At 36.2% G+C, this 65781-nt stretch overlaps 7 protein-coding genes and 3 long non-coding RNA genes across 12 annotated transcripts in view; 4 read left to right on the forward strand and 6 right to left on the reverse strand.

Moving 5' to 3' along the window:
* Positions 1–2363, forward strand: part of LOC114536420 (potassium voltage-gated channel subfamily D member 3-like) — a 4005-nt gene extending 1642 nt beyond the window's left edge. Inside the window, exons 2-4 of the mRNA XM_028557776.1 lie at positions 810–1643; positions 1737–1845; positions 2124–2363. Of these exons, the coding sequence (XP_028413577.1) occupies positions 810–1643; positions 1737–1845; positions 2124–2300 (1120 nt within the window). The 3' untranslated portion in view covers positions 2301–2363. The remainder of the gene's footprint in view (positions 1–809; positions 1644–1736; positions 1846–2123) is intronic.
* A 2035-nt stretch (positions 2364–4398) lies between these two features.
* LOC114536421 (alpha-galactosidase-like) lies at positions 4399–9269 on the forward strand. Its single transcript, XM_028557777.1, is given in 4 exon segments — positions 4399–4920; positions 7551–7751; positions 8199–8508; positions 8511–9269. Coding segments are annotated over 4 exon segments (1158 nt in total). The 5' UTR covers positions 4399–4419; the 3' UTR covers positions 8657–9269.
* Positions 9270–10366: 1097 nt separating this feature from the next.
* On the reverse strand, positions 10367–12119 carry LOC114536390. The gene is made up of 2 exons (XR_003688434.1): positions 11886–12119; positions 10367–11702 (listed from the first exon to the last, which is right to left on the reverse strand). It is a non-coding gene; the product is annotated as an uncharacterized LOC114536390 (long non-coding RNA).
* Positions 12120–14823: 2704 nt separating this feature from the next.
* Positions 14824–21570, reverse strand: LOC114536386 (lipase maturation factor 2-like). The gene is made up of 11 exons (XM_028557743.1): positions 21457–21570; positions 20152–20343; positions 19724–19829; positions 19116–19212; positions 18512–18627; positions 18207–18276; positions 17899–17953; positions 16797–17043; positions 16411–16519; positions 15925–16091; positions 14824–15477 (listed from the first exon to the last, which is right to left on the reverse strand). The coding sequence occupies exons 2-11, from the start codon at positions 20228–20230 to the stop codon at positions 15453–15455; spliced, it is 1071 nt and encodes a 356-aa protein (XP_028413544.1). The 5' UTR covers positions 20231–20343; positions 21457–21570; the 3' UTR covers positions 14824–15452.
* A 5034-nt stretch (positions 21571–26604) lies between these two features.
* Positions 26605–29334, reverse strand: LOC114536417. Its single transcript, XM_028557773.1, has 4 exons — positions 29204–29334; positions 28021–28094; positions 27396–27473; positions 26605–26670 (listed from the first exon to the last, which is right to left on the reverse strand). The coding sequence occupies exons 1-4, from the start codon at positions 29307–29309 to the stop codon at positions 26605–26607; spliced, it is 324 nt and encodes a 107-aa protein (XP_028413574.1). The 5' UTR covers positions 29310–29334.
* A 5-nt stretch (positions 29335–29339) lies between these two features.
* On the reverse strand, positions 29340–32126 carry LOC114536387. The gene is made up of 4 exons (XR_003688432.1): positions 32088–32126; positions 31199–31227; positions 29999–30061; positions 29340–29356 (listed from the first exon to the last, which is right to left on the reverse strand). It is a non-coding gene; the product is annotated as an uncharacterized LOC114536387 (long non-coding RNA).
* A 134-nt stretch (positions 32127–32260) lies between these two features.
* LOC114536388 lies at positions 32261–33351 on the reverse strand. The gene is made up of 3 exons (XR_003688433.1): positions 33093–33351; positions 32631–32681; positions 32261–32290 (listed from the first exon to the last, which is right to left on the reverse strand). It is a non-coding gene; the product is annotated as an uncharacterized LOC114536388 (long non-coding RNA).
* A 91-nt stretch (positions 33352–33442) lies between these two features.
* Positions 33443–39950, forward strand: LOC114536385 (methyltransferase-like protein 22). 2 transcript variants are annotated; one of them, XM_028557741.1, is made up of 11 exons: positions 33443–33588; positions 33987–34172; positions 34565–34605; positions 35078–35130; positions 35903–35994; positions 36576–36650; positions 37846–37902; positions 38056–38136; positions 38218–38371; positions 38952–39114; positions 39338–39950. In XM_028557741.1, the coding sequence occupies exons 1-11, from the start codon at positions 33453–33455 to the stop codon at positions 39359–39361; spliced, it is 1062 nt and encodes a 353-aa protein (XP_028413542.1). In that variant the 5' UTR covers positions 33443–33452; the 3' UTR covers positions 39362–39950. The 2 variants fall into 2 exon arrangements, with proteins under 2 accessions (XP_028413542.1, XP_028413543.1); XM_028557742.1 differs by having other exon boundaries at positions 38272–38371.
* Positions 39951–40016: 66 nt separating this feature from the next.
* Positions 40017–43179, reverse strand: LOC114536384 (protein Wnt-2b-like). Its single transcript, XM_028557740.1, has 4 exons — positions 42958–43179; positions 41415–41692; positions 40792–41054; positions 40017–40519 (listed from the first exon to the last, which is right to left on the reverse strand). The coding sequence occupies exons 1-4, from the start codon at positions 43008–43010 to the stop codon at positions 40031–40033; spliced, it is 1083 nt and encodes a 360-aa protein (XP_028413541.1). The 5' UTR covers positions 43011–43179; the 3' UTR covers positions 40017–40030.
* A 5120-nt stretch (positions 43180–48299) lies between these two features.
* On the forward strand, positions 48300–60540 carry LOC114536418. Of its 2 annotated transcripts, XM_028557775.1 has the most exons (10): positions 48300–48462; positions 53460–53529; positions 54235–54330; positions 54873–55178; positions 55447–55755; positions 55950–56006; positions 56112–56204; positions 57251–57535; positions 58775–59062; positions 59946–60540. In XM_028557775.1, the coding sequence occupies exons 2-10, from the start codon at positions 53505–53507 to the stop codon at positions 60050–60052; spliced, it is 1566 nt and encodes a 521-aa protein (XP_028413576.1). In that variant the 5' UTR covers positions 48300–48462; positions 53460–53504; the 3' UTR covers positions 60053–60540. The 2 variants fall into 2 exon arrangements, with proteins under 2 accessions (XP_028413576.1, XP_028413575.1); XM_028557774.1 differs by having other exon boundaries at positions 55950–56204; positions 59946–60538.
* The last annotated feature ends 5241 nt before the right edge of the window (positions 60541–65781 follow it).

Below are 65781 nucleotides of genomic sequence, written 5' to 3' on the forward strand. Positions count from 1 at the left end.
TAAGCAAATTAAGTAAATTTCCGTGTTTGGATGGGCTGATCCAAACACGTCTTCGCCCAATCAGAACACATGTTATATACATTTTATACAAAATGCTATGTGGAAAACGATGAAGGTATAGATAGCTAAACTATCTTTAGATTTTAGAAGTTTCAGCGCATTCTTGCCTGTTTGTTGATCTCGCAAATCTCACCCTTTCCGGTGCCGGGGTTACCACATGATGATATGGGCTCAAACGGTCAGCTGTAGTCATAACTGACTGTGAATTGCATACAGACTCGGTTGCTTTCAGGGAATGCTTTTAGAGATTCAGTAAAAACGCAGAAAACCACTTGTTGATAACATCACAGCAAAAGTCGTCATGCATTAATAATTTGATAATTAATTAATAATAACGACTAGACGATTTCGAACATCTGGTCTACTAGGACACGCTAATGTTGTGTGATGCTGAAATCATCTTGACCGAGAGACGGATAAAAAATACTTATTATCTCGATTCAGCCTAAAATTACAATTTACCCGTTAACGAAGCTAGCCCGACTTTTGGTCATGCAAATGAAAATACTTCATTGCTTTTGGACTGTGAAGACAATCAACTTGTCAAGAAATGAATAATGATAACGCCAAATTTTGCATTTTGCATGACTCAAAGTCGAGCTGGCTTCGCCACCAAAATGTACCCTTTTGGCAATCACTTGTTGAAGGTTTTCTTCTTATACCGTCTCTTTTGTCATACCGTAAATCTCACACATAATGACCAAATTAACTTGCATGCCGATTGAATCGTTATGTTTTTTTCTTAATAGGTATGTTTTTAAGTTTTACACGCACGATAAGATCCACTTTCCAATGGATGAATGCATCCAAGCATTGATCGACGAATTCAAATTCTTTCGGATTCCGCTGGACATCATGAAAGACTGTTGCTATGCTGAATTCCATCTGGAATACGAAAATAACACTAATTCCACGAAGTTTGCAAAGCAAAACCGACCTGCGCGACAATCAACAACGTCACGCAACAGTCACAACGTTTCTTCGAAATCACTAAGTGATACCAATTGGTTTCGCTATTTGCTGTCAAGAAGTGAATCAAGAGCTGTGACCAACATCTTATTATTCTGTATCGTATTCAACATACTTGGCATGATTCTTGAAACCTTACCTTGCAGCAGCAATTCCGAGAAATGCGGGGACCTCTATGCCAAGACGTTCTTCATATTTGATACCATATGCGTTCTGATTTTGACACTAGAATTTGCAGTGTCCTTTTCGAAAGCCCAGAACAAGAAGGCCTATTTCTGTCGCGTACCCATTGCGACGTACTTTGCTTCGCTCGTACCAGCTTACATAATGTGGCTCTTGTATAGTATTCTCGGGTTTAGAAACACTCCCATCGTTTTAGAGGACATCTGTAATGCTCTTAGGGTAATTCGCATAGTAAAGATTGCTAATTCGTCCTCTCATCTGCGAGACACTGTTGGTCAAATTATGTCAGCCGCGCGAGGACTAGGGCTAATTCTTCTGACGTGTATTATCGCTATAATAGTCCTGTCTGTGTTGTTGTATCATCTCGATGACACATGTCCGCACGTGCCTTTGGGAATGTGGTATTTCGTAGTCACTATGACATCACTGGGGTAAGTGAAAAGAAATAAAATAATATAAGGAACAATAATTATTTGTCGCAAGCATTCTTAGCTTCTACTCCTTTAATACTTTTGTTGCTTTAGATATGGGGACTACGTACCATCAGCGACCTCGGGAAAACTGCTTGGAGCTGTTGCTGTCATTCTTGGAATACTCGTTGTCTCTTTACCCGTCCCAATTATTCAGAATAAGGTAACCATTATTGTGATAAAGTTTCATTGTTAAACATTATTGGCATGCACCCATTAGTTCTAACCGTAATCATGTCCTCATTATTAATCAAATCCTCATTATGATTATTATTAATCGCAATATCCTAACCCACAAACAAAAAAATACTTATTTCAAACTTTGACTTTGCGATCCATCCTAAAATCACAATGAACCCTGTAACGAAGCCAATCTCATTTTCTTCGAAGCAAGTTTTCCCCCAGCATAATATTGTGATGATTTTATACAAATTTTTGTAGATTGGTGCAAGTTTAGACGTTGATCCAGAACCAGAAACAGACGAGATAGTTTTAGACAGTTTGTATCCGCCTGATTTTAAATACAGACAGCGCAGGATGTCCAGAATGTTCAGTCTGGAGCATAGAGTAAATACACTGAAGAAATCAGTGGAAAACGTTAATCATGTCATGCCTTGAGGTGACATTTAACTTCGATAAGTAAATGTAGAAACTACTGCACCTAACGTTGAGTAAAGGATGTATATAACCATTTAGGATGTATATAACCATTTAGGATGTATATAAATAGTTTTGGCTCATTCTATTGTTTCTTTATTCTATTGTATTGTGAAAATGCAATTATGCAAAACGTCTTTTGTCGCCTTTCTTAGCAACCAAAATTCTCATTTCCCCTACCTCACGATGACTCAAAAAGTAATAAAGCTAACTTTTCAAATTTTCATGGTTAACTTAAAAGACATTTAGCTCGTCCAGTTTCTATCATTGGGTGTGTCTGGTGTTCGTAATTATGGTGTTCATTCTTACAACACCTTTTCTGCTTTGCTTATAGTATAGTGATAATATAGTAAGCCTAAAGTCTAATATCCAAAGTAAAAAAAAATTAGACTGTCAGACCCCTTAAAGTTGAGTGGCTTTGGTTTTCACCGACATTTTCTCATACAGAAAGAGTAACCACAATAATTTTTTATCTTGCAATGGCTAAACTGTCGAAATCGTTGGAATTCTAACATTGGCGGTATCTCCCATAGGTAGCTAATCAATAGTGAAACATTTGTCACATTCCCATACTCATTGTTAGTATTACGTACCGTATTACGTCCACATAATGTTGTTGGCTGATAGCTGCATATTTACAGGCCAAACAAAATCGCACTACAGTAGTGCTCTGTTTTCTTTGTTTTCTTGATAGCACTACTGACAATTTGGCCTCAAATATATTAGCGTATCTACCAACTCTGTCACTGTCCACATCTCGCACGTGTGTTCCATGCGTGGCTTTTTCATCTTCAAAGTGTTGAAAAATGCTCGTGGTTCCGATGATTTCCAGCATATAAACAAAATGTCTGTGCTTTTATAACAATTTTATTTAGAAAAAAGAAGAGCAAATTCTATTATTCAACAACTATTAAAACAGAAAAAGTTCAACACTATAAGATTCAGTATGAAATATTGGCCAAGTTTTCTTTATGACCTTAATCCAAATGCTTTGGTTTCAACCGTTGAACAATTGTTATCTTTGAATGTTAAATGGTTACCACATGTTTCCTTCCAACCCAACTTTGTGAAGAGGTATTCTGTGGACAACCAAAATCCGTTCCAAGGTCCTGAATGTTATTCGGGAGTTCTTGGAATAGACATTTTTCGTGCTGATGCCTTTTACCACGCTAACGTTGAGGCGGACCTGTTTTGTACCGATTGTACAAGGTTTGTACGATGAAATTAAGATTGGTAGGTTGATGGTGGTATTCGACGGTGCTCCAAACGGTAAGTGGTGAGTATTCTGTATAACATATCGGCATGATCTCTGATCTTTGGATGATAGGTTATACCATGATATTCTAATATCCAGTATATTGGATTTGATGGAAACATCGCCAACATGAATTGGTGGATTTCCATTAAATAAAATGCCCTCGTGCGTCCTCTTTTCGTTGTTCTTTACTTGGGGAGCTTAATTTATGCTCACGGTGATGTCCCGCGTGGATTCCTGAAGACTTCAAAAGTTTCTGGTCAATTGGAACGACGATAAATGGTTATGGCAAGCGTGCGAGGATATTGACAGGAGTCGAGACAACCGACGACACACTAACAACACCATAGCCTTGGAGAATAGAGATCGAAACAATCAAGTCAATGACGAATTAATTATTCCGGACTATTTCTCATCGGTCAAAATGACTGGCTACCGGTATGTAAGAGTTACATGTACTTGAAAAATTATTTAGGAGTTAAAGCCCGCTAGCTATTAGATCAGAAGTGAACCACCACGACCCCCAACCCCCCCCCCCGCTTCGTGGTCTCTAGTCTGCGTGAAAAGGAATTTATTCTCATGCAAAACTTGAAGTTGGTCAAGAAAGTTTCCTAAGGAAATTTTACTGCACAAATGTGCAAGAAATGGTAAAATTTATGCCAATATTACCCTGTTTCACAAAAGCTATGCAGCAGAAGACAATGAAATCTAGTAGTCTGCACCATTACGTGAACGCAACATAAAGTATTGCCAATATATGAACATTTGGTAATTTTTGTTCTCAAATTACCATAAATAAAAAGTTGCAAATTGGATACGACAAATATGAAGGCAGCACTTTTGCTCTGTTTTTTCGGCTGCTCTTTAGTCAATTCCCTCAACAATGGGCTTGGTTTGACACCACAGATGGGATGGAACTCGTGGAATCATTTTGGCTGCAATATTAACGAAGAAATCATCTTGAAAACGATACAGGCGCTATCAATTTCACCCCTTCGGAAGGTTGGCTACGAATATGTCAACATAGACGACTGCTGGGCAGCAAATAGATCCGCTGAAGGCAATATTATCGTGGATTCTACAACATTTCCTCATGGTATCGCACCACTAGCTGATGCTGCCCATAAAGTAGGGTTAAAGTTTGGGGTGTATAGTGATGCAGGTTTCAAAACATGCGCTGGTCGCCCAGGTTCACTCAACCATGAAGTGTCTGATGCAAACACATATGCTAGCTGGGACATCGACTATCTGAAATATGATAATTGTTTTACTGATAAGTCAAAACCAGAGAAGAGATACCCCATTATGAGGGATGCTTTGAACAAGGTAATTATACATTATGACAGCTTTGTATTATATAATTTATTATATTCCATATTTGTATTTGGCATTTTTGATATTGCAACATTAGACCTCACACAGTTATAGTACACTCACTGACTCAATATAACACTAGTCCTGTTATTATGCTAGGTTTTTGCACATTATAATATTAGGGAACAAAACAATTTTATGTAGCTCTTGTACCTAAACCCCCAAATTATAGTTTCACAAATATGAATTATTAACTGGTTAAGAGGAAATAAAAAATTGTGTTGACATAAAACTAGAACATTTTCCAGTGTGTTTTCATTATGGTTAAGTCCAAACATGTCTGCAATAAAAAAGTTTATTTCAAATGCATAATTTATCAACCTCCCCTATAGTCTGGCTTATAGTATAAAAAGTGTACTAGAAATACATGCATGCAAAATCCCCTCGCCTGATGCAATAAACTTATCTTTCCATCACTGAAATTCTGTAATACTTGTTTCTCCTGAATGATCGAAGTCATATAAGTTAAATCCTATATCAAGTACAATTATAAAGTCAACCAACCCTTGAGCAACAAATTCAACTATAATCATAATTCATTAATTGTGCTACAATTAAACAGTTTAAATACTGTACTACAATTTTTAGCAAAATTTCAATTCCTTTTTAAACAGATTTACCTTTAAAAATAAATGCTTTCCCCAATCAAAATCATTTTAACAAAATTGACAAATCAATTCAAAAAGGTGTCCTACATTTGTTGATAAATCCACAAGTTAAATTTACAAAATGCTTGTATGCTTTAACATACAAAATCTACCCATTTATGTGTTCAAAAACACTCCAAAATGCTTTAAAATCATAGATTTTTCACCATTTAAACCACCCAAATGAAATATATTTTTAAAATAGTTTTATAATTCAACTATTCAAAATATCAGTTGTGCTGACACGAACCAAAATTTTAATTTAGCTAATTCCACGCTTGCAAACGTTTCTTAGTTACCAGTTTTAACATGTCTTAAACTCACACATGCACATAACTTACAGAAACGCCCAAGTCCATGACATGGCGGACAACTTTGATTTTGCATTTGCATTCCCGGGCATGATTAAAATCTCTGGGCAGAATTAGTACCCTCGCCCTCTGGGATAATATACATAATGTTAGAAGCCTAAACACGTATACCTTGATTGGTGGCCAATTAGGTCATATATTTCTTATATTGGAATGTTTTTGCAGTAAAATCAACAGTATGCTATATTTATAATGTATATACTGAAGATAAACATTGACATGTCTGGGTTTAGATTAGTTGACAAAGAACTATCAATAATCTTATTAAAAATTGAATGTTACCACAGAACAAATGAGCATTAAAATTTCAAAAATAAGAGTAAAAAGAAAGGGTTATCAAGATTAATGTGGAAATCCTGTAAAAATGTAACTGGTTCTTATGACATGCATAATGGACCTTAGACTCAGAATGGGTACATTGCATCCATGATGTACGTAAATACCAGTATGATAAAGTCTCATAACATTATGTTTTCCCTGACATGTTGTCATACTACAGTATAAGATAAACATATTGACATATCTGGGGGTAAATTACTTGGTGAAGAACCATATGAATTTAATATGTACATATATCTATTAATTTCAATTTTCACTACACAACTATATATTCTCTAGGTGGGTGAAATATGTTTATTGTGGATAGATCACTAAGATATTTTAAACCCTGAACTAATATGTACGCCATGCAAGCAGCAAGGGGGGATGGCAAATGGCACCCAGGCATTTAAGCAATGCCCAACTACCCAGGCTTCCGTGCAGAAGCCGAATTGGGATTTGTGACAGAATTTTCCATTTTTCCATTCCACTATTAAACTAAATTTTAAAACTAGGAATATTTATTGGTAGTAATACAAAATGAAATATACAGAAATTGTATTTATTTCAGCTTTTACAATACCTGTTCCTGTATATTGTAGTCCTGTACTTTCGGTATTCAGTATTCACATCACATGTTCAACTGACCTGTTTTAAAAACACATTCAGTCGAAATTTATGCAAATTTGAATTACCTCTTCGATAAAATCTTTTTAACCTTCAGTCTTCCTTCAATCTTGGAATGTAGGCGATGTATCAGTGCATTTGTTGTTTGTTTGGAGGTATATTTTTGACTGGTTCTCGACTTAGAATTTAGAAACAAAATTCGCCATCTTTATTTAAAAGAAATTTTCGCGCTTCTGTGGTAACGAAAAAAACATACATCAAAAGGCTGATTCCGACAGTGCGGATTGAATGGACTTCGTCTTCTTTCGTATAAATTTATAATTAACACATTTACTTTATAGTCAAGAGATAGGTCAAGACTCTCGCAACCAACGTACGTGATAGCCTACTAGTATGACCGTAGTTATCGTCACTCTCCTCTTCGCCGAGCACGAAGCGATGCGAGAATTAGCTTAAAACGTCTCGACTGGTTTTGGCTCTGACCTTTACGATAATTATAGAGGTGGATCACGTGACGTTCTCAATCTTGTTCACATGCTTGCTATATATACAACATTGAATAATGCCCGAGTGACTAGTAGGAAGGAAACATAGAAAATGACCTCACATTTTGTTTCAGACTGGTCGCCCTATATTCTTTTCCATGTGTGAATGGGGTGTTGACGACCCTGCGACGTGGGCAGGCGATGTTGGAAATAGCTGGAGGACTACAGGGGATATCAAAGACAGTTGGGACAAAATGATTTCTATCGCTGATAAAAATAACAAGTGGTGGAAATACGCGAAACCTGGTGGCTGGAATGACCCAGATATGTTAGAGGTACGTCATGTAGCACCGTATAAACTGCATAAAAGTATCTCGAGCTTTGAGAATGCATTGTAGATCAAAAGATTCTCCAACAAGCACATTGTATTTTAAAGCTTCGGCATCGCTGTGTGATCATAGGCGATAGCTGATAGAGAAGTATACTCATTTTCCATACTTTTGTTCTCGTTTATGGAAATGTATGCACATTAATGGTATCAGTGCACCTTGTGTATAACGAAGCGTTGATCCAAGAGCGATCAGATTGACTGGAATAATGAATGAGTGACTTTATCGCCACATGTTCATACTAGTCTCATCATAGCATGCCTTTTATTTTCTTTATGTTTTGAAACATGGTGCATGATTTAGCCTTGATCTAGCTTTTTGCAGTACGTATAGAAATGTTCATTGAAATTAATGTGTTGAACTAAATTTTGGCCGAATCCTTCCTTGCTGCAGGTTGGTAACGGCAAGATGTCAACTACAGAATACATCACACATTTTAGCCTATGGTGTCTGATGAAAGCCCCTCTTTTGATTGGCTGTGATATACGAGACATACCTGCCGACACACTAAACATACTCACAAATGCGGACGCTATTTCTGTAAACCAGGATCCACTCGGGGTTCAAGGTCACAAGATTCGTACCAACGGGAACCTTGAAATCTGGGCTGGCCCTTTGAAAGATGGTAGTATGGCTGCAATCCTGTTAAACCGTGGTTCAGATATGCTGAATCACAATAACAACGAAATCTGTTGGATGCAAATTTACACTTCAGTGTTTACGATATATGGCAACATACAAATCTTGGAGAATTTCCCGGAAAGTACTCCACTGAGGTGGAAACACATGGTGTTATGTTTGGGAGATTCACAAAGGAAGCAGAGATTACAGATAACTCTATCATATTCTAATGCTTTATGGCATTAGAGGAAAGGCATCCACGAAGGCGGAAAGATTTAAAGAATTTAGAAAATAATTTAGTGACATTTTACAATAATTCAAAAACTAAATTTTCGTCCGAGGAGTCGGTAGAATTTTTCTAAAATTCGCTAATTTTTTTATACGTGACATGACATAGTGAGAGACGGGTTGATCCATCGTTGATATTCTAGAACGACATAATTACCAAGACGAATGCAGCAACATGCATGTTAAATCTATCAAACACAATACTGACCGTGAATATATTCGGAAATGTGGAATAATTTAATTTTTTTAACCAAATTAATATTCTTAGTAACCTCAGACTCAGTGGATAGTATTTTCGTTTCGCGTTCCCGTTTTTAGTTCCTCCAAAGCAGTTTTGTTTGTACGCAAATTCGGCTATTTTGATTATCTTTGGAAAATCATTAATTAATAATAATTAATTGCACTACAATACAATTAATTAATTAATGAAACATCCCCATGTATTCCTCTCAACCAATTACACCCCTCATCCAGTAATTTTAATATGCTTCTAACATGCTAGGATATATAGTATAGTAATCATATGCTGTGAAAAATAAAATTTCGGTAAATTTCTATTGCAAAAACCTACTAATTGCAAGCATATAGTGATATACATCAGTGGTCACACTTAAATCAATCAGAGATCAGAGCAGCTGGAGCCTGGAGGTAAATGGAGATACATACTTCATAAGACCACATATCGATGGTTACAAAGAAATAGCTCAAAATACCTTTGTGATTTTGATATACATGATTAATAAATTATATAGATTCCCCAGCACCCGTCCATCGCTGCAAAAATTGTCGACAAATTGATTATGTAAATGTCTGACATTGTCAACGAGGCAAATTTGTTTGTTTCTATTATAACGTGAATGAGAGGTCGAATTGTTTTAGTTTAAATTGTACCTCTTCGTAGCACAAGAGCTAGGGTATTTCAAAGGAAAAGTACATAATTCGTGCATCATTTATCTACTTTTACCTGACGTTTCAACAATGCACTTGCTTAAAAACACATGATCAATCGCCATTAATTATGTCCAAATTTGACGAATGCTTCGACGACATCTCATTTAACGTTCCACTTACTTTCAACATTTCTGTTTTGGATGCCTGAAGTACATAATCAGCATTCAGTAACGGATTTTGCAGTGAAAACAAATTCCAGTGCCATTTTGAGAAATATGTATTTTCACGCCATTTGCAGATTGCAAAAAAGTTAAATGACATACATCAAAAGGTAGATACCGACAGTGGAATGGGGTGCCGGGATTTATTACGTTCTGTGAGTTCGGGTAACTTCGAGAACCGTTAGGGGGAAAATCAAGACACCTCTCCCTCGCGAGATGGATATATATTTACTATGATTCAAAACTGAAGGGACTAGCCTTTGCGTGTTAAATTTAGCTAAATTCATGCTCGCTTTAGCATCACACGCTGCTATTCTGCAATTCTGAAATAACAAAAAGGGACGAAGTACATGCATGCATGATAAAGCTACTGCTTACGACTAAGAGTCTTTATAAGCGGCCGGCTTATTAACTCTAACATAACGTAAAGTTTTAAGCCGAGCAAAGTAATTATCGGAATACATATATCTTTATAGGTACAGTTATCAGCCATGCAGCCAAAATAAGTTACGTAATGCATACACAAAAAACACTAAAACATGGATTAATTAATGTATATTTCAAATTAGCTAAAACGATATACATGCATCAATAATTATTTCCTATAATGCAGAAAATAACTAAAACTAGATTTTGTCTACGTACTGTCTACTGACGAGATGGTTTTCTTAGATAATGAGAAATTTCTATGTTTAGACAGTTAGATCAACTTGATGGAAACGGCAGCTGCAAGTGCAGCTAAAGTTGAATGGAAATTTATAATTACCCCACGGTTTAGCGGGAAATACCTCGATCATTGCGAATTTTTATCTGAAGATAAACTTCTATTATCCGCTTCATGATGAATTGGACATGATCCAGTCAAATTCTCAGGCTTAGTTGCGCCTTCTGCCTGATTTTCAGTGGTTTCACATACACAGTACTTGATTTCTGCACAAGCGTTCCGTCTTCCTTTGCGAACACAGCTTGAAAATTCGGTTTGCGGTTCTGTTTGTGATGTTGCCATGATTTAGCCGAGTCCTATAATATATACTGAACGCCGTAATCGTTATTTCTACAACTCCAACAAAGCCAAAACCATGACTTATAGCTAGAAATACTTTAATCGCGGATTCCAGCAACGTTCGTTGCTTTGCGGTTTCGGTAAGACAAAGTCGTATTGTCGTAAGCGACAAATAGGTCGTCTTTGACAAAAAATCAGCTAGTTCACTGTAGCGTTGACAAAATCGCTCACAAGTGCAATATATCAACGAATACTTGGAATCACGGCGGTAGGTATAAGTAACTCAAGCGAAATCCACGTGAACTGGACTAACAGCTAACTTTTGTTTGTAACACAGTACGGCACAGTAGCTATAAACCACGACCGCCGCCGATAAAAACAGATTGCTGCTTCAATAATACAATGTCTACAGGAACACAAGTATACAGTATTTAGTTGGTATTCATTTGAGAAATTGCCGGCCCCTGAAGAGTATGATTAATCGCAAAGTAAACTTCAATGAAATCAAGATCAGCTACAGTACAACGCAGGGCACGACAGCAAAAAGTTTGAATTGAATCTGAGCAGCTAGAGTATCGTCCGATGACAATGCCACTTAGTTTCTGTATAATCCGTGCTTTCACAGTGTCGCCGGTTTCTTAATGAATCAAGAATGAAGTCGATTAAGGAGCCCGCATGTTATCGTTCCAACGTAGAACAGTTCCAACGTAGATTATAGTCTAAGAATTTTTGTCGCCCTTCAGTGAAACAGATCTTGGCGAAGTATATACAGGAAAGTTTATTTCCAATGTAATTCCACTGACAGTCGGTTGCAAAGACAATACAAACAATATTTCTATATAATTGTCGATGTTTGATATGGTTCGATAAAATCTGTAACACAAAAAAGGGAAATATCAATGTCATATAGTGAGAGCAGATTAACCGTTTTACTGCGAAACCAGAATTTGCAAAAGTTGCAATGATAAAAATGGAAAATTCCATTGTAAAAACTATAAATAAACCCAAAGATCTATCAAGCCAACAGAGTATGTATTTAACATCAACAAGGCTTACTTTAAAACAGGTTGTAACGTGCAAGAATACAGATAATTTTTTCACGCCAGTAATTCCACGCACACGTCTCCGCGAGAAACGATCGTTATTGATGGAAAAGTTCAATGAATATTGCCAACTATTATGCTCAAAAGGCCAAAGGTTGTTGATAATATGTAAGGAAGAAGGTAGCACTGGGCTGCTGAGCTAAAATATATTCATAAACCCGGTAATAGAAATAAATACGTGTTAAAGGATGCTCGATATAATCAGTAGAAAGAAAACTAAAACAAACATACAATGTTTACACTGCAAAGCCAACCAATGATATCCAATTTAACTCCATAATTTATCGCGATAAACGTGTGTTTGGCGTCAGCTTGTGGACCGTCTTTTGCATAAAATAATAAATAATCAAAGAATCACACGTCTTCGACTTCGTTGTTTTTACATCTGTTTCGCTCGCAGCCACACGAGAAGAAAAAGTGATGTTAATTCTGCCAGTAAATTTCGATGAACATTTAGAAAATTCTTAGATGAAACAATTATATTTCGTATATGTTTATGAAACGAAGACCGTCTTCCAAACGACGCCAGATGACAACACCGAGCCAGTCCATACAATGAATCTATAATTACGCTACGCTTTAATTGCGAATGCAGATTGACGGGAAAATGACTTAAATTATCACGTCCCTGTTTGAACATTTATGCATTGAAGTACTCAATTATCTCAGCATAAGCTCACAGCTTTATGGGAAATTATGCTTCAAGGTGATAAAAAGACGGGACAAAATTTAGACGACGAAGTGCATGTTAATTGCAAATTACGATTATGAACTACCGTAGTTATGATATTTTAAAAAAGTAATATATACAACCGGGAAATGATAGATATAGCGAGTATAGAGGGTAATTGCAAACAAGGGGGAAAAACTTGTGACATATTTTCATTCAGTTTTTACAATAAAATGATATCAAGATCTTAAATTTCACAGTACATATATATCTATACATACATATTAGTCCATAGGCATAGCCTATATATATAATCTTAATGTATGAAAAGCCAACAACTATTTCTATATGATTTGACATTTTAGGATCCGTGTGTACTGTATACGGTAGACGTACTTCTTCTTACCATTTTAGTTTAACTAAAGGCTAGTTTCCACTCAGGAAAATCCTCCTTTGGATCGGACAGGACAGGACAGGAAAGTTTCCTTTGTATATACGCCGCCTGAGAACTCACCGACACAGGAATTTTCCTGTCCGTTCCGATCCAAAGGAGATTTTCCTGAGTGGAAACTAGCCTTAACGGATAATTACGAAGAAGAGATTCTTACAATTTTCAGTCTTATAAATCCAAGGTCCGTCCACTCTTGTTGGCTATTCAAGCAATCATTGGCATCCTATAGCTTGTGACTTTAAGGTTAGAAACAATACCGATGAGAAGTTAACAATATAATCCATGAACTAGCATTTGAGAGATGAATATTTAAACAGTTCAAGGTTGTTTAAGACGACGTAACGGGATTTTTTTATTGAATCTCAGAAAGCCGTTTCCGCCCGATTTTTTTTTCATGTCTAATCGCCATATATGTAGTGGATTCACTTTGTCTTTGGACAAGCGAAAAATTTCATTCGATCAGATATTCGTCTCGTGAGAGGCCGTCTTTTTATACGTTGCTAAGCTATGTCTAAAACGGCAACGGCAATGTCTGGCCAAAAAAATATAGTATTGCATATGGAACTGTTATTGCTGTACGTATATAGCACATCCTAATAAAGGTTTCAATGAAGACGGTTTCCCAGTATTCGCTCTATCTTTTTTGTAATTGCATGCTTAAGCAAATTCCATGGACTGTGCGCGAGGAGAGGGGAAAAAAGCAAGCCCTTATTTTTTCCTTGGACAAATAATATCACAGAAAAATTGCGTGGGCCAGTATTTTAAACCAGCTCGCGGTCCCTGAGACAGACGAAAAGAAAATCGAGTAAAGGAAATATAGCTGATTCCACCTCTTAATTGATAAACTGCCTTCATTGAAAGAAGAAAGAACAAAGTGTCATTTGATCGAGATATTCCGCCTCTTAAAAAACTGAAAAGAAAATCAAAGATAAAGTTGTCTTTGATCGAAATATAAATTATTCCTCCTAGTGGTTGGCCACATGCATGTTGAGTGCTGACAGTCATCGCGATATATGTCAGATGACAATTAGGTTTTGGCCAGTGAACTCAAATAAGACTGGAACGCTCACTCTGTCGGAAGTTTGAAGCCAAGGTGGCGGACACTGAAGCCTTTCTTGTAGGTACACTGTGCAGGTATGATCCAGTCCTCCACGCGGACATTTCGTAGATAAAATGGCGGCAATTTCTTTTTTATCTTTGAAATTTACGCGCCAGAGGTCTGGATCATACACCTACAAGAGAGGCTCATTGTCCGCCATCTTGGCGTCACTCATTAACGAGGGAAAGTCAGAGAGTGAGCGTTCCAGTCTTATTTGAGTTCGCTGGTTTTGGCATGGCATTGTGAAATTGTAGGTTCTCTATTGGACAGTCTGTTTGTACGATGTCTGGGAATTGCTTCGCTCCTGGCAACGAAAGGGGAAATATCAAGATATTATGTATTATGGGCATACTTATGATATGTTGAAATCCCTGCGGCTACGGTTGAACATGCAGCAGCACACAAACGAACAAGTTGGTACAAAAAATATACATAAAGAATTGGTATGAAAAATACAGCATGCTCACGAAGTAACTTTTGATAGCTTTTTATGGCTAAACGAGCGCGAGGTTTTTACCAAGGAACATTGGACCTAGGACGAAGCGACCAAGGTCCAATATTTCTCCGTAAAGACCGGCCAAGAGAGGTTAAAAAAGAATTTAATATATATATTAGTAGCGTGGTTGATATTAGACGACAACAAAATATTGCGATATAAAATATTTCCCTTTCAGCTTTTATTTTGCCATTTTCGCTGGTTTATTTAAGCAACTTCATTGGGGGAGGAGGGGGGGGGTGTATATCCATATATTCAAATGTAGCCTACACCCCCCAATCAATCACTGCAAGAATTCATGAAAATTCTTCATATCACAAGGCTCCATTTCGCGAAAGTGATGTTAGCCACATGCTAAGGGAGGAGAATAGTATTTTTTGCGAAACCAATCATTCTTTGTCAAATTCAGTATGCCTTGTATGACGAATTGCGTCGTCGGCGTATAGGCGATGCAACCCCAAAGGCTCGCGAACAAAAAACGAACGACATTAAAAAAATTAAGGTTAACGAGCCAAATATGGAAAAGTAGAACTACGATTAGCCTTAGGGCGACATCGGGTTTTGCATGATATTGATGACGAACTTCTGCCAGACGGATTTTGTAAGCTATTGCACTTAAAAAGAAATCCGTCAGGCAGAACTGCATTTATGAATAAACAATGAATAATCGTTCTAGTTACGCCACAGATCACCAACGTTCATATAAAAAGTATGTTCACATGAAGTATTGTATTCAGTCAAAAATACAGCTGCAGCAATAATAGTCAGCAATAAATTTTCCATGCATTGATTATTCTTCAATTGTTAATCGATGTGCACCTTCGACTTCCTATAGGAAAAAAAACTAGTTTAGGAGAAATCGCAATATAAAGACTATTATTACATCAACGTTTACATTTTCCTACACAGTTCTTCTCCAGAAATTTTTACCTTTCTTACTTTTGCGAGCAAAAACATGTAATTACGTTATGTCCAAGAAGGGTAGACGTTATAAACAACGAAACAACAAGCACAGGCAGAGACTTAGAGCTCTGACGTTGGATATAAGTTGGAATACCCGAGAACTGGCCCTGTACGTATCTAGTCTAAAAATTTGCGTATCCAAGATGGCGGATGTTTTCGTTCAGATGATACTCAGACATTTCGTAACGAAGCTTGCACCGCAATAAACTTGTTATAAATTTCTGGACTTCTTTTAATGCAAATTATGGCCTTTTTTCCGTGGGTACTAATTGGTGGGCAGAAAACTAGAAATATTCAAATTTAAATGGCTTACCCTGCAGAAGATATCTTGTATTTTTGTTCAGTCAGAATACTTAAAATGATGCCAGTGAAGAAAAGATAAGCCAAAAATCTAAGAGGATCCACTAAGAGAACTTTGGAACGAAGATAAACAATAAAATGGTGGAGACGTCCACTTGAAAGCTCGCGATCTTTATGGTTCTGTTAAATAAAGGTCAGCAATATCTTTTAGACATAAATATGTACATGCGAGAAGAGAAGGCTGGCGCGGTGAAGTGGTATTGCGGAACAAACATGCATCTCTTTCAATTTTGAATAAGGGAACAGTCCGCAAAGATGATTTATCCATATTATAGCCTAATCCAATTATAGCCTAATACTGCGTTGATAATGTAAACGTGCAAACGCCCTCCAGAAGGTATTTAATTCTGTTTAGAGACGTCGCCAGTGTAGTGTTAAACATTCACCGATAAGTGGTTCTTGCTCTACGATTTTTAGGAACTTGCATATTAATACTTACAGGTCCAAGTTGATAATGACTTAAGAATTGTTCCAGCGTAGGCTCTGATTTCGTCACTGGAGGCAAATACTCAGAAGTGAATTCACGTCTCCAACAAGACTTGATTGATCTTAAAGAAAAAAAAGAAAGATAAACGAGTGAAGTTTAGATCTCACTTTGGATTTGAGCTTGGAACATATTCTGACACATATCATGACCATTCTAGGTGACTCTGAGTCACGGGAAAAAGTCCAGTACTTACATAAACATGAAACTACTTATGCATGAGTGCATATTTATTATATTTGTCTTATGACAAATGAACTGTTTAAACGCTGGACCTGCACCAAAGCGTCTTCCTTTGGAAACAAATGATATAAAACTAATAAAGAAACAACCTTAATTACCTGACATTACGAACAAAATCTCCAATGGAACCTATATTCTTGTTCACTTTGGTGTAATAGTACTTATAAAGCAGGGCTCGGACATAACGTGGTGGTTTCTTGAATGGTTGTTCCTTGGCCAGTAGACGAAGAACGTCTGCGTCACCTTCAAGTAATTTGTAAACTAGATGTACGAACCAAGGATTGTGTTGATATGAACCAAGAGCTGCGAACCACATTTGCCAGTCCAGTCGTGGTTGATGTGGAGCTGTAAAAAGTTTGTGAACACTATATTATTTGTTAATATGGCGACGGAAAAAAATAGTTTGCTAAAGTTGAGCCATGCAGAGAGCAGGTACAAACTAGAAGTAATCAAAGATTAGCAAGAACGTTCGGTGGTCGGATTTCTCATCGTTAAAACACTGCAAGATACGTCGAATGCTTTTATAAGAATCTTCACTCATATTTCAAACACTTTAAGATGAAGATAATCGATACAATTGCTACAACTTCTTATTAAACAGAGAATACGAAAGCCCGAATGCCCGGTCCTAAACAACAGCTTAATATCGCCAAATACGGAAAGCACATAAACTGATTAGGACGCGGCACGGAATCAGGAAGTCGAAGTAAACGCAAAAACACGAGAGTGAGGCAAATGCCAAACATCTCAAAAACGACTTAGTATTTAGCCGTGACGTCACGATTCTCCTTCGTCGAACGCAAATATGAAAAGTGTTCGAAATCAAAATTCGTACTTCACGCTAATACAGTAAAAAAATTACTAATACAGTTGACGAATTTTCCTTGCAACTTTCAATGCAATTATAATTTCGAGGGATGTTAATTAGTGAAGAGTGTTCGAAATGCTAAGAAAACGTTAGCAAATCGTGAGAAATGTTCGTATTTGTCAACTTTAGATGTCTCAGGAGTAGAATTGCATTGCAAGTTGCAAGGAAAGTTGCATAATGTAACACCGCCTTTTCTGTTATTCATTTAGAAATATAGTGAACTAAAATAGTAATAAATATTCTGACAGGACAGGATATTTTAAGTTTTACATTACCGACTGTAATACACCTTTAAATACTTCTACTGTTAATTAACAAAAAAACGCGCATACCGATAAACGGTGGACAATGTGTTAGTAGTCCTGGCTTGTATCGGAAATTGTATTCCTGAAAAGCATGAAAAATTTTAATAGTCGTCCTCAACTTGATAACTGAAATTGCAAAAAGAGGCAAAGGGAACATAATATCTTCAATATATCAACAACAGATCTAAAATAGTTTTCTGAATATTCTATAAAGTTTTCTTGGCAGGTTTTTCAGAATGCATGGACAAACAAAACTTCAGTTCCATTGTAAAGGTTTTGTTAACTGATAAATTAGTCAAAAACATACAGCTATATAGTATACACTCTGTATGTACCTTCCATGGACCATCAAGAGAATCACTTCCCTCAATTACAATCTCAGGTCTTCCTCCAACACCTGTCATTCTGAAAAATGTATTAAAATGAAAAAGGAAAAATTGAGAGCATGATATATAATACAAAAAAGTCACGGAAAAGATGTTAACGAGGTTTAAAGCCTGCTTCAGAGGGTTCAATTTTAAAAAAACGAATGTCTTTTATTTTCATTTGCTCGAAGCACAGAAATGCCTCAGCTGAAGTCTATATATCTTTGCTTCTCCACATTGTGCAGAATAATTTTCGTAAAAGCTTAAAATAATACCTTCTAAATAATCCATAGGAATTGGCGATTTCCAAATGTTGAACTTGGTCATGCCATTTCCTTACAACAGGCCAAATATTCTGTTGTGTGGTTCTATCAAGATTTGAATACGGAACCTAAAACATAATAAGTGCATTGAAAATTCATACTGGAATGAAAGTTTAAAATCATCCAAGCTTTTTCACTATTTTCTGAAAGGAGATCTTAAGCCAGTTTTACGCATGAAACCAGGGCCGTAACTAGAACGATTCAGTTCTGCCCGACGGGTTTCTTTTGTAAGTGGAATAGCTTACAATAGAAATCCATCGGGCAAAACTGATATATGAATAAACACCCCCCCCCCCCCCCAATTATCGTTCTAGTTACGGCCCTGCATGTAACGAATCATAGCGCAAAAATATTTCCCATATGACATAGCTATAAGGGATGACTTTTAAACATAGAATTACGCTACCTTTCGCTACGATAATACATACATTTTGAAATCTAAAAAGTCTCTACCATACTAAATGACGCGAATAAGAAACAATAAACTTTCAGCCTACTGCAGAATATTTTTCCCGCTCTTTTTCCGAAAAAAGATCGAAACACAATAAATAATTACCAAGCTGATAGAGAATACCCAGATGGCTGCAACAGCTACTAACGAGCATTGAAAAGATGAGTAAATCTTTGCAGATAAACCAGCTTGCTGTAACGACCTAGTAATGCAATAAACAAAAACGATTACATACCGTTTTGCAACGATTACATAGAAAGTACATTTTCTGAGAAATCATATTTTTTGGACGACATACAAACGTTTTACAAGGAGGATATTATGTTTTGTGTCCAAAGGTAGGAATAATGGTTTATTTGACATGATCTTTTATTTATATACAGCGTGCACGGATGGAATATTAGTCCCAATTATTACCCATCAGAATCGAAGGCGATTTTTCCAAATACTTTACTGTACTCTCTGAAATGCGTTCATATGCATTTTACACCCTGGGCAATGGTAAGCCTGGGAGCTTTAGTTTTACTCTCATTTTACTTTAACTATGAAATACTATAAAACAAACAAGATCAATCCGATCTATCCAATTTAAAAATCCTTAGCCAATCCTAGCTGTATCTATCTGTATACTACCTTACAATATTGACTTATGTCAACTAAGGTGCTCACAGTCTTGTTTACACAAATGCACGCTACTCACTTGCAAAAATTACCTGAATAAACTACGGACTATTTCAAACGAAAGAGATATTGCGCCAAGCCAAATAGATAAGGGAACAATCTTACTTAGGGCATAATTAAATTGTGGATGAGAGAAATCTAAAAATAAATGAAAGGTGCATGTATAAGACAGGTAAAAGTTAAGGCGATTCTCCATTACCGTCCGCTTCACCGGGCGGGGCGAACGTAATGGAGAATCGCCTTTATAAAGAACAAAATAAGGTTAGGGGACTTTGATTAAAGCAGATTCTAGTGCTGCTGTATTTTGTAAATCGATCTTTTACAAAGATCAAATTTGTGAACTTATTATCTGTAAAGGTTTAAAAATTATATTTTTTATTCGTTACTATTGGCTGACTTTTCAAATACAAATCGATGACCAATCAATAATAATTAATAATCAATCATTAATAATCCTGACCTACTTTGGTGTAAATGACATCCTTGCCGTTAATTTTCATCGCGAATAAACGTTTAGTCCAATACAACAACACAAACATGACAAGAAATACTGTGCATCTCCTGATATACCAGACAATAGTCTGGATATGATGAGATCTCTCTGTTACTTCATGACGAGACTTGTCTGTCGCTTCTTCATGATTTTGTTCTCCTACAGAATAAAGCAAAACAACATAAAATTCTCAACGGTTGTAACAAATATGGTTTAAAAGCTCCTTGCATGGGCAAAAAATATTCTTGTCGTTCGACCTCATGCAGGGACCTGGTCTAGGGAATCATGACTAATATGATAGGGCTATAAGTTTCATGACTAGGTGTAATGTAAGGAAAGTACTTTCTCATACAATAAAAAACCCACTCCGAAAAATGTCATCTTATAATTATAAAGGCAAAGGCACTTAGAGTTTAATATAAACAACAAAACAAGAATTTTATGGTGATATTTCGAAAAATTCTTGTCTGGTTGTCTCTAGCTCATATCCTGAGCTTACAAGATGTCATTTTTCGGAGTAGGTTTTTTTCTTGTATTTTATCAAATTATCTGCTGGTAATGGTTTTTGTACTACCTCATGCTAACATTTTTTTGTCTAGGAAAGCAGTTTTTATATACCCTATTCGCTGATAACTTACTGGGGCCGGTTGTTCGAAAGGCGTTTAGCTTAAACGGTGGATAAGTTCAAAATGGAAAACAAAATTATATATTTGTTGAACACCTTAGCTGAAATATTTCGATGTAAATTGTTTAATTTTCACTGGTAGCACATATTTAATGTATAAGATGCAAGTTTAGTCACTCATAAGATCTATAAGAGTATTTTTAAATTTAGCTTATCCACCGTTTAAGCTAAACGCCTTTCGAACAACCGGCCCCTGGAAGATGCTGTCATGCAGGGCCGCAGCTAGGAGTTTAATTGGGAGGGAAGGGGGGGGGATGCATACTCATATACTCGTCTTATACCCGACTAACTCCTTTTGTACGCAGGATTATTCCAATGATATGTAAACATGGATAGATGAATATACACTCCCCAATTAAAGGTATTTTAAAAAACATTACAATACATTCTGTTAATACAAAGATTGATCAAAGTTATATAGCAACTGGCGATTTTAAAGCGATTGAAAAAACCACTATCCGGTGGATAGCTCTATCCGGCTTTCATATACAACAGCCCCAAAACTCTAAAATATAGACATTTGATCCTAACAATAATCTTCAGACGTATTTCAAGGACACTAAATTAGAAAGACTCGAAAAACTTACCAGAAAAAGGTAAATGGTCGTCGTCGAGAAGGGAAAAACACAGGACAATAGTCAGCAAGTTGAAAAAGTTGTAATTTCCGGTAGCGATAATCAGCAGCTGGAAAATTACCTGTATAGAAAGAAATATATTTATGGAAATATGTGGCGTCATAATTTTAACAGGCCATCGTAACAGATCGCAGCACATAAAACGCTGGGGTCGTTTGTATGAAAGCCGGATAGCGGATAGTGATCTTTTTCAACCGTTCTCGAAAAGCGATAAAATTCATCTTTGGAAACAATAATTATTAAAGAGGAGCCTCAATTTAAAAATACAAAGATTTAATTAAAGTTATATTAAACAACAGGCGATTTATAGTGGGATTGAAAAAAAAAACACTATCCAGTGCCAGTGGATAGCGCTATCCGGCTTTCATATACAACCGGCCCCTGAACTTTAGATATTAAAAGAGGCTTTTATACGTATAATAGCTGAAAGAAAAGCCGTCAGGCTATTAAATGAAGGAAATCATTATGGAAGAATTAATTTAGGAACAAGCGCTGAATCACAAGCGTGGATCTGAGGGCTTCATGCAGCTCGCAAATACAGCGGGATAAGTATATTTAACAAATGACGAGCTCGAGTCGTATATAAGCTGATAGTCTACGAGGTGCGTATAATTCCTATTCATTATGGATGTTGAAATGGCAACCAAAAATGCTTTTCAGTTTCATGCATATCCTCAATAATCCAAAATGGCGGTCAAGTCATTTCTTTTCATCGAAATATTTTTTTAGAAAAACAAAAGAAACTGTGAAATGCCTGTAACAATTTTTTCCCTTTGTTTCCTTGACATGGGACAGTAAAAGATTGTTGCCATATTCATTGTGCTTAAATATAGGGACAGGAGGATGTTGGCGACAATTGTTCGAATGATGTTTTTAGAAATAAGATTTTTTGTGCAAGTCCTGAGACAGCGACGGAATCTAAGGATTACCTCACGGTGATACCTCGTCCGACGTTACCACGACAAGTGTCGAATATAAAAGAGTGTCTCTGCATCAGTAGACTGATTTGCATACCCAAAACAATTACGACGAAACCGTTGACACAAAGCATTAAGCAATTGAGGTTTCCTATGCCTCTGGAATACTATTCAAAATGCCTAGGAAACTAAAATATTTTTGGGTACACCGTGTGAAAATATATACGAGGACCACCTGGCTGTTTCTAAATTATAAGGAAAGCGCCCTTAAACGATTCCACGTATATGAACAGCATTGTCCGTGTTTACAGTCCAGCATGGACCTGTTTAAAGCAAGCTAAGGGGCTGTTTATATAAACAGGTGGGCTGGCCCGCTCGAAAGAGGCGAGATCTCGCTGAGCGGGATGAAAATATTTTCATACTAACACTCCAAGCGCGGGCTGGCCCGGTTGCCGAGGTAGAACCAATTTTAATTATTTATTTTTTTATGTTTCTCAACGTTTACTTTTATAGTTTTGAACTCTACAGGAAGACAACAGCGTGGCATAAAAACGTTATGTCACTGATATAGTTTTCTGTCCTAGTGTAGAAATTCAAGATGGCGGTCTCTGATTAAGTTTCTGCTTAAAATTAGTATCGTGAGATGAATTTGAGGTATTGAAATGAGCAGATAACATGATCCTGGCATTCGTATAATCACCACAACAATAGCATGCGCATGTGCTTATTTGGTGTCATAAAGTCCTCTCACGCTTCGTTGAATCGCAGATAACAGTCTAAAAATAACCCATCTTATCTTTTAATGGCCACACGATAACTGCTTGAATAGTCAAATCTCGCAGAAATATTCCCGTGCAGTACCACCCTTTCCGTTTAAGAAATCTTTAAAGTTAGGCAAGCAAGCGTTATGTCCTTTTATCTTACACTGCATCGTTTCTCTTCCTCCGTACATTGAATGTCCGAGGAATTTATCTTCTCCATAGGTATCAATTAAATATCTAAACAACGCTCTACTATAATTAATCCATCTGCCATTAGTCTTGATCTTCATAAGTTCAGGAGTTGGACCCGAGCGCGGAAATATCGTCGCAATCCCACCCGAAAGATCACCGACATTCTTTGGCGTGCAGAAAACCTGCACTTGCTCCTCTGGGTTTGATATCAAACGGACGACATATCCTTTTTGATCTTTAAGTGGCTCAAACAAGTCGTATATTTGTTGTACAGTTAATCCAAATACCAGTACGTCGACGTCTCCTGAATCCCATGGTAGTACAGAATGCATTTTAATCGCACCAATGCTAACACCACCATCAATCAAGTAACTGACGTTATGTCGTTTCAAGTGGTCGGTAACTTCGAATAATGTTGTCACGAGATATTGATATAAATAAGGATACGCATAAAGACCTTTAAATGCCCAGTGCCCACCACCTAGCAAGAGCTCGTGCGAGTTTCGTTCAATGCACAAACCTTTGCCGCTCAAGGAACTTGATGGGCTGCAAAGTTCGATTAATTTCCCCTCAATATCTTTAAAAATTAACACCTTGTGTTTGACTGCAAACGAAACGAGTTCCTCAGCTACCGCACGTGAAGTCCATAGTTGGTGCAAGCTTTTGTAGTGACTATTTAAGAACATCATGCTGGGTCTTGTTCCGGTTGCAAGATTATGACCTTTAGCACGGTAAAAGAAATCCTTCAGGGCTGTGATATCGCTCATTTTCGGGTCAAATACCAAAGAAATATTTTGTATACTGCTTGTTCTTGCCATAAACGAGGATGATATCCCATCACAAATCATAATATTGTCCAAAAAACGAACATACTCATAACTTTCGGAGAAGGTCCACCGACATAGTCTATAGCGGCTGCACTGCACGTGTAGTTTGTTGCCAGCAAGATACGAACCGCCTATAACATCTAGACCGGGGTATACTTCCAAAGCATTCCATAAAGAAGCGACGTCCTCTTGCGCACGGTCTGAAGGCATCACTTTCGGCTCCAAGAATAGAAAGTACTTTGTATTCACTTTCTTGATTATGTTATTTAAGCTCGTGGCAAGATTTTTGTCCATATGATCGTTCCAAAAGAAAGCAGATTTTGGGAACATACTCTGAAGTTGTTTTACTCGTCTGCTTGATGGCAGTACTCCCCCTTCGTTGTAGATGATTATAGACAGATTCTCGGACGCAAAGGCAACTCGATCTGACTCTGTCGATTTCCTATCCAGCGCACTTGAATCTTTTAAAGTTTGATGTACTTTCTGCGGTGCTTTTACCTTGTTTACTACAGTATTACTTGCAATGATATCTTCCTTATCGTTCATAACTTGCTTGCTTTTTTCCACATCTGCCAATGCTCCACGCTTCATGTTAGAATATTCCAAGGTTTTTATTTTTACTCGTAACACGGAATTTTCGTAGTACAAGTAAAACAAGACAATAAGGAGAAGCATGGTAAGAAATTTCGATCGAGTAATTCGCGGACAGCGCAAGACTGCCATGGCGAGCTGAGGATTCGCCGGAGTCGTCGTGCGACTATACTAACCGTCTTGTACAAGTTGAAGTTCCCTGGCGAATGTACATGAAGTCGAAGGCGAATTACTTTAATCAGAGTATAATAATTACATTGTGCACAGAATCAAAAACAATACAATGATTCCAAGTGTTAAAATTTGTTTTTAATTTAAATGCACAAAAGTTAATAACCAAGGTGAAGCTGGCACAACATTCAACACCAGTATACCACAGTAGCCCAAACGTACTCGTGACCAGTTTTATATTGCGGTCTGTGTCTCTGTGACACTACTTCTACAAATAATTGAAAGGGTAACTGCAGAGTGTCATATTTTTTTTAAAAAATCTACTTATTATTAGCATGAAAATCCTGACAATTTAGTTATGCATACATGCAATGTTGTTATCATTATTCATTTCTTTCGAAATTCATTGTTTTCACATTCAATGCACAATAAATTTTTGCATAGCGAGTAGGATTTCAAGTTTTGAAAACCTTTTTCAAAAATACATAAAAAAGGAAAATAAGGTACAGGGTGTACTATTCATACAAACTATTCCTATATGTTCGCTATTCAATAACAAGAGATAATAACCCCTTGGGAATTACTATTTGCTTGTAAATATTATATACCTGTTTCGGTACATTATATAGTCATACATATGTCAACATGTATCTGAGTCATAATATATCGACTCACATGTAGTTTGGAATAATTATTTCATTGTTGGCGTCCTTTCACATTTATATTTTATATAGAGTGATACCCGAAACCTTGTAATAAATTAATATTTCAACCAGAGAACGTTTCTCAATAATTACACATTTAAATAAGTGCCGTCGCGTCTCAAAATATGTCGCTATCTGTTTACTAAAGAATATTATGTAAATAATGCGATCCACGTTCCTTAAATGCGATTTCGTATTATTTTACAAGGATTCGAAAAATGTGTTAGGCTCTGCTCTTATATGTCAGTGATATATGTGCCGATATAATAATAAGGAAACACGTGCAAATATAGACAAATTAGTTCGGCACACGTTTAGAAGAACATCAAAAGACCGCTTCGAACTTAGTTTAAAATCCGCATTGGCGGAACACGTATGTCAAACCAACCATAACATTGCGTGCAATGATTCAAAAGTTATTACCACTAATGATCGTTATGGACAAAGGCGTTGTTTGGAAGCCTGGCATATTAATCCAAGTCTTTGTGCACTAAATAGGGATGACGGAAGTTTTGCCAAAAGAATATTTACATCTGATTGATAGATGACATCATTTTGAGAATATAAGGAACCGAGTCTCAACATCAGATCACCCCTGATGAAGACACTCATTTGTAACCTGGACTGGTCTCGTATGTAACCTGGACTTCACTCACAATAATACTTATAATAGAACAACAAAGCCTGGAGCCAAATATATTTTTTGACAGTATTCAACTTTAGGATATTAACTTTGACTTTTACTATTGGTCATTAGGTACGTAAATATAACTATTTTATTAAATGTATGTAGACCGGCACTAAGACACACAACTGCTCTAGGCTTCAACACTGGCCGCTGGCACTGCAGGGTTCATCCTACGATCCCCCGCCACATTTTTAAGGATTTACTTCCGTATTCAAAAAAATCCTTTATGTTGCTGGTTTTGTATGTAAGCTAGATATAAAGGTTGATATAGAAATATAGTAACACAATGATTTCAATTGCTGATGCATACAGTCTCTGTGATGCAGTAGAAAATTAAATTTAACAGGACAACACACATTAAACTGTGTCACACAGTTTGTCCATAGAATTATATATTAATACACAATATTTGTTTGCTGTTTGGCGTTTGCCGTAAGCGCCAATCTTAAAGTCTCTAGTATAGAGATCGGTGACCAAGGAAAGCGTGAGCGTGCTGGGCCAAGCAATTATAAGGCCGATGGTACGAATAGATAAACTTGATTACCATTGGTAATACATACACCATTCGTACGAATGGACTACTGAGGGCTACCTTAGCCGGGTCGCCCTTAATCAAGCCTTATTCAAGATTCACCAATGGTCTACTGTCACACCAATGGTGTACAAACAATCTCTATATATACGAATGAAGACTTGCCTGACCAATTAACTAGTCCGTATAAAAAACCTGTAAAACTAACGGTTGGTGCAGAAAAAAGCTGCACGTACGTATATAATCATGGATCCTTTGCCATGCATTCTTTTTTAATTATAGTTCTTCAGATCGAACGCATTAAAATGACAGAAAGCAGCTATACGTAGTCAAAATAATAGGATGCTTTGCTACATCAAATTACTTATTACTCATCCCATGATTTTTTTTTTGGGGGGGGGGTTGTACTCTGTTGTCTTTAGAACTGTCTAAATTGTACATTTTATTTTTTTGTTATGATTCTGAGTATTTTTATGGCAGAATGTGTAAAAAAAACAGGATGATGTACCTGAAGGTAGAAAGCAAAATACGGAGCGATCGTACTGGTGCAAAGAACAAAAACGGAATTGGACCTTCTATCACGAATCTAGAAAATAATACAGAAGAAAATATCTTACATGTTTACCGCACGCAAAATTTCCACCAGAGTAAATGAAAAAAAATCAACTAAATACTGCAGAAAGGGTTTCTATATTGACAACCGTTATGAGCACTGAAGTCGCTACATGAAGCATGTTCTAAAATACGATTGGTACTTCACTCGATTCACGTAAATTCTAGGTTTAAAGAGGTTTAATTTCGAGTGGAATTATACACACTTTAAATTCAAGGAAGGAACAGTTGAAGGAAAAATGAGACAACTAGATTGATGTAGGTCCCAAGAATGTACGTGCATCGAGTGAAGTGCCAAAAATCACAATTGATTTACCCATACAAATTATTTGAATAGATAAGCAAATCAGTTACAAACACTAGTGGTTGTATCGGAAAAATACAACCAATAGTGTTTGTAACGGATTTGTGTATGTACTCAAATCTTATTCATTACAAATTCATTTCACAAGTTGTTTACAACACTCGCCGCCGTGTTGTATTGAGTATGCAATCACAATATTGTAAAAAACATTACTTACGTCATTGCAACACTGAATTTCTGAAACCAATTTGGAAGCTGGTGGGCAAACCATGCCAATGGTGTCGGAATACACTAGAAACAAAACATGAGTTAAGTTAACAAAGTAAGTTAATCATACTGTACATTCCCGTTAAACTACACTCAATTGGTCGCCACGGCCCACAGCCGTCGGCAAAAATGGGTACCCGTACCAATTTCATTCGTGCTCGGCCTGTGTACTGGTAGGCAAATAAATTGAGTGTAGTGTAAATGGGTAAGAATCCAAAAGATATTGTGAGGGAGGAAACAAAATTGAAGATTTTTGCAAGTGTTTGTGCTAAAGACATTCCAGTGTTGTAACACCATACGATAGTGCTTGAGAATGTCATATCAAAAGTAAAAAAATTGACAGTTAGATATATAAGAGGCATTTTTTGTAATACAAGTCAAAATCATAAAATAAAAAAAGTCTCTCTTCATGCCGTTACAATCATATAAATAAATGTTTCACAAAAGCCTATATAGTTTTATCTAAGTTAATATGTACCCTCCCTTTCAAAGGTAAAATCATATTTCCCGCCATTTTACCTACGAAATTTCCACGTGGAGGCCTGGATCATACCTACAAGAAAGGCTTCATGCTCCGCCATCTTGGCTTCAAACTCCTGACAGAGGGAGCGCTTTAGTCTTATTTGAGTTCACTGGGTGAATGAAACAAATTCTAAAATGGCAGCTAGCCGTGTTGTGAACGTTTCTTACAAAGAGAAAAGCGAACAAATGCAGTTCTTGTGTTAATTTACTCGTGCAAAAATACCTAAACAATTATTCGCCTTAGGCTCAACTTCGTCTCGGTGAATATTCCCCGATAATCACCTCGCCTCCGGCGTAAATTGTTAAATAATCACGTTGGTCATATTCGGCAAATTTTCTCCCGGTAAAGAGGGCTCAGTTTTCCAGCGGTCTTCGCATGAAAAATTAAAAGCTTTTTGTTTTACGCCTTGCTCTCAATTTTGTGTAAGTTGTCCGCTGACAATATGAGCCTGCACGAGTGGGAGAAACTTAGCTAAGTTGGACCTGCGTGAATGAATAAATCACATGCATGTTAGAGGTCATCTGATGCGAGGTTCCGTAATGTTCACCGCAAGTGACATTATACTTTAAATAACGATACTTACAAACACATTTAAAGATAGCAAACGTACTTGTGATTCGTAATGCCAGTCCAACGCTGTCAACCCCCACCACGTTGGGCATCCGCTGGTCAGTTTGACGACACCAGAAGCAAACATTAACCGAAATAACAACCATTTTACCAACCACAATGATATTGAATCATGAGAGGACTGGACAGAACCCTAGGGGGAAAGGTTAGAAAAAGGTTAGAGGAATGCGGTAGAGGAAAGGGTTAAAGGAAAAGATTGGAGGAAAGATTGGCTTATTATGGTTATTTATAATTTTTATAATTTCTAATCACTGCAGTACTTTCGTCATGAATCATATGAATGTTATCATTGCGATAGATTGGTGAACGACAAGCGGCAAAGTCTAGTTATAATGTTGTGGTCAGGTGTCAATTAGGACGCAAGTCCTGTTTCTCTTCTCCGTCACACTTATGCCCTCTTTTATTGTACATGTATATGCGTAAAAATTGTATTGTGTTGTGAAAAATGATTAAAGGATTAGAGGAAAGGATTAGAGGAAAGGATTAGAAGAAAGCGTTAAACGAAAGGGTTAAAGTAAAAGGATTAGAGGAAGGATTTGTGGAAAGAATTATACGTGGTTACTAACAGTACAAGAAGTTACAACTAATACTGTTTTTTTACAGTTTAGTAGAAAGCAAGAGTGAAATAGCGCGCTTTTATTAGCGCGTAGCTTGTTTTTACTGTGAAAACAATCAATTTCAAAATATAAAATTATGACTTCAAATTAATGTATTAAAATATTACTGCAAAGCGGGAATAAATCGTCAGATTGGCTGCGCCAATGATTATACAAACCTTGCCTTCCTCTTAGGTGCTACCAAGAGACATAAGAACCCAGCTTCAAGTAACAGAATATCCCTGAAATGGAAATTAAAATGCAACGTTTCCATTTATTCCCCAAGCAATAGCAGTACTAAAAGAGCAGTATCGTAGTTTAACCGAAGGACAAATTCGAGAGTGGGGAGCAGATCAAGTATTTGTCTATGCCAAAGGCTGAGGCCTTAATTTTTTCCCGTAGCCGGATACAAGTGAATCCAACCAATTTTTTAGTCGTTTAGGGCCTTTTAATTCAACCTGTCTAGCTGTGACCGGGTACGCACAAATAATCTTATTTAAATTATACTCCCGACGAACTCAAAATTTGCAGGTGAGTGGTTAACACTTGTATCTTACGAGAGCAGGGCCTGAGACATCAAATCAGCGAACACCAGTAGCTGTTTTATCATTCGCTGATCAGGGTAATATTTTCTGTAGTTTTTGCTTTCAGCTAAAACGGAGTTCTGTAAGGATTTGAGTTTTTAGTTAAAAAATTGTCTTAGTAGATTTTTGTTTGAAAATATTGCCAAAAGATATCGACTGAAGGTGGTATTTCCTTGGTGTTCTTGTCGACTAGTTTCTTAAGTATTGCCTTAATAAAACGTCGCGCGTTAAAAAAAGTCCCGAGAAACGGCGGTGTGTTTTCGGTAGAAAATTGACGTCAATGGCAATGCGCATACTCAGAATATCATTTGCAGCTGAAAAACATTTTTATTACTATACAATAACTATTGTTTACGCTCAGTTATATGCGGGTGAATCAACGTTTCGAAATTGAAATACTATAAATGAGAATACGTATTATCAGAAGTGTAACTAGAGATTATTTTTTGTCCTCAAATTTTTCCCAAATGTAAATATCAAGCCACGACACTTTCTGAACTGATGGCTGCCTGTGAACTTTTTACTATTTCTGCCGTTTGTTGGCTTTTAATTGATATAAATCAATAAATTTATTTTGAAATGAATTTTTATCTCCGCAAATGCCAAAACATTTGTGAAATAGGTCACACGGCAGAGAGCATGAAATGCAAAGACGTAATGACAAATGACGAATATCACGCAATAAACACTTGCTAGCAAGATGGCTGCCATGGGGCATTTTTACCACTGAGATGGTAATCTGTCCATCTTTTATAGATGACATTACTACATGTATAATTGTAGCTATATGCTTACCATTGAAACCACAAAAAAGTTTGACCAACCTATAAAATAAACAAGCGTGTGAGATGCCACTACAATGCCACTACAACGTAGCTATAAAGTTTAAACTCCAATTGATCGATTTAATCAGTGCATTAATCCTTTTAATAAATGTTTGAAAAAGTTTCAAACATTATTTGATTTTGGAACGTTAATGGAAATAAGTCTTATGGTGATCTTGAATATCGTGTTGAATGCGTGTTGATTATCGTGTTGAATGTTGTGTTGAATGTGGTGCGTACTTCACAGTAGTATTTAATTTACATGCTTCCGCATGCCTTTGCATTAGCGTTGTGTTGCGAAATCGCGTCCGGCCTGTGTGGGTTATCTGTTCACGCGAATAAATTCGCCTATATAGCTAGCTGCTGGAAAACGGGCTTATGTTGCGAAATCGCTGTGTTCAGAGGCGAATTTTGTTTGTTAAGGAAATTACGCAGTTTTTCTTCTTTGTTACATCATAGATCAACTGTACATAATCTCATGCGTTGCATGAAACAAAAGCAAAATGTCGCTTAATAAATCGCGCAAAGATTATCGCTCTTTAAAAGGGATTAACGCGTTATCAGTGTTTAACTAAATAACACCAAAGTAACCCCTGGCGAACGATATTTGCCAGAACGATGATTGGGGAGGGGGGTTATATGCACATATTCATGTCATTTTTTCAAATAATTTCTCTTTACAGTCTGTTAATTAACATCAATATATGAATATGGGCCTCAAAATTATCAATGCTGACTACGCCACTGAAAGTAACTATGATATATTTTAACTATAACTCTCTACTGCGGTATATTTAAATATTATTATCATACACTGTTGGGCCAGAAGATTAATACATTGCACATATTGATATACATACTTGATACAGTGAAAAATACAGAAACCACATGGTTAAGAAAAGGACGAGATGAAACTCCGCCAAGCCCTGCCTGAGATACCAGTATACCAAGACATTACCAATGATACAAAGAAACTCTTCCTGTCTCAGTGGTTAGACCAAGATCACGAACAACCACATTAGCGTTGGCTTCTGAAACATCTTGTAGCTTGAAGATTTGGCCTCTGTCGTAGAAGAAATTATTTCAGTTAATTTGTAACAATTTGAAGTCCTAATTCTCATTCACATTATGTAATAGTCAGTGCACCTATTTTGTACATACCACCGGTATGACATTGTGGTGTAAAAATCAAAGTACACAAAAAAATACAACAATTAACTATTAATTATTTTCAAACATGTTGATTTGTGACATCATGTGTATATACAGATTAACGATATTACATTATACAATTTACAATTTATGTGTACTGTGCATGCAAGGTTCAGGTTGGGAGGGCCATGTTGTTGTCATGGAAAAAGTTATACTTAACTAAAATCAACTGACATCTTTTTAATGAATACCTCTTCTCAAAATGTTTTTAGCAGGTAGTAGACCAGATTCACCATAAAGACCTAAAGAAAACATGGATATGATATCTGATGCACTGATCTCTCAGGCCATAGTGGAGATCTAGACACTTTATTCTGCAATTAACCCAGGCCATCAGGCTAAAAAGTGTTAAAAATGATATGGTGAGGAGGGGATTACAGAAGCCTCAAATGGTTCTCTGCCAAATGAAAAATGAAGGTCCAAGACGATCTCTTGTTGTGAGATTAGAAAAATTCCTTTGGATTGGGGAATATGGCTAGAATTTCAAGACGATTTCATTATGCCTCGCAGGGGGGAGGGGTGATATTTATTAACATAGAATGGTCCATGGTTTCATTTTGGTGATCAGAAGATAATCAATAACACAGTCTAGGCATTAGACTGAGTGATCCATAGCACGAAATTTCATGTAAGCAAATCAAAAAAGCACATACCTGGTATTTGAACATAGAGAGATCCGAATGCAAACAAATATACGGCAGCCATACTCCACAAAAATACATCTTTCACTAGACGTTGTTGATTCGACATATCTTACTATTTTTAAAAAGCTTTGTACGCAACGACAGCAATTGGATGGCAAAAAAACTGTTAAAATATTTAATAAAATAATCTAAATAAAATTACATAAACCTCGAATTTGAACATTATTGTACTGGTAGTGGTTGGTCGCCTATAAAATTAATCAATCAATGGAACAGTGAATGGAACCAACACAATACATGAGCCTGCATTGTGGTGAAAACTTTATGTAAGTACACATCATGTGAACCTACATATTTTTGGTTTTACGAATGTCACACTCACACACTAGCATCAACCTTGCATTAAAAGACGAGAATGACCTCGATAATGACTGCATTGAAGACGTTGTTTTATCAGAAGTTCATGTTTATAAGACATTCACTCCCATAGAGGAAGGAAACTACGGTATGGTATACACTATACAGTGTATATGTTAGTGGTTGAAATCACTGATGGATAAAGTTGATACTGCATACAGTACTGTATGTCGTCTTATATACCAATTTAATACCACCTCCATTTGTATAATAGGTCAATAGGTAAAAGGACAACAACGTTAATCGTGCACAAATGCATCACGATCCAAGAAAAACGTTGCATCGTTGTAAATTTTATAGGAGATGCAAATCTTTCTAGTGTCCCCCAGAAAATCTGTCCCTGAGTCTTGATCATTAGTTTTGATGTACGACTGTTATGGTTATATGGTACTGCTAAGTATTATAAATAAATCAACATCGAACAATCTAAGGTATTTGAAGGCCTCTTCTTTATGAACACCTTTAACATTTATGTGCATTTTTTAGCACTGTCAAGATTTCATTTCACTACTCCACATGGTAGTCCACTATGCAATGCTCAAAAACCTTATACGTCAGATAAACAAATATTGAAGCATAAAGAGAATGAAGGACTGGTCAATTATGATGAAGATGGTGACATGATTATTCCAAGATTTGAAAATGATGTTGAGCGAAATATTATAACTATCGGTATGTTAGTGCAACATAGAAAAACTTAGCTGTAAGGGTGTGAATACAAAATGCAAGTCAAAAATATTGACTATATAATTCCAGCCTTGTGCCCAGGCACTTTAGAGGAAAAACATATAACATTGCATGAAACTATTAATTATGGCATGCAGGTGAGCTAGGAGTATCAATTAGTGCGCGGCCTGGGTGGTGCTTGGGGTACGAACAAAACCAATAGCTGAACACAACATTATATATTTTATTTTATTTTATACCATTATTTCCTATTATAATTCCCTACACACAATCCTATTTGTTACCCAATGAAAGTTGTGCCCTTTTACTCGTTTGTAATAATTAGTCACTTAAGTATCAATAAAATTGTATTATAATGGCAAATATCTTCATTGCAGAACACACCCTTGCAACTCCTATTAAAAGTGTTGGAACACAGGTACATACTAAAAGGTTATTTAATATTTTTTAAATGTCTGGCATGGTTGGTCTAGCTTATAGTTATTTACTTCAAAGTCAGTTTAATTGCTTCATTTATAATGCTTGCGAATATTGCACCAATTAGTTTTTAAGAGCAATTCTCTGCTTTTGACTGATGTAACATTAGGGACCCTTTGCAATTGACTTTACTCAGCTATTCACATATTGGTATGGCAGCTATTGAAACAAGAAAATTTGGACACACATTTTGTGGCCAAAAATGCTTGTGTAAAAAGCTAGCATACTTGAAAAATATCTTTTATTTATAATTAGTGAGTGTTATAATTTAACCAGGCTTCCAAAACTTATTCACATAAATATTACTGTCAACACAGCTGGATCCCTCAACCCCTCACTCAAGGTTGTCATTTTGAAGGAATTCATCAATTCAATTGTGGTTCCCTTATAAATTATGATTTATTATTACATAGGTTTGGCAGGGCTCAATGCTGCTTTGTGACTTTCTTATCCACAATGAAAAAGAGTAAGCAGATTGTTATAATAATTATACCGGTACATTTCTAGTCATTCTGTTCTCAAATGACAAGTTTGTTCATAATTATAATCGAATTGCCCGTAATTATAAGTTATAACAAAGTCAATAAACTGGCAAAAGTCAGTAAAAGATCAATTTACTGCATGGATGGGAGGGGGGGGGCGGTCGATGCAAGGACCTGTGATTAGTGTTATTTGTGTATCCTGATTCGTGATTTAAGAAAAAGCCATTCCGTGAATCGTGAAGACCTAAAATGCTGGATAAGGCATCTTAATTTCACCAATATTTTGCCACTACTTATAAATTTTTAGGTTCAATACTAGGCCTCAATTAAATTAATTAAAGGTCATAAAATCAAAACATTTGCTTTCCGCTTCATTTAACTAGTCGTAGATTTTTGTAGAACTTCGTACACTGTGGTCACATCTTTAAAGATTCGTAGTGTCTCCTTTAGGCCGGAGTGTTTAAAAAATCATGAAAATGAAATTATCTTCTTCCTGATTCGTGAAATCTGCAAAAAATCCTTCGTGATTTCGTGACAAGACCCCCCTGTTCCCCACCTCCATGATTCTTTGGTGTAATAATTGTTAAACACAGCTTCCCTTAATTTGACTGTTTAAATTTTCAATGAGGCAAGAGTTTTTGCATTTTGTTTAAAAATTTTATTAATCATAATGAACTAAATCTACAACTAAACATTTATTGTGAATATTGGATTTATTATACACTATTTAAGGAACTAATGGAGTACTTTTTTTAGGTTTGATGGTTGTATAGCCTTAGAATTGGGCGGTGGAGTAGGCCTGTGCAGTATTGTGATGGCTAGAGTTGCAAAAAGAGTATTTTGTACCGGTAGGAAGTTAGGAACTAGTATATGGGATTTCCTGACAGCATTGCACTGTTATATGTCATGATCTCTACACAGTAAGAGTTATCCTTCAAACGTGTATATTACCTTCTCAAGTTTACAAACTTGGCAAGATCTTGACAAATCCTAGGAAGATTTATTCTGAATAAAATCAATATTTTGTGGAGTCGTACAATATTTACATGACGATTGCAGTTTACGACCCCAATTGCTAGGGGAGTCGTAAAAATAACATGATCCAGATCTGACACACGATCTTTCCAAGTTCTTTTCTGAAAAATAATATCATGTCAAGATTTTCCCCGAGATCTTGAATCTTATGATTGGTCAAGATTTTTCCAGTGAGATCTTACCATCATTATGTCATGCAAAATCTTAGCTTATCTTGCCAGGATCTTGTAAAACCTTGGGTATATCTTGCGTAATTTTCCCATTGTCTTATAGTTTATCGAATTTTACCAAATATTTTTCGAATTTGCCATGTGTGGAATACTGCATGTTTTCAAGTATTATTGTAGCTAATTTTGGATGATCAATTATTCTCATTTGCCATGAATCTCTTTAGATATCCGCGATTCTTTGGACGTTTGCGAGTCAAACAAGCTCAGGAATCACGATATATTCAAGTATGCAACAACAGGTACATTTTGCTACAGTGTACGTAGCTACAACGTTATATATCAACTAATAATACACTGGCGGTCAAAAAGAACTGCTCAAAAGTTAAAATGCTATCAAATGAACGTAACTGTCCCTTTAACAATATATACGAGTAAATATAGGCTAGATTACATGCTAAGCTATATGAAATATTAATATTTTGTTGACCCTCCTTTGGCCTTATAATTGATGACGGCCTTACACCGGCGTGGCATACTTTCTGTTAAGGTGGTAATCTTCACGGTCAAAAGAAATTCATCCTATGGACATTCTTTACAGCAACGTATAAATCAAGGACCCTTTGCACTATCTCCCTGACATTGTCCCACTGATTTTCAATAGGGTTAAGGTCTTTTGACTGTGCAGACCAATCCAATTCTGTCACTCCCTCTTTTCATCAAACCATTGTTTAAATATCTTGGAAGTGTGGCAGGTTGCATTACATTATTGAAATATTGCTTGGAATAAGAAAATTATCCAAAATGCCTATGAAGCTCTCTCCTATATTCGCTCGTTTTTTATGAATTTGTATTTAAACAGTTACATACGATAATAGCAACATTTGAGCAGTTCTTTTTGACCGCCAGTGTATTACTGTTTCGTGATACCGAGCAATGGTACCTGCCATCCATATACCCAACAGAAGCTCTTTGTAAATTCTACTGCATGCACATTCCAAGAATTGTTTTTCTGTCATACTTTATATAATTAAGAGTGTGATCTGTCCACAAATATTCCAACCCTCCCTTTTCCTTTGTTTGGCTAATACACTTTTCTTGGGTCACGCTCTTCCCGGCCTGCCAAGAATCAGGCATTAAAATTTACTAATCCTGACCTTTTACACATTTTGTGTCCGTGTAAAAGGCAAATGTGTTCATCTAAATTTAAAATGTAATATAATTTCAGTTTGAGATTTGGAAACTGCTTTTAGAAACTATGAAATGCGCTTTATAGTGACAGTGCTCAAATCTGCATGTACACAGATAAACCGTGTGAAGTGTGACTAGATGAAGGGCCAAATTCCAGACACAGATTCTCCTGTGTGCCCATACAATTGTTAACATGCATTGTTAATACTTTTGTTACCGCAGCGATTTTGAAGAAATCATCGTATCATAATAAACATTTAGTTAAAGCAATTAAGCTATTTATTTTTTTTTACTATTTTGATATAGACAATGAAGTTATGGTTATAAGGGAATTAGATTTCTTCCATTCATCCCGTATATTAGGTACTGGTGAGATGCTTTTACATTGTATCATATCAAGGTCATGCCATAGGCAGCCATATAGATTTTTAGACTAATTTTTATAGTTTATGTTATTTTTTTTGTATATAAACTGTAGTGTTATTTTAAGATTAGTTATATTATATAATTTTTAAGATGACATGGATCATGATCATAAATGGACAAAAGAGGATAAAAATGACCTTAAACGGCTGTCTGTGATAATGGCATCAGATGGTAAGCGAAACAATGTTTTTGGGAAAACTATTTTCAGTGAGACTGGGCGAACTAATATAGGGTTGTGTATATTGATTTCAGACAAAAAGAAACATTTCTGCTTCTACAATCTGAGAGTGTTTTCAATCCCTATAGTGATATATGACGATGCCTTGACAGATGCATTTTTGGATACCGTGGATAAATTACTCGTACTCAATCCGCATTCTGCAATGTATATCTCTTTGGAAAAAAGGTAAACATGAATTTTACTCATTGTTTTCTTGTGTATGCAAGATTATATGAAATTTTTATTATTTAGATGGGTTGTCTATGCTGCTATGTATCCCTTGCTATTATCTATCCCTTGTGATATGTATTCCTTACGATATACATCCCTTGCGATATATATCCCTTGTGATATGTATCCCTTGCGAAATCTATCCTTTGCCATATCTATTCCTTGCTATATCTGTCCCTTGCAATATCTGTCCCTTGCGATATCTATCCTTGCGATATCTATCCCTTGAGATATGTATCCCTTGCGATATCTATCCTTTGCCATATCTATTCCTTGCTATATCTTTCCCTTGCAATATCTGTCCCTTGCGATATCTATCCCTTGAGATATGTATCCCTTGCGATATCTATCCCTTGCGATATCTATCCCTTGAGATATGTATCTCTTGCGATATCTATTCCTTGCAATATCTGTCCCTTGCGATATCTATCACTTGAGATATGTATCTCTTGCGATATCTATTCCTTGCGATATCTATCCCTTGCGATATCTATCCCTTGAGAATTTGAAGTGTTCTGTTTTCTTCCATATATAGAATCAATTTCACCTTGGAAGCCTTAGAAATAGTTTCACCTGCTTATGATTATTTTATGAATAAGCTGGAAGTACTGACGAAGAAGAATCCACCTTCAATAAAAATCGAGAAACTTGAAACAAACTTCCCTCAATACTTCAAGTATGAAAGAGTAAAAGAGCTGGTATGATCTTAAAGCTTATTGTGCATAGGTTAGCCTGGAGTGACAAGAATACCATTTCATTTTAACGACTTTGATATACTCGTAAGGCAAAAACATTTATTTTAAGTCTTTTCACTCACTAGCATTTTACACATATACATAAAGTACAACGTATTAATATTTTCATAGCAGTAATTTGGCACAGCGGTTGTTACTTGTACATTAAAAAACTTTCTTTTTCTAGGAACTTTGGAAAGTTTATCGGTAAAGGGGGCGGCTATTCTCCATGCCTTCAATATTCAACAAAAGTGCAAAAGTTGGATTGTGTTTGGTACCTTTACATTAAATGTCCCACTGAATTAGAGTACTGTGCCTTCCGTCCCCAGGCACACGCTACGGATCATTAGAATCACACGTACCAAGAGAATAGAAGTACCAAGATGTCATGTTTTATTATTTTTCGCACACTACTATTTACAATAGATCATGCACTAATTTTGAATGCCTTTTTAGCAGCACTTGAAAAATGCGCTGGTTTGAAAAAATTGATAAACTAAGCTGGTCATAAAGAAGGGCAGACGCCTCTTGATTGTATGCATGTGTCCGTACCTAATGCCTACTGATGCTAAGCTGTGTGATATTTGACTGAATGTAATGCACCGCAAGATAAGACTGAGAAATTTTTTACTTTTTTCACGACATGTTAATATGCTTTTCTGCAAACTTTTATGACATCGTATGTCCAGGCTTCTAAAATGTCAAAATGTATCATGTGACAAACAATATTACGCAACCATGCAGTCTAGGATAACTTCTGTATCCTTTCACAACAATATAATGAACAAGATATAAAACCGAACAACAATTAACTAAACATGGAGACTATAAACAGCATCCTGTTTTTAACACATCGTTCTTGGACACACATGGCCAATTACTAGCCACATTTATCCACAATTCGTGTCTCCTGACATATCTCACACTTAATGTCAAACACATCACCCCAAACAAAACGACAATTACATTTAACATCTTCAACCAACACCGTTGTTTTGTAAGCACGTCCACAGCACATCGTAGCACAGCCATCGTGTCCGTTAGACGAATGATTACACGCACGACCAAATGTACCAACAATGCCCATGGAATAATTTGGCTCACAGAAATTCTCAGACTTCTTAAAGAAAACAAGTTTATCTTGTATTTCCTTGCTACCATCTGTTTTTATCTTTCGCGACAATCTCACTCTTTTATAAAGTCTATTATTAGTTTTGTTCCAGAATGAGCGTATTGGATTCTGGTATAGCTTCCAAATCTCCTGACCAACCGTTTCGATCTTGGGAACAGTTCTTCTGCAGAGTTTGTAGTGACAACCCGTTAAAGTTGATTGACAGTCGCACTTTTGTTGCGTGTTTTGACGGACAATCTGTGGAATGAAAAATGATTGTTGATGAAAAATGTTTCAGAAAAAAATTTTGATACCTGTAAGGGAACTCTTTCGCTGTACAATAGACCTTTTTCCTACCGATGTCAAATGCAGAAAGTCTGATGAAGTTTGTTAATTTTTCGGAGCCGATCAAACCTCGCGTTGCATTTGCATCCGCCAATTGACGTCATAATGAAGAAGGTCTATTTCAAATATTTTTTACCAAAGCAATTGCGTTAAGTATGTAAATGTAGCGACCAAGCCTTGCTTACCCTTCTTCCAACGATATGATTATGTCGCTTTACTTTTTTTGAATGAGTATTGGCTCTTTTTGGGTCCATGAAAATCGTGGCCAAATAAGCGCCAAAGTTTATGTTGTCAGAACAACCATGAAGGATCGAGATTTCGTTGTTAATTCGTCGATTCAGTGCACCGCATCCACAGTATTTTGTTCTCTTCATCACGCACGTCTTGGCAACCTCAATCATTACACCAGCCGCAGTCAGAGCTTGTACCAATGCCGTTTCACGAGAGCCTGAAAATTAAATCGCTAAATCCAGCCGCTATACAACAGGCATTTTTGGGCAAGACATCAAAGGAATACCCCCCCCCCTCCCTAAATAATGCTTTTCATTTTCGCTAAACACTTTTATGGGGCGCACAATTTTAAAGAAAGGTTACAGCAGCTTTTGCGCATCCGTTCTTATCGTGACATTGGGGCCGGACTTCATGAATTAGAAATTGACAAATGACAATCCGCCAGAAACTTATGCTTAGTTTGTGATGGACATGAAAGAACGGACTTTACATCATCAGTTCATTTGAATTGTATTCAAAGAAATGAAAATAAGCAAATATCATCTTTCATTCATTCAGTCGTGTGAACTAGACTTACGTTTTCTTAGAATACCACCTTCATTTAGCACCTGTTTATAATTTAGAGGCGAACAGTTCCATCTGTACGAACTAAACTGTCTTCTGCATTCCTCCAGCGCTTGTTTCAAACCTCTCTCGATGACGGGGATCATTTCCGGGAAGCGACGACAAAGATTTTTTCGATATTTATTTAGCCATTTCATTTCTTTGCAGTATGTTTTTGTGTCTGATGAATGCTTGTCCTCCAAACTTGGTTTAAAACTTCCGGAAACCAAGGCATGACAAGTGATAAGCAAACTACATAATCGTGCGAAGTAAAATAATTAATATTTTGTATCTATATATATTCTTGTTTTAACAACTTTGAAAAGTTGATCGCAATTAATATTAAACTAAATAGTTCTCTACGAATTAAGAATATCCAGAATCCACATTAATTGGATTAATTTAATCCAAATCTTTGGCGTTGGGTAAGGACATAGGTCAGATTTGGCATTAAAGATTAAATTTGTGGGATTCTGGAAATTGCAGAAAAATGGTTCGCTTGAGGTAATAATTGCATATTCTCCTTTATATTTTAACTGAATAAATTAGACAGCTCAACTTCACTATTCTGATAATAAGGAGGGTTTTAGATCAGTAATTAGTGAGCTTAAGCAAGAGACGTTTTTCACAACACGTACGTTAACCGGAAGTAAAGTTATTGTTTCTCACCAATCACAATCCTTGGCCCAGTCTTTTTACGTTACTCAATGCCGTGCAATTGTCAGTCACTTGATGCAATAGACACTTCCTGAATTTGTTTTCGGGCAATGAAAACCATCCCACTATCAATGGATCACATTGCCCGCCTCGTTTCCAAACTATTTATTGTGTGCACACAAACAAATTCGGGAAGTGTATTAGACTGAAAACGCAAAGTTTTGACCACGCATTTACCCTTGCCATATCATTGAAATCCACGATGTTTCCAGTCCCACTGAACGGATTTCCCATCAAATATCATGGTTGTAATTAATAACATGTGCATGGTCGTTGCCTCGTTGACGTTGTGCAAGTTAAAATATTCTCGGTCACCGGTTACGATTAAGAATTAAATAATCTTAAAATGAATTTGTTCACTTTAAGGCGCTTTTGCACCATGCAATTTTCTTGCAATGGCAATGCAATTAAAATTTTGAGCTATTTTCGTATTGAGGGATTCAAATTTGTAATGAGTGTTCGAAATACTAAGAAAAATGTGAGCAGATCGTAAGAAATGTTCGTATTTGTCAACTTTAGATGCCTTGGGAGAAGAATTGCATTGCAAGTTGCAAGCAACGTTGCATAATATAACACTGGTGGCCTTTAGGTTAGCTTCTTTAAAGACTAAACGAAGCGCCAGAGTAATAAATGTCAGATACTTTAGTTTTTAGCCTCAAGCTAGTATTCTTTGGCTTTCTGAGCCGTTTCCAACCCTGCTTCAAAACAGAATTCGCGACCAAATCTAAACAAGTTAATATGGTACGAACATGCATGTACTATTCTAAACACTTATTCAGTTATTGTTAGTTACAGCATACCTGGCATAACAGAAGAGCACCAAAGCCACTCCAATAATAATCTTTGTAGCCATGTCGATAAATTCTATATGCTAGCAAAATGTTGTGGTATTTTAGCGGTATGTGTACTTTAAACCTCACCTCACGTCGGTCAGAATAAAATAGTTCAATGTCGGTGTCGGTGTACTGTTCTTTCAAAGAATATCCTATACTATATGAGATACATACAAGTTAGCGATTCAAATCTGAACCGTCAAATTTTACAAAGATTCAAAACCCTGAGTTTTATTTATTTTGAGGCATGTCCTCCTAGGATGTCCTGCAAATGGCCTCTCAAAAAACCGCCTTTAGAGTTTACAGGGTGTATCAAAAAAAACGCAACTCGATAATTTGAATAAATTTAAAGTGGCATTGTATTTAACCTCCCTCTTGTCTAAAATTAATTAAACGTGACCATTAAAGCAGGCACATCGAGTTTATCAGTACAAGAGACTGTTTTATTGCATGATACGATAGACAATCAATCCATGCTGCCGCGCTCTTCAACATATCCCTCAATTCGTTCAACACAATGGATGACTCGTGTTTGCATATAATATGGTGAACTGCATTGAATTTGCAGCATGTAATTTGACAGTTACACACGACTCACCTGTGCATTAATCATCCAACAGAAGCTTCATTTCAATAGGGGGTACTTTTTTATACACCCTGTTATACCTATCTTATCAATTAATTTTGCTATTCTAATAACAATGCATTTTTATTGGTTTTCCTCATTCCAGTTGAATAACTTTATTCACAAAATGCTTGTTCATGGCATGAATATAGGCATGTAACAGAGCTAGTAAAAACGGATTCCTTTCAGATTTGAATATGCCCCCTAGCGGCTGTAGTATAAACTTTAAATATAAATCTTTTTCGCTTTTGGATATTGAATACAACCTACGATGTTAAAATTGTAGCCCCTAGCCATTGTTGAATACGTTAAATTGGATGCTTTTGGCATTTCAAGGGAATCCAAGTCAGATAAGTTAACGCCATAATTTAACGGCAAACGTAAATGTGAAAGCCAAAACCTTTTACTAACCCTGTGTTTGTTTTTAAGGGACATATTTTTTAAGGTGGCTCCCTACAGTTTCTCGAAATTTTTAGATGCACATTTCAAACGGGGGTATTCAACATCTAAACGTTTGACTAGAAGACTAAAATTTTATGTAACTTTCTGGCATACATCTAAAGCAGAAATCTATTCAGAACCTGTGCTTGGCAGTCGTTGCTACAGCAACAGAGACGTTTCAAAATGGCCGCTAAAAAGCATTTAATCGAGTTTATATCGCAAACGAGTTCGGTGACCTCCAATTTTTTTTTCAGCAAAATTTTACACTATAGATGTTTTATCGATAGTAAAGTTTGTAAAAATTTTATAATATGTTATTAGCTCAGTGTCAAAAAAAAGGAATAACATAAATAGCTTCATATTTTTCAACGTTTATGTAGATAGCTGTTTCATTTAAAATCTTAACTCGCTTAATCAGGTCGTCAGGAATGTTCTCAACCCAAACCTACCAAACTACTCTACCAAGAATAAACTGAACTGTAAAAATATATTTTAATGAGCGCTGTCGTTGAAAATGAGGTTGAAAAACGAAGCCAGAGTTTCAGAGTACTGCAGTTCAATGAGATTATTTAAGCCGGCCAACTCGGTAAAAACCCAGAAAATAAAAAGAAATTAACTCTTACCGATTTACTTAGCTCTTTGAACCTTTAAGTATCGTACGAAAATGTTTTCTTTCATTTCAAAACATTTACAAAACATTCACAACGACAACTCGATGAGGTTGTAAACATTTCAACACAGAGGATATCAGAACAGAGAGGCTCGTCTCTTCCGATTTTATTTTGGCACAGAGGAGATATGGACAGAGGTTTTTTCACACTTTTTTTTTTATCAAATTTTCGCCAGGCATATTATATCCTTGGGCTTTCTAAAAAAGATATATTTTATAGCACTTGCCTTACACTACAAAAAAAGTTTGAAACACTTTAGCCAAAGCGTTAAATTTATTTAAATTGCATTTTTACAGGAAAAAATTCCATTTTTCCTTGTTAAAAATGTGCTCGGAGCTTACCAGAAGGGGTAGCGCGTGCGAGTAAACAAGTACGATCGTACTATTGGACCAGGAACTGGTGAAGTATAGATTCAATCTTTCTCTCCAGGATGAAATTTCAAATATCTATGAACCTAGGCAATCTTTCGAACGGTTATGTTAAAATTGTCGTTTTTCTACATTTTCTCGTCTGCAAAGACACTTAAAATGTGCCGAGTTGCACATCTATGTCCTAATCTATGCCGCTGTAGCTGGCGAGAAGCTAGCGTTGCGTGCACCGTGCCACTGTCATTAGAGTCCTTTTTTATGTATGCTGGACAAAGCCTAAACTAATAAATAAAAGATAAGTAATGCCCTAGAGAGAAACGCATTTAACGCAATGGTCCTATAGTCATGAATATATATTGTGTACAAAACAAAGAAAATGCACGACTTTCTGGCTTGAACTCATAGTATGTGAATATTGATAATATTAAAATTTGCCTCCCGCCACAATCTGACATGGCTTGCAAATCTTCTCAAGAATATAAGCACAAACAATTTAACTCCGTAAGTCGATAGAGAATAACGTTTAAGATAGTTGTGTGAAGTTTTATCACGATCTGGTGCGAAATGACGGAGCCTTAGGGCCTGTTTACATGGAGCCAAGTTACCCGGGTAACCGAGTTACTCGCCTTGCCGGGACAAAACGGTACAGTGTTTATATGCAACCGAGTAACTCGGTATTTGTTACGGTACATTGTAATTACATGACGTACTTATTATGTAGGACTCAAAATTTCAAAAAGTTTTTTCAATGGTGGTAAATGAAACGTAAACGCGCATGCGTGTTTAGCGAATATTCTACTCGCCTAGCCGAGTTTCCCGTTGAAAAGTGTTTACATGGTATAACCGAGTAACTCGCCTTGCCGAGAACCCGGCACAGTTTGCCGAGAACTCGGCACGCCGAGTTACTCGGATGCGCCATATAAACAGTGAACCGAGAATCCATACAATATATAGAACAGGCGAGAACTCGGTGCTGCCGAGTAACTCGGTTAGCCGGGTAACTCGGCTCCATGTAAACAGGCCCTTAGCCATTTGAAATTGCTTCAGTTATGCATACTAATATTGAATATAATCTATACGGATTACGTTACAATTTTGAGTTGCTTCTAAATTTCTTTAAAATATAAAAATCAAAATTATAACTCCGTCAATCGATGGGGAATATCGCTAAGGATAGTTGTGCGAAGTTTAATTGCGATCTGATGCGAATTGACGGAGCCTTAGGCTTTTTTAAAGAGCGTCACCCCCTAACAACAACAACAACAACAACAACAACAACAACAACAACAACAACAACAACAACAACAACAACAACTACAACAAGATTAGCCGCGTGTGGGGACCAGGTCCTGGTCCAAAAAGTGGGGACGCGTGGAGCCGCAAGTCGAGCCTCTGTCCATATCTCCTCTGTGTTTCAATAAATTGTTTTTTAGAAACTTATCGGACCTCAAACAGTTCACTGGATGATTTTTATGTATCACATTTATCTAAAATCTTGAATCTAATATTATTATAATATATTATTATTATAAAATATGTTATTATTATGAATCGAAGGATAATATTTATAGTTTACCATTGTGTTGCAATTTTTTTAGCTTCATTCAAACTTTTAGCTGCTCTCAATTAAGGCAAAAAATATATTATACATTATTATATGACTAGAATAGTTCATCGGTCCATCAACTAAAATCAAGCATTCTGATTGGTTCCTGAGGGGTCGGTAACCAACAGTACGGATCGGCCAGGTTTCTCTTAATCGTTTTTAGTCATATAATAAATAGTTTATTGACTGAGCTTGTTCGGTCCGTACAGGAGGATACTGGTCTCGTTCTTTTTTCGCTTGATATGAGCTATTCCCCTATCTGATTGGTCGAGCTACCCACCGAATATCAGCTCGTATATGGTGGTAGCAAAACCAAAGAAAAAGCAAAATGGCTGCATGACCGAATTAATTAATTATTATTTTAATGTAAATGGCTATATTATTAAAGAATTATACCACTCGAACTCGAGCTCGTGGTATAAATGTGCAGTCATGGTCTACCCGAAAGAGTGATTTGAAACAATCCATCTTTCACGGACAATGATTATGAAAAAATGTATACGGTCAGTCTTTCGAGGATGAAAACTCAAAGTATTCATGAAAAATAAGACTTAGAATTCCTGTTTATCAGGGGCCGGTTGTTCAAAAGCAGGTTAAATTTAACCCTGGGTTAGTGCTAAACCTGGGTTAAGATCCTTAACCCTAGGTTAGCTAAACCTGGGTTAAAACTGTGTTGTTCAAAGCAGGGTTAGCAGTAGGGTTAGTTAACCCAGGGTTAAAATATTTAACCTAAGATTAAATGTATTTTAAGGACTAAATTGGATATGAGAACGTTTTCGATTGGTCAATAAACGAGCGTCAAAACTTTACCCGTCGAGGATATATTGTCAGTCGAAAGATTATATGCCGTGAGGGCAGGGTCGAAGGGACGTTGTTTTGAACATCAATTTCCGTGCATGGAATTTTGGAAAGATTCGAAATGAAAGGCCATTTTGTATGATAAACAATGTCGACGTGAAATAAAATCAAGCAAATTATAAACAATCTATTTTAAAATTTCAGGCATTCTTTGATGATTCAAAATTCAGGAACAAACGTAGCCTTACCACTTGCTGCCAATCAAAAGAATCGAATTTTGGCATCCGAAACAAATATTTCGATTACGATGTTTCAATTTGTACGGTTGTATTCATTTATCGTGTATTGCATTGAAGCGAAGATAAATAAATCAATACATCAGCTGAAACCGAACGAAGTCAAACTTAAATAATTCTTTGCTGTCGAAATTATTCGTAAAACTTTTCAAAAGTGACAAATTCATGACGAATTATACGTGTTTACGTGTTTCAGCTCCTTATTCATCCATTTTGAATCGAAGTTGACCCAGGATTAAAAAGTTAACCCACCTAGCTAGCAGGGTTAATTTTTTTATCAATTTTAACCCAGGGTTAACGCTAACCGAGCTTTGTGCAACGCAAATCAACTAAGGTTTAAAATTTAAACCTGGTTTAGGCATTTTTAACCCTGGGTTAGCGTTAACCGGCTTTTGAACAACTTGCCCCTGCTGTTCAAGCTAATATCATTAATATCAATATGTTAATGACATTTATATAATGCGGCGTGGGCTGCTTCAGTAAAGCATCCGGTATATGATTATAAACACGAGACATGAAATCTTATATAGCTACATGGCGAAGAAGTGCCATTTAGTATAATACAGTGCGGTTTTCAATTTGATTCCTAACACTATTGCAAATCAGAAATAACGGTCTGGACCTTCGTTTATTTCAGAGTATGTGAAAAGATCCATAAACACATAAAGTAAGTATTCTGTCATATTTAGACCAAAATGTTTTCAATTTTCACGCAGAAATGTTGCATCGCTATTGGCTGCAACACTATACTTTTCAGTCAGAGTTTTTATGCCTGGGCTACATAAAAGAAAGATATCAGATAATTAGGAATAATTATGGTAGGTAAATTTGAACAATAATTAATTAACGATTTACTCTGTAACGATTTGCTTTGTTGTCTAAACATTATTGTATATGTATAATAACAGTATTTTATCTTTACAAGAACATACGAAATGCATGCGTTTCAATTCTTCATCATACTATTCTTAAGCCAGATTCTTTTCAGAAGCATCAGGTGACATTGTTAGCTGGACGTGTTATGAGATTATTATGAGATTGGTTTATCAGCGGAAATCCGCGAGATTTACAATGTTTAGTGCAGTATTTTCCGGGATTTAGGAAATGTTTATGATACTGTCTGACTATTCTGATCTAGGCAATATACAGCTCCACCACATTGCTCAACTATCTTTGTTACTCCAACAATTCACTCTTGATTTAACCGATATATGTGCAGATAGCCGGGACATGCCTGTCACAGTAATGAATGATTTCAAATAAGGTCACCCGTTCATTTCTATTATACAAATAAAGTTTCACATGCAACGTTTCTGTCTGGCTCTTAATTAATCGATACCCGCTGTGTCCCAGCTGTAAAGAAATCAGAAAGTGCGTAGGTTTAAACGGTTTAGAATAAGATTTCCTCGTATGTATATTGTTCATGCATGTGTGGTAAGAATTAAAGCGGATTGCGTGGGCTGTTTCCTAAAGCATCCGGTCGGAAAAACGAAAGATATGAAATCTAAACGTTGCCTGTCAGAATATTTTTCTGTAAGATCTATATACCACCATTACAGGCCCAAAATCAGAACTGACGTGTGTAGTTTGTTTCAAAATACACTATAATGTCAAAAGTTCTATAAGAATATGAAGTTAGTCTTGGGCCCGTTGTTCAAAGCTAGGTTATCGTTAACCCTGGGTTAAATTTTAACAAGCGTTTTATTTTATGTGCTTTTGAACCACTGTTTGTTTTAAAACTTTAGAAAATATGACTTCTATCGGTCCAGAAAATATTTACGAAAAAAGATACCTTACTTGTATTAAAATTCGCGCGGTACTCATTTTCGCTCAGCTTTAAATTCGCGCGATTTAATTTCGCGCACCTTGATGAGACTTATTCGCGCAGCTTTAAATTCGCGCAAGTAATTTTCCGTCTTCGTTCTTGTTGCTTTGTTTAATAGAACTATATTAACAATTAACGCATTTATAATGAGCACTTTTCATCAACAAATATCTCAATAAATGTCAGAACTTAATCAAAAAGCGATTACGTTTGATTAGGTGGCTTCAGAATTATATAATGCAAGCAAAATGTATGATAACAATAAAGCATGAGTCAAAATACCGATAAGAACTAAAAAAATAATGTGTTTCGAAGGAATGCTTTGCAAGAGCGATTGACCGTTAAATCTAAGGGCTGCAGGTATGATGTCATATTATTGGGAACAGGTATCATCTTGCCGTTGTTGTCGGAAATGATCTTCTTCACGGCATCCGTCAAATGTGCTTTAAAAACATCCGCTACTAAAACCCATTGTTTTGTTGCGCGAAAACCAAGCTCTTCTCTAACTTGCTTAACATAGGGGATGAGAATACGATTGACCAATTCAAGTGCTTTCGTTTCGTTAGACCAATGATTTTCCGTGTGTGTAACGTGGAATTCTTTTGGAAACTTGAATTTAGGGTGACACCGATCTGTTTTCCCCTGGTAGATTAGTTGAATGGGCAGAAACTTTCCCGACGCGGTGACTGAGAATGTCCCAGTAATTTGGCGATAATCGGCGCTATCACTGATGGGCACAAACTTCTCGTTGGTTTTGTCCATTGTATACTTGCTGATGAGCACAAACGGGAGAGGGGTCTGGTCAATGTTTATGATGAGATCGTCCGGGACGTCATAAGCACTAACCACCTCCTTGACAGAACGACAAAATGTGAAGCGAATTTCTTTCAAGAAGCCAGGAGATACGGGTTGTTTTGCAGTTGTTGCTCGGCGTTTACTGAAACCCAATCTTCTGAAAATTGACTGGCACCATGTATTGTGGAATTCCAGGATTCCTCCGTTTTCTTTTAACAAAGACCGATCATTAGCCATTACTATCCCCTTCGCTATGGAAATAGCAATGTTGTAATTGACAACACAACCGGCCGCTCTCATGCTTTTGATCATACTGATAACTTTCTCATCAATGTTTGTGGGTAACAAAGTTTTTGCTCCACGATGCTTCCTTGGCAATTGGTCGAGTTCGGTGCTTTCTTTTCGATCTTTGTAAGATTTCACAAGTCCACGAACAGTAGACTCTGGTACAGAATACTTTCTTGCTGCCGGCCTTATTCCGTGCGCAATTCCCCATTTTGCAATTTCTGCTCGTTGAAAAGCATCATATGCCCCATATTTGACCCTCTTTTTCTTTGGCTCTGGAGCGTCAACAGATATTTGCTCTCTTACTGCAGTTTCTTCGGCAGCATTTAGTTTGCTGTTCGATGATGCAACAGAAATATCGTCCTGGGAAACTTTTTTGAAATATTTTAACAGAGCCATGTGCGTTGATTTCCCGCACAAGCTATTCTCTGTTACCAATACTTGAACGGAAATGTTTGACGTTTTAGCCAATTAGTTACTAATAAGGAAGTAAAATCATTCAGTAAAATAATAATAACACATCAAATGACATGTAACACCTAAAGCAAATGCGACTGCTCATTGACTGTTCTGTTGTGTTGGAAAAATGGAGGGCATTTGTGTAGGCTGCAATGAGTTCACAAAATACACATGTTTAAAGTGCAAATCATTTGTTTGTAACCGAGGAATCCAGTGTTCAATCCCTGCATCTGAAGACTATCCTGGATGGAAAAGTGGTTCGAGTGTTGCTTTATGTGAAGCGTGCGATGGGAAAGAAAAGTATGCATCTAACTGCACTTATGCACTCGACTCACTTCAAGAAACCTACGATTCAGAAACAGACGACTCTGATTCAGTGAAACACAGCACCAAGGAGACATCGTTTTCCCTGGCTTGCGCATCACGAGGTTTTCATGAATACAGAAAAATTTGGGCTCCAAGGATCAACCAGCAGTTAACAGTAAAGCCAGAATCAAGGAACCTATTCGACCCATATGCTATTGGTCTTTTCACCAAAATCAGAGGCAAGATTGAACCATTATCACTGGTTGGACATTTGCCTCGAGAGATCTCCCGATTTTGCAAGTTCTTCATTGAATATGGGGGCAATATAGAAGCAAATGTGTGTGACATTAAATTCCGTCGATCTCCATTACCACAGGGAGGCTTGGAGATTCCCATTACCGTTACAGTCTTGAAAAACCATGCAAGTCAGAGGATCTACAGCAAAATGCAGGCATTCATGAAGGAATACTACGTGGAACCTGACAATATCCCGACTGAAATTGTCCAGGATGAAGATGAAGATATTTTTGACTTTTAATGTTACCAGGACAACTTAAAACATAAGTGAAATGTGTTTATGCGTTAATAAATGAACCGATTTGCATTATTGACAATGAGTGTCTCATATTACACCATAATTACCTTTTCGCGCGGATTATATTTCGCGCAGTACTAAAAATCGCGCACTCAGCGCTGCGCGAATTCTAGTACTGCGCGAATTTTAATACAAGTAAGGTATTCAACTTTGTAAACAAGCGATTAAAAATATTAACGTAAAGATTTCCTTTAACCCAGGGCTAAGCTAACCGGCTTTTGAACAATCGGCCGCTGGTCATATGATAACCGGCACGTAGTAATGTAACTACATGCATACAATGCTAATAACTATATATATATTATGTCTCAGCCGTATCAGTTGAAATGTAATGAGATATTATGTCATAAGGCTAAAATTTAATGTGATACGCACAGGATGTATAAAAAAGGCAATCACTTAAGGTGGTCCACTACAAAAAATCATGATTTATCCTGTTTTAAAAATTTCAAGGGATGCAGACTTAAATGTATCCCTAAGCGATCCTGAATAATGTTTTTCCAAAAAATATACAAAGACCGCTTTTCTTAGCAAACTAAAATTCTCAATCCCCTTACTTTCGTGCACGATAACTCGAAAAGTAATAAAGCTAACTTGATAAAATTCTCGTGGTTGACTTTAAAGCCAATTGGCTCGGAGGTGAATTAAAAGTTTTGTATTCCATTCAGTCTAAGTAAAATAGCGACTGGTTTTTCAGATATATCATGGACGTTTTATATTAGTATAGCATGCATGTAAAACGTTTAATACTGGACAAGTTTTTTTTATTCTAGTTCAGCTCTGAGGCAAAGATATTTAAAACTAAATAAAACCAATTCCGTCATTCTAGAGTTATAACCTAGTTTGTTATCGTGTTTACAAAAATCATTTACCACTATTTGGTAGCTATGTCTGGTCATGGTAACTCACAGACCCCTGAGCAGGGGCCAGCCGCGAGGCCAAGGACCCCCACTTTTCTGATAGAAAAAACCCAATAGAAAAAGTCCCACCTAATAGCTAGCTTCATCCCACATAGGGTATGTTCTCGGGCTATTCCGAGACCCCCTCCCCCACCCGCTTTTAAACAGGCTCGGCGGTCCCTGTAACTATAGTGATTGCATGAGGACTCCTACAAGTATTTTTTCACTCAGAGCAACTTGGCATGAAGAGATTTATATATTTTTTATCATTAAAGAAAAAAATTTTCTGTAGTGGACCACCTTAAGAACAATATGAATATTATTAATTATAAGTACAATAATTATAGTCATACAATAGTACTTCTAATAATGTAGCTCACAAATTAAAGTGAGTATTTTCTAATATTAGATGATTGCCTTTCTTTTATCCCCCAGTATATAAGCACATAAATATGGCGTAAACGTGCCGAGTAAAATTATGGTCATGTTTATGATTGTAGTGTGTAGAGGTTGGTCGCAAGATACAAGTTCACGATAACCTCGAAATGAAACACTCCCTTTGGAATATCAGTAAGTCTAAATTAACGGTATATTTAAAATTATCTCCCAATATATATCAGTCTCTTAAAAGTCTTGGGATTTCCAGAGGAGCGTTGCAAATATTCTGATGCATGCATGTCGCTATACATGGTGATCTATTCAGTACCGCCTAGCTCTATTGATTTTCGATCTCGAATGCACGATTCCTTTAGGCTGCTGCTTTCCACTGTCGCGTTTTTTGCACTTACGTACTCGCACGTAAAATCTTAAAATCTTCTAAGTTGTTGTATACTGATTAATGCCAGAAAAAACACACTAAATCATCAACAGAATCCACCCTATGCATCTATATACCGTAGTAATGATTTTAAACTTATTAGCACGTACGTACGTACAAAAAACGTCACAGTGGAAAACAAACCTTTGTTGCAGAAGCCCCACAGGTGTTGGGATTTCGGTTTGATAAAAGATCAACCCTAGATTAAAGATCAACTATGGATACTGATACCTGGACTATTGATAACACTATAAAAAGGCCGCTTTTAGAACAATATCACGATAAGCTAAGAAAGCTAACTTTGTCGTCATAGTAAAAAGGATTTTTCGTTCTAACTTCTAACTGCATGCTGCTTAGTAACATGGCGAAGTCAGATGCATTCAAATCGCCATTTCACAAATCTGTCACCAAGTCCCCGGTCTCGAATTGCTAGCAATATTACTTTTTATTTATTTTAGGAACTGTTATTTTTATTATTTTATTGCCACATGTCATTGCACTGTATGAAGACCTTAGTGAGATTTGTTTAGGAGAAAGATATACACAATATTATAGTGAGTACAATAATCGATTATTTGAATAAGTATATTTTGTTTTTATATTAATAAGTATAGTATAAGGCGAATATGTATAAAATAAGTATAGTTTTGTTTTTATATCAATAAGTATAAGTATGTATATTTTAATAAGTATTTGAATAAGTATATATATGTGGAAACGCGCGGGCGAAACAAGGGAGAAAGAGGGACAAGGAGGTGGTGGTTGCAATCAACCTCCAATAACTTGAGAAACGTTAAAATCTGGGTGGAACATGAGGGAAATGTTAGTTAAGTCTCTTACTTATTTTCTCCAGCAGAGAGATTATTTCCCGCCTGCCCTGTAATGATACGTTCGTTTTTTTAAAATCTGGTTTCTAGTTTAGCCTGTGTGTACACGGTGTCTCAAAAAAAAACGCAACCACTTAAATATGCAAGAATTAATATATGCGCGTGTCAATAGCCTATATTAATATATGCTTGGAGTTTTTTTCCTGAAGCCTCGTCGTTAAATTTGTATACTATTAGTGAACGAAGATTAAACTTTGTTTCTTTTAAAGAGTCTCTTCAACCGAATATATCCTACGTTGCGGTGCCATTTCCGTTTGTAACAAACGAAACGAATGTAACACTGACATGTGCTGGGCAGGCCAAGGTTCAGATACAGGACACAGCTAGGTACATAAGGGTTATGTTCCAAAAGAATAATAAGATGTTTCACGAATGTAGAAAAGAAGGGGTGCGTATTTCAAGAATATCCTGCAGTATTAGCGTCACTGGACTCACCAGCAACGACACATTTACATGCATTATTAAAAGCGGAATGGCACCATGCAACGCCGCTCGCCTGAGTTTTCAAGTTGAAGGTAAGTTTCCGTAATATAATGCAATAAAGAGTAATAGAGCTATTTTATTTCTTTTCTCAAAGCTAATAATAAATAACAAGCAACTTCATCTTGCCTTCAATCGGGCAAGTTTGATTTCGATCACTTATTCATTGGTGGTATCTTTGGGAAGCTGAATAACTCTGCTCTTTTATACCTATATACCGCATAGGATTAATAATAAAACAATAAATTCAATATATCGATTTTACTTCAACTAATACAGATGCATGCATCCACCTTTTTTTAGGACTATCTTCTCTGAATGCTTCACTTACGTATGCCACAATCAGAAACGACTTAAGAAAAATTGAAGTATCTTGTATCGGTACTGGAATACCTGAACCTGATGTGGTATGGTTATTAAACGGCTCTATGATCAATCACACAAGTACTCAATATGATACGAAACGAAAACGTGAAATTGGCCAAAATGCGTATCGCGTGAATTCAACAATCATCATTAGTGGAAGAAAATTCCCGATGAGCATACGTTGTGTAGTGCAAAATGGAAAATATAAAGTTCACTCGAGAACTGTGTATGTATTACACGTTGAAGGTGAGTATCGTGTACCACACAGGAAAGTGGTGGATCCAGGAAAAGGCAGAATAAAATTACCACAGTTGCAATTTGTAATCTGATTGGTAGATTTATAGATTTGAAGATTCTTTAGAAATCTATAGAGAGTGGCGTATTTCTGAGGAATTTTTTATGTCAACATTTAACATGTTTTAAAAAATGTATGTTTTTAGTTGTTGGCGTGGAACAGACAAACGCAATGGTTCGCTGGTTCGGTCTTTCAGCTTTGGGTACACGTCTCATGAATGTTTCTGTTTTTACCGTTACCTTGAAGTGTGGCAAGGAATTTAATAAAACCATCACAATATACAACAAGTCAAGCGTTATATTCACAGATCTCACGAGAGGTAGAGAATATGTCATAGAGGTTGAAGCATTTACGAAGAGAAATGATGTAATCCTAGGAGCTGCAAAGCTTTTTCTACCAGGTACTATGAACTAACTCCCCTACATATCTATGCAAGTAAAGCCCAATACCTCATGGATCAAATATCACCAAATATCACGATAGTAGCATAGTTACTAGTTAGTTCGCACAATTTGCCACCACTGTGATTCAATAGTGCATGCTTCTAAGACGTTTTGGAATAAAAATCGAATAAAAGAAGTTTTGGAATAAAACATCGGCATACTGTCGCAAGAAAATTTAAAGCAGAGCAAGTATGATTTCCTTAGTTTTGGGGGTGATCTTTTTTATATATTAAATATAATATGTTCCATCACCTGAACGATAGAAAACTGGAAATTATTTCATTCTTTATTTTGGAAGGGCATGTGAATTTACCCCGAGTATTTTATTTCGTGTGCGGGATTTTCAATAACTCCTGTAAGTTATGTATAAGTGGCCATTTGGGTAAAATTCGTTCTGTTAACAATATGCGTGCGTTGCATGCAGAGGGCTGCTTTCCAAGATAATTTTAACAAAGCTTCCCTGTTTTGCATCACCACACCAACCTTACTCATGTAAACAGTGTTGAAATGAAGTCGGCCCTTTCTTAATTCTGATTCAGTCGGGATGATCGAATTGAAGCAATCTATTATTAGTTTTAAGACCTTAAAAGAGGGGGTATCCGCCCACGAAATTAACTTGAGAGACGTTTCATTGCATGGGCGGATACCCGGAGTTCAAGATCTATAACTAGAATAATATACCGACCTTATAAGAACCCCGCTCTATTGAGTGAATACCATGCCTCAGGGAAAATACCCCGGGTGCGAGCTATTCAGGACACGGTGGTCATGTGGTATATGAAACAAATTTTGTGATTGGATAAGTATTTTTTGGTATAATAATATTCCTAGCTGTTTTCATTTGCATAAATAGTATCATAAAATGCGTATAACGTGTAATCGCACTCAATGTTGATCTAATCGCATCTTAATGTTTTTTGGTGGGTGAATTAACATCATTTCGACACCAATACATTGAGAGAGCCCTTTTGAAGGAGCCGCGATACATTATTTTCCTTCTTAGATAAACTTCCCAGGCCAAGTCATGTCTACCTTGCAAAGATTACTTCCAAAAGAGCAGTGGTTAAATGGGAAAAGATTTCAGCAAACCAAAAAATTCATGGCGTTTTGCTGGGGTATAAATTGACGCTTATTGGCAAGACAAGGGAAATAGATTTCACTCTGGCAAACCACACTAATCACGTAGTGTTACATGACCTAACCCCGAGATCTAATTATACCCTCTCAGTACGAGGATTCACACAGTATGATGATGGATATATTGAGCTTTTCAACTTTTCATCATTAGGTATGTTGTGTGTAGTAACATAGCTACACCAAGTCGTTACATAACTGTAGAAATTTAAAATATTTTCTGTTAAAGTGCCTATATCACTTGTGGGATCTTTACGGATTTGAATAGAGCTTGAAAAAATAGTTTATAAGTTCTACAACCCGTTTTGATATAATTAAATAGTTTCGAAAATACGTCGGTTGGGGGACTGGGACTCAGGAATGATTTGCAAACACGCCGTCTTTTATAATGTAAACATGAAGAGTTTCACTGGCGATATAGTTTGCGCTTTTCAAAAAAAAATGCGGGAACGCTGCGTTGTGTATGGCTGTAGCAACTGGGCGAGTTTTTCTTAAAATATTTTATGTTATTGGAAGATCAAAGTAAAATTACAATTGATTATATTATGTTTGACAAGAACTCGGTTCCTGAGTCCCAGGCGCCCGAGCACGACGGAAATTTAGGCAAATCGTCATGTTTAGATGTAAGTATTTCCGAAACTATTTAATTCTGTCAAAAACGGTTGTAAAACTTATAAACTAATTTTTCAAGCTCTACTCAAATCCGTAAAGATCCCACAAGTGATATAGGCACTTTAGATGAACTTAATTGAATACAAATGATATTTCTTTTCCCTCCAAATACTGTTAAAGTAGCTTCATTCGCTCGCTACCGGCGGGTTCTTCACCCCTGAGTGTCTTAATAACAAGAGATCGTTTTTTTTTTAAATCATTCTGATAGCTTACACCTGCAAGGAATTCAGGTTTTGCCCTCAATTCGGACCTACCAATTTTTGGCATAGATGACACCCCCGAATCATGCTATATTTGTGCAATTAAGGGTTACAGACTATTGTGAGTGGTTTGTTCACAAATAAACGCACGCGCTGACCATACAATAAACGAGAAATTTCAATATTGCACGAGGTGTATGGTTCCGCTAACGAGTGAATTCACGAGATGTATGTTCAGAAAGTGCGTTTATCTGTAAACAAAATACGAACATAAAGTCTCTAACACTTTTAATATACGGTACAATCTGGGTTTATTGATTGCTGCATTGAAGATCCAAGCTTCGTTGCAGTCTGTCATTTTTTAATAAACCATGATTTTCATGGGTTATTGCGAATAAATGATTATTCCCATGATCTGTCGCCAGGCAACAAGAAACCACGTGATTGATTTTGACTAATCGCGTGAGTAGATTTAGCCCAATGCACGAAGATTTTATACAATATTGCTTGAATTGTTTTAGATGTAATTCCTGCACCGAAGAACGTGCAGATTGTTATCTTGTCCAAAAATTCAGCTGGGGTTCAATGGACTCTCATTCAGCAACACAAAGAAAAACACGATGAAATTATTGGCTATAGAGTTATTGTGAGAAATGCAATACATTCTTTCAAGGTTGACACTTTAAGTGTCACGTATTCGGTTGCTCTCAATCATCTTTTACCCGAAGCAAATTACAGTGTATCAGTTTTCGGCTTTGGTAATGGAACAAAAGGAATTTCAAGCAAATGGATACATTTTAAAATAAATGGTGAGTTGTGATCATAACACTTTTGTAAGGCCTGGTTCTCGTTTGTCACCGACGGTCGGCGATGGCTATTGTCGGTGATCACTGATGAATGAAGTGTTTTGTTCTTTCCAATTAATTTTCTTCGTCATCGGCCACAATACATCGCGGACGGTTGGCGAATTGTTGGAATTCATATATTCGTCTTATACCTGACCGATTTCTTTTTTTTTGTACGCTGTTGTTCCTACGGTATATTTGCATGAATATATGTACTGCAAATTACACTTATCCCATAAGTCTCGTTAAGATTTTACATCATTTTTTTTCACTGACGTTTCATGCAGAGGTGAACGAGTGAATTAGTTACTAATGTTCAAATAAGAGCTCTTAAAACTACATCAGAGCATTCGCAACGTATAACTCGTTCACATCTATTGAAAGAAGAAAATCGCACGTAAAATAGCAGCAAAATTCGCAAGTGTAAACGGGCGACCTCTTTTGATAGATGTAAATGAGTAGTAATGTATAAGAGCTCTTATTTCAACATCAGTAACTAATTCACTCGTTCTCATATATTAAAAGAAGAAATTCGCACATAAAATCGCTGCAAAAATTGCAAGCGCAAACGAGCCTTTAGAATCGAATCAGGTTATTTGTTGCGGAGACACCGCTGCTGCTATATCACGTTGCTTAACATCTCAACAACGTACAATTAGCCTTTCGCACGACGACATTTTCTTCAACTCGGTATAAAAAATTATAACAACATGAAAAGCATTTTTTTTTAATCAACAGACCCTTTGAAGAATAAAGTCTCAATAAATCTGGCCATATTCATCGTCGTGGCATGTGTTTGTGGTATATTATTTAACGTAATATTACTGATAACAATTTCTTTTCTTAGATCGTGAGGGGCCATCTGGAGTTAGTAATAAAGGAGGAACTAACACAGACGGAAGGAACTTTACTTTAACAATCATCGTTGTTTTGATTGTCGGAGTTTTGTTTTAGGCGACAACTTTTGAGTAGCCACTGTGTCGGATGTTTTACGAATAGTCAATTTTTACGTCACTAATAAAATTTATGGTAAAATAATTTTACAAGTCGTTATATCTCATTGTTTTCCCATGCTCCAAAAAAGCCTAAATTTCACAAAAAGAAATCAGCTTCGCCACCAAAAATGTTGTCAGTGGTTTTTTAATTTACCGAAATATATATAGTTGTGCCAAAACAAGCATTTGTTGTAAATCGATATAATATAAAAATAGCGCCATAGTGGAAAAACATGAGAACATGAATTACAACTAAATCCAATACCTGAACTATATCCATTGGAATATATAGATATTGGCAGAAATCATCACAAATATTGCATTCTCAACGTGACACTACATTATTTTACCGCAAGCAACTGGCAGAATCTCAAATAAACTCTCCTGATTTATGTTTCTTGTTGTATGAGTGTAGACAAAATATGCCTTTTTGGAGAAGCTATGTAGCTGTAAATACTATTTTAAAATCGAAGGTGCCTTTTTTGTTTCCTACGTTAGCATACTTACACGTGCCCAAATCATTTTGATAGAGCATAAATGTAAACTACACTATAGTGGTGTCCTTGCAGCTTTGTCATATATATATTATATATATGTATGTTTTTAGCCGCACTTTTATTTACCAAAAGTGCCCCAGGAAGCTGGTGTCCCCCCAATCTTTGAAAAGCTTCCAACGCCCCTGTTTGAAGACTCTGACTGAATTTATTGTCGCACGAGGACGGTTGTATTAAAGCCAAACGCACACCAGCTGCCTCGCACTACCTGCTGTTTTTGATATTTGCCAGGCAGGAAGTTCTACCTTGCAGATGATCTTGACAAGTAAATTTTTTTTACTGAATAGCACTTAATATACACTTACATCCTGTGCTGTCACAATTTAAATATGCATACCTTCAGCTGTTAGGGAGTTTGTTTTCAATAACCTGAGACAAAGAACTTTTGAAAAGAATATATTAACTATTCCAACCTTCCCTCGATAGAGTCAAACTTTTCTAAAGAAATTTCGTTAGATGAGAGAATGCTGCTTATATCAGTATGCTGCGTGGGTGCTTGTTATGACAATATTATTTTACAACATCCGGTGTAAAAGTTGAAGTAAAGCGGAAGACAAAAACCTCTCTTTATTCTGACTGGTTTTGAACAACAGAGAGTACGAAGTTCATTATCAACAACAGATTATTTATCCATTCTACAAAAGTATTTGTACAAAGTAAGTATAAACATGGAAGTTAAATAATATTCCGCCGTGAAGAAATATATTCGCATTGTGAACATTCACGGATTATAATTTCGTAGGGATTTTAACGTGATTAATATAGGCTACAGGGTGTCTCAAAAAAATGAAAAATATTGAAATCACCCATAACAATGTAATTGTTAGAGTTTGAATGCCTAAGCACTCTGTTGATATGATATCACAAGATAAGCACTCGTTGTTCCGCGGTCAGCTGTACCATTTTCTTTCGAAGCAACAACAAGGCTATAATTTAAATTTAATCATTTTCACAACTTCAACTTTTTCGTATTCGCATTTTATAAGTTGCATTAAATCTCCACGGGCTCATGAAATTCGTGAACACGGCATTCAAATTTTCACAATGAGTGCATGACTTCAATAGTTTTCGTTTGAGACAACCTGTACAATGAAATATGATTATCTCAGGGGGCGTGCGGTGTTAACACTGATTCAATACAAGAGAACCTGCATTGTTGGAGCGTTTTCAATTGATGATTCAAAGTGAAGAATTTTGACGTAAGCACTCATTTTCTTTAAATAAGATACGGACTTACGGAAATGCTGCTTTGTCATACTCCATATATGTTTTATCATACCATAGGCATAGTATTACCTATACAAATATCCAAAAATTTTCGTGGAAGTTCGATAACCGCTTCCCTTAAAAATTTAAATAACATAATTAAGTAGTTCCTGCATGGGTATAAGGACGATTAGTTGTATAAAATTGTGAAGAATTCGAAATAACTGGAAACAAATGCAGGTTGACTATATTTGTCTTATGCCAGTTACAAATATTGCTAGTTGTATTCTGTGCTGGCGTTTCAGTGGAATATTCAACCCATTTATACTTGTTGACTTTGAACATTAGCAGGCTTCAGATTAATTAATCCGATTATCAGCTTAAATTATCTTATGATAATATTGTTTATATAATATACGACATTTCAAATTAAGCGTCTGTTTAACATTTTCAAGACAAATTATTTCATATTCAAATCGTTAATTAAAATATGAAATAAAATTGCTTTGAAAAGCAACATTTAGCTTACATGTTTTTTGAAGATGTCGTTTCTCAGAGAAGGTTTAATTAATTTTCATCAAATTTCATGTGAACTGAGCTTGAGGAGGGAAACAACTCTGTATGTAAATGACTGCAAATAATCGTTAAATTTGTAATTTATACGACGACGTTCATATATGAAACAGGGCTTGTCGTAAACGGCAATCTAAAGCTCTTTATAAATGCCTGCATTGGTGAAATACTCAAAATACCTGCATGATGCATAATTATTACCCTCAGCAGAAAGTCAAGTGTTACTTTTTTATTTAAGAATTTTATACAATTTCCGTGTTTTGTTCGTCATATATTAATTGTATGTAGCTCTACAGTCTACAATATTGATATCAAATGTTCTGGCAAACGCGTTTTCACGAACCCTCGTGCGATTCGCGTCGTAACTCGTAACTAAACCGCTACGTAACCTCTCCCTTTATCGAAAGACAACTTAAAAATCCATTTTATATTAAAACTAGCCAAATTTAAGCTACTCACTGCAGAAATTGGGTGAGCTAGAATTCCTCATAAGAAAAAAGAATGAGTGAAAAATTTCACATCAAAGAACATATATTGCAGGCCCATACATTACTAATCTTAACAACCTCAAGATCATTGACAGAGCAAACTATGGACACTATATTAATCGAGGCATCGAAACACTACAGAATCGTGTACACAACACTTTGTACAACTAATGATGACAATAATGCAAGAATTTACCCCAACAATAGCCAGTTTTGCTTGAAGATAGCCTACAGATCATTATCGTTGGCAAATAATTACGATACCTTTTTTAGCATTAACCGACCTATATACCATACGTTATAAATTTATCCATTTCTGTATTCAGATTCAAACGGGTATTAATTAAATACAATCAACTTTCCCGTCAAATTGAGTTTCTGCATGTCCCTAGTATAATTTCGGCTAATACTGTTTAGTCTACCGTACTTTTGGTTTAGGATTTTTTGTTTACCACCAGAAGTTATTTGTCGTGTCATCATGCATGTTTAATCTGGTCGTGCTTGCCACATATTTATTTAATTTCTAATGGAGCTAAATAGAACCCTCTCTTGCTACTCCTGTGGAAACCTCCAAAGCGCTTTTTGTGCATTTTGTAGATCCAACAGGTTTATAACAACTGATTAGCGTGATCCAAACTTAATCAAACGGAAATCGAAATGGGAAACATTGTTTGGAACTTGTGTAAGTGCTCTAAATTCCAGTGCATAGAATTCCTGATCATCCGTTTTAAAAATAATATTCTTGTATGTTTGCATGGTGACATCAATAAGTAAATTAGCTGGTAGCTAGGCACACCACGTAAGTTGTATGTAAAAGTTTTAAAGTATTTTAAAGTATTTTTAGTTCGCAGTATTTAATACTTACGTGGTGTACTTACAAGCTAATTTGCTTATTAAAAATAATTGAAAAATAATTATGCATATAATTATTATATGAATGACAATATTGAAAAAGAATATACATTTGTAACTACATTTAGACCGTTTATTAAAGGCTAATGTGCGCGATTGCATGATTATTGTGAATTGTCATCGCTTTCTTTCAAATCTTCCATGTTGTGTCCGAATTCGGGATATTTCCGCGCAAAGCAATCGCAGATCGATCGCGTGGATTGCGAAGTTAAATTTTTGTTTAAACTCTTTTCTTTTAGGCTGCATTATCCTCCTGGTTGCAACAATTCAGCACAACCCGCTATGACGCTTTACGAAGACCTCAGCAGCCTATGTTTGCTCCACATAAAATCCGAACATTTTAGTAAGTTACATTTTGGAAGGCTTTGTAGTGTGCAGCAGGTTACTTGAACTGTGAACAATATTAGTATCGATAAATTCTTGTATGTATGCATGGTGACAGTCGATAAGTAATTTAGCTTGTAGGTACACCACGTAAGTATCTAATACTGCAAAGCTTTTTAGTCCGTTAACCCACAATGTAGTATCGTTATATTAATATCGATTGAGGTTGACTGGGATATGAAAAATTACTGTTAGTAATATTACGTTAAGCGTAATAAATTCGAAAGTAACCCGTGAATATATTTGATATTTTCACGAGATATTTGCATACAAAAATGTGCGCGATATCAATCGTCAATGTTGTACACACACACACATACACACACACATATATATATATATATATATTATATTTTTAATTTGTAGTCAAAATTACAAGCTTTATGACATAAAATACCGAATTATTTATTTTGGCATTATTACCCTATACACAACCTAGTTTTCCTCCCAGTTCTGACTTTTATCGTTTTTTTATCTCCCAGTGATGTTATTCAATTGATCGAATCTTAAAGCAGTTTGGTTAAAAAAGAAAAGAATTTAACAAAATCCGCAAAAATATTGCAGCCATTGCTAACAATACCTCTAATGGGAAAGAGGTATCTCTTCACTAACAAGATCTCCACTAACAACACCAATTAATAAAGAGCAATATTCTTCTTTTTTCTTTTAAATGGTCTCTACAACCGAACCTTATTATTGGTTATATATAGGTTATTCTTTTTTTTTTTAAAGAAACTCTGATACCAAACATATCTTACAGAGCGACACCTTACCCATATGCGACAAAAGACACCAATATAACATTGGAATGTACCGGCTCGGTCAAGATTAACTCCCCAAACCAAGGATATATGACAAGGTGGAATTTCGTAAGAACAATAATGACATACACAAATGTGAAGTTGAAGAAGTACTTCGTTATAAAACTCTCTCCTGCAGTGTTACAGTCACTGGGGTTACCAAAGACGATAAATTCATGTGTCTTCTTACTGCAAGTAAAGCGCCATGTAACGCAGCTCGATTGAGCTTTCGCATTGAAAGTAAGTTTCATTAGTCTAGCTTGTTTGTTAATTTTGTTCAGTCACATGTAAGCAGCAATTTGTGTGATGTTTGAAATAATGGACATTTAGGTCATAAAACTAGAAAATTTGTTAATAACTAAATTTACTTTCTTTTACACAAAAAATATATTTGCGCAACAAATCTGGATTGAAATTTTTGCGGTTATACCATTGAATTATTCTTATACGATTATATTGTTATAGGGTTATATTACAGTTATATACGGCCTTGTATAAGAAAGAGTACCTTCCAAATCAATTCAAATTAGTCCGTCCCGTTAAGCAACTTAAATCACAGTAGTTTTCGCTACGCTTTTTTTCTTTAGTGAAACCAGTCATTGGGGTTTTCGTTGAAACTATATATAAAATATATATGTATATATTATATATTCTATGTATTATATATATATATATATATGATATATATTATATATATATATATATATATATATATATAATATATATATATATATATTATATAATATATGTATGCATTATATATATATGTAT

The sequence above is a fragment of the Dendronephthya gigantea genome, unplaced genomic scaffold, assembly GCF_004324835.1.
Source record: "Dendronephthya gigantea isolate DGI-Jeju-01 unplaced genomic scaffold, DenGig_1.0 000135F, whole genome shotgun sequence".
Lineage (NCBI taxonomy): Eukaryota > Metazoa > Cnidaria > Anthozoa > Malacalcyonacea > Nephtheidae > Dendronephthya > Dendronephthya gigantea.

What these genes read in the sequence shown, in the direction of transcription:
- LOC114536386 (XM_028557743.1), bottom strand. Translation starts at nt 20,230, where the DNA reads ATGTTTGTGTTGTTGTATTGGACTAAACGTTTATTCGCGATGAAAATT. An exon ending in TGTCATTTACACCAAAGTAG is followed by an intron (nt 19,830 to 20,151) that starts GTCAGGATTATT and finishes ATTTATTTTTAG; the next exon opens with ATTTCTCTCATCCACAATTT. An exon ending in TCCTATGGATTATTTAGAAG is followed by an intron (nt 18,277 to 18,511) that starts GTATTATTTTAA and finishes TACATTTTTCAG; the next exon opens with AATGACAGGTGTTGGAGGAA.
- LOC114536417 (XM_028557773.1), bottom strand. Translation starts at nt 29,309, where the DNA reads ATGGTTGTTATTTCGGTTAATGTTTGCTTCTGGTGTCGTCAAACTGAC. An exon ending in AAATTCAGTGTTGCAATGAC is followed by an intron (nt 27,474 to 28,020) that starts GTAAGTAATGTT and finishes ATTATTTTCTAG; the next exon opens with ATTCGTGATAGAAGGTCCAA. An exon ending in ATTTTGCTTTCTACCTTCAG is followed by an intron (nt 26,671 to 27,395) that starts GTACATCATCCT and finishes ACTGCATCACAG; the next exon opens with AGACTGTATGCATCAGCAAT.
- LOC114536385 (XM_028557741.1), top strand. Translation starts at nt 33,453, where the DNA reads ATGTCACACTCACACACTAGCATCAACCTTGCATTAAAAGACGAGAAT. An exon ending in TATATCTCTTTGGAAAAAAG is followed by an intron (nt 38,372 to 38,951) that starts GTAAACATGAAT and finishes TTCCATATATAG; the next exon opens with AATCAATTTCACCTTGGAAG. An exon ending in ATGAAAGAGTAAAAGAGCTG is followed by an intron (nt 39,115 to 39,337) that starts GTATGATCTTAA and finishes TTCTTTTTCTAG; the next exon opens with GAACTTTGGAAAGTTTATCG.
- LOC114536384 (XM_028557740.1), bottom strand. Translation starts at nt 43,010, where the DNA reads ATGGCTACAAAGATTATTATTGGAGTGGCTTTGGTGCTCTTCTGTTAT. An exon ending in GTGCTCTTCTGTTATGCCAG is followed by an intron (nt 41,693 to 42,957) that starts GTATGCTGTAAC and finishes ACGATTATGTAG; the next exon opens with TTTGCTTATCACTTGTCATG. An exon ending in ATCATATCGTTGGAAGAAGG is followed by an intron (nt 40,520 to 40,791) that starts GTAAGCAAGGCT and finishes TTCATTCCACAG; the next exon opens with ATTGTCCGTCAAAACACGCA.
- LOC114536418 (XM_028557774.1), top strand. Translation starts at nt 53,505, where the DNA reads ATGAAACACTCCCTTTGGAATATCA. An exon ending in TTTCAACTTTTCATCATTAG is followed by an intron (nt 57,536 to 58,774) that starts GTATGTTGTGTG and finishes GAATTGTTTTAG; the next exon opens with ATGTAATTCCTGCACCGAAG. An exon ending in GATACATTTTAAAATAAATG is followed by an intron (nt 59,063 to 59,945) that starts GTGAGTTGTGAT and finishes TTCTTTTCTTAG; the next exon opens with ATCGTGAGGGGCCATCTGGA.